Genomic DNA, 72089 nt, shown 5'->3' with positions numbered 1-72089 from the left:
CTGCGTTTAACATAATACCTCCTTAAATATTCCTCCATTAATTCAGACATATTGAAGTCGGCATCCTAAAAATTATTCAAGCACTTATGGTGCTTATGCGAGGAACTTGTTGAATGAGATTTATTTGATAGTAGATTACGTTCAGAATCAAAAAGGTGTATTGTTAAGGCTTTGCCAAATTTGATTAATAAAACTCAAGAAATGCCGTTCTTTACTCTGAATGAATTAAAATACAAAAACTTGGAAGATTTTGCCACAAAAAATCAAAGAAACATTTTCAAAGTCTGCACCTCCAAGAGACATTTTTTGAGACAGATACTCACTTATGGAATGATATATATGACCACCAACAAGCTCCTGTTACTATCAATCCTTTAATTATTTATCAATCATTATCTTGCTGAGCGGAGAGTTGGTCTTATTTAAGAATGAAGTAGTCTGCATCGTAGGTCCAATTTCTACTCCAATTGGTGGAAGATTATCAAAGCTTATATCTCTTTGATTCAGCAAAAATAATTAGAAAGTTTTTAATTTAAAAACATATGTTCCTATAAATTACTAGAACTTTATTATGTTATGTTCAAAAGTTAGATTTGCACCCTTTGGAACTTAACATTTCTCAAATTTAAAAATAAGCTCTACCTTTATCGTCAGGTTACCCGTTTTTACAGGTAATAATAATGCACTTATATATTTAAAGTACATGTTCCAGGTACCGATATTATCTGGACCTATCCTTATTCTTCTGTATCAATATCCTGATATACGTGGTACGCAAGTTATCTGAGCGGTGAATATCCAACCAGGTATCAAATAATAAAAATAAATAAAACTAGATTCTGAAAGCTTGATAAATTTCGATTGATTTAATTTAATAAAATCACCTTCAGCCTCAATTGCAGTCTCTATATGAGGCCGAAAGTGCGAGCAGGCCTTCACCACATTGTCCCTTGGCAAATTATGGAATTCCTTCCTTCTTGATCCGACTAAAAAGTTTGTATTCTGTGCTGCAGGGGGGTTTGGTTGGTTTGTTGCGGCCCAAACAAAGAAAACAATCAATTGGATTCAAAGTTCGGGAAGATAAAGCTGTAAAAAAATTATTGGAACCATTTGAGACTTTTTGTCGTGATGTAATAGGGAAAATCACTTATAGAGGCCTCAAAATCCCTCCTAACCTTAGGAACAAACGTGTTACTGAGTCTCTGAGTTCCAACAAATGTTATGTTGCCGCTCCCTGTGCGGATTCCAAGGAGGGCTCCGCGCCTTTTTCTAATATTAAGGACAACAAATTCGTCAATTGATTCCATTTTTTCAACTGGTGCAGGTTTGAACAAGCTATCTTATAAAAAAACAGCTGCTTAAGGATCTGTGTTTGCCCCAGAAAGTGTATCAAAGTGCAAGAAGCATATATAGCTTGTACACCCTGTAGATATTCATCCTTATTTCTCAGTAATAAATCTGAAAAATAAATAAATAGACCTGAAGCATGTATGAATAGATTGCACGAATCTAAATGTTACACGATATCCATTCAAACATATGTAAGTATGTAGATATATCCGAGCACAATGAATGGAATTAATGATAATTAAGTCACGTAATGAACCGTATAAGTATTAGTACTTTTTTTTAAATTTATGTTTGACAAAAAATGCATTCAGTTGTTACATTCAACCTAAAAGGGATTTGAATGATCTAAGTCTATAATTAACTTAAATTATAATTTAAATAGTTATTTACTCTTCATATATAATTAGGTCTACAATCAATTCATATTACAGAGTGTAGGCGAAAGAAAACAAAGTAACACATGGCCTGAAAAGTCCTGGATTTAACGTAGACAACTCGTGATTTTTTAACTATTATTATTTATATTGGGCGCAAAAGAAATTCGAAATTCAATTAATGTAGTTTTGCCTTTGCTTTTATTGACCTGTGACACAGTGTTTTATCCTGGTGAAACAGCACTTTCTTTTTCATCTTCAAATGGCACAAGGTAGTCCATGAATATTATGCCATGCGCATCATAAAGTACGTAGGACATAACCTTTTCAGCTGATTGTTGTGGTTTCGGGTGCTTTGGACGTAGTTCATCAGTTGCTGTCCACCCAGATGATAATCATTTTGATTCCAGAGTAAAATGATGGCTCCATGTTTCATCTATTGTCAAATACCGATTTGTTAGGCTTAAACATGCCAAACAAACATTACTCAGAATCATGAGGACTTTTTTGGTTTTTGGTCTACTGTGAGCAAATACAGCACCCACATTGCACAGATCTTTATCATGGATAACCTCTCATACAATATAAAAGCAACACATTCTTTTCAATGTCTTCTAACTCACGCAACTTCACTTTCCGATCAGCAAAACCTATTTTGTGGAATTTTTGGATCTTTTTGTTAATACAGCCTCATTTTTACGTTCCCTGCATTCTACATCATTGGTATTTGTACGACCACTTTTGAAGTCAGTAAACCAACGTTTAATTTGCTTAGCTTGAAGGGTATTTTTTCCCATCAAAAAGCAGTGTTGATCCATTGTTTTGTAAATAAAAAAAGTAATGTCACAATTAGCACACAATAACTCCCAAACTAAAAAAACAGATTGTTATGAAGTTTTTGAACGTTGGTGCAAACTGAAAATGAGGTGAGTTAAAAAAGGAAAAAAGAAATACACCTCTATGTGTGAAATCTAGGACTTTTCAGCCCATTTTCTATATATTTGTATATTAGGACTGGTACGGTACGGGGCAGTACCGTGGTTGGGTTGGGTTTAATACATTTTTACCCTCGGTCCAGTACGTTTTTTTACTGATTATTTTTTTTTACATTTCTTTATTTGGTTTATACATTTTACGTAATATATAAACCAAATAAAGAAATTAAATATTTTCCAAAAGCAATAGAAAAAAAGATATTGACTTAACAAATGCATCCCAACGAATTACGATGATTATTTTTCAATATTGATTGAATAGCATACCTCCAAAAGGAAAATAGGGAAATTACATTCCAGCCGAGTCTCTTCTCCATTGAGCAGAGCACCTGTGGCAGTATCTTCACTAATATGTGTCTGGAATAATAATTAAATAGGAAAAGTCGTAAATTTCTCACACCTCTGGAAGGAAATAAATCCAGAGTCAAGAGCAGGGACAGAAGGAAAATGATTTGAAGAGATATATCAATAGGGATGCAACCTCACGTTTCCAAGCGGATCTTCATAAATTCCTTATAGACTTAGAATGACGTGGCTCCATCTCTTACCTCTCTCAAGGCTCAAAAGTTTCGCCTGCATCACTTTGCCTCTTTTTAGGACAAGTCCTTCAGGCCCCATTCTCATTAGATCTCAATCCTCTGGAGTGCGAAGTATTTTGGAGGCTGTTAAGACTTCTTACAGCAATGTGAACAAGTTGACGACCATCATCATGAATTACAAGGAATATATCGACAATCGACAATATCATCTGCAGGTCTAGTTCTCTTCTAGATAATGTAGTTGTTTTCAAATGTGGTCACATTGAGGGATGCACGTTTTTTGTTAAAAGAGTTTTTTCTTTAATAAAAAGAAACTTCTATTTAACAACCAATTTTCCAAGCCTCTATTGAGGCCAAATTTTTTGTCCATAGATAGGAATAGGAGGTAGTGACTTGGTGCTAGGTCCTTACTTTAGGGTGAATACATAAGAACTTCCTAACCGAGCTCCAGAGCTCCTGCCACGTCATCAAAGATTGTCGTTGTCTTGATGATGTCTCGTAGTCTCCTACTGAATAATACTGGCGGATTCTGTTAGGTCGCCAGCTTCAAATGGCCGAGTTGTTCACAGTAGAAGGAAAAATTGAGGTGGGAAAATACCATTTGATCAACTGTTGTGCAATACTAACAGAAATAAATCAGACTTATATACATTGCAAATTTTCTTGGTCACTTTCGATGCGTTTTTTCCTTTCAGAAATCCTTTTAAAAATGTAAAATATTGACAATTTCATTCTGAGAGTTATTTCCATATCATTAAAAGGTTGTGATAATTGCATTTCAACTTTACTTTGTCACTGTCTCCAATTTCAAGATAGAAAGAGAAACCCACAATAATTCCAGCTGACCTAGGAATTCCATAAACATTAAGTGTATTTCCTTCTCTAGGAAGACTGAGACGCAAATCTACGCACGTTAAGTACAAGGTAATAATTGCTTTTTAGAATGCTATGGTTTTGTAAAATTTGCACCCTCTACATATCTCTATAAATAGTTAATTTTGTTTAGTTACTAATGAATGAATATAAAGAATTTTTATTATATTAGGGGCGTTGAATAAACGTATTTATTCACTTATGTTTACATACGTCCATTGTCCAGCACATTTTTCATTTTAATCATATCTGATCATGACATATTCACTCACAGTCACAATAGCTTAAATGTATTATAGGGAAAGTATAGTTTATGAATGTGTCAAGCTACATTTTTTCAAAAGCATTGTTTTTCCATGTTCTGCAATAACTCAATGTTATTTACTTTAAAGAAATACTGGGTAGAAACTTGAAACTTACACACTTGGAAGTAACAAGCCCCACATATGGCGAAAGCCTCTTGCAAAAGAGTTGAAGGTATTGCAAATGATGTACGGGTCCATGGCAGCCCACTGCGGTCTTCATTGCATCAACATTTGGGTGACAGATGATACAGGCCCTCCTCTCGATATGCGGACAGAAAGAAAGTAAAGGGGATTGACATCTGGAATCTATGGTAGCCACATTCTCTTGTCCTAGAAAGCGATGCTGTTAGCTAAGAATGTCTGAGTAATTTTTTTAGTGTTAGTGTCTTGTCTTAGTGTTATGTCTTGCCATCAATGAAATTTGCCTTGATCCAGGGAAGTAGATTGACCTTTAAAATGTCGATGTACATGGCTGCCGTGAGCCTATAACCCTCAGGTAACAAGATACGGGCGTTCTTAAGGGCATCAGCATTAATGATGTGTTTTTTTCAGGAGCCCTCCTTCCACTCTATGGTCTCGTTGGCGTCTAGCCTCTTTTTAAAATTGTAGATGGTCCCTCAAGACTGGCCACCTCTGTTGGAGTGTGACCCGCACGATGAAGAGTTGGCCCCTAAGCCTTGAATCTCGCTGCGATGACATTTATCGTCCAGATTAAAAATGTCAAAAGCAGTCGGTGCTTGAGATACAGTGTTACATATATATTTACAGACTTTTATAATTTCCTCACATAGAACCTCTTAAATCGATATAAAATTATATAAAATATTGGACCGGTTTTGACAAAATCGATATTTTATTTCGAAATTTCCTTTTTTTATAGGTTCAAGGGAAAAAAAGGTTAATCAACAATAAGTTCTCAGAATTACATTTAGAGAAATGTTTTAAAATCAAAAGTGTAGTAAGGTATGAGTACTAACCGATTGTAAAGTTATATTAAATAATATACATACATTGTAATTTAGTTGAGATTTTCGGTATGCATTTTCTAGGTGAAGTTAGTTGCTATTGTTGAAAAATAAGTCAAATGAACTTTTGGAACAAAATAAGTTTTATAGAGCTGCATATAATCTGTGACCATTAGTCTCCTAGATGCATCTTTGCCATCAAAATTACCGGAATATAATCAACAAAACCAAAATATCGTGTTATTGGCTGTTACAATATTAGGACCATAAACACTATTCAGATTTTCAGCCTTCTAGTTTAGGTTTTCGGGTTGTTTGAAGAAAAACTGTAAAATATGTTGTAGTTTCTCTTTGCTGGATTCCATCTTTGACCGCTTTTATATAAATATATACTAGTGGAAGTATCTGGCATTGCCCTCTGTTATTAGACATTAACGGACAGACCAACATTGTTTTAATACTATAGATTATAGATGACAACACCCCAAAATATCCTCTGAATTACATATCATTTTTTATAAGCACAATTACTTGTAGCTACTCAATACTTAGATTTCCTCCTTCCTAAAGAATAATTATACATAACAGCTTCATACTTTTTTTTTTAATATGGCGTGATGAGCCAAGGATTACTTTAGTCGAAAGATTAAAGCACTCCCTGGCTTAGCTTTAGCTACACACTCTCATTTCTAAGGCTCAATCGTATAAAGCCAAATTTTTATATTATTTAATGTACTTCCCATCTATTTTCATATTAATATGAGCTTTATTTCCATTCGGTCGTTGTTAAAAATGAGTCCCATCTCATATTTTATAGCTTATTGTTGTGTAAAATATGAGTTGATCTAAGCGCCTGAGAGGTTTCATTAATTTTTACATACCGTTCTTATACTAGAAGGGGGGAGAGTGTTATTTTATGAAATTATGCAAAATAAAGCCCAACTTTTTAGTGATTACATATCTTGGTAGTAATTTTATTAAGAAACATTTCTTTTTACGGTTCTTATTCTTAATGTATTACCTTTACTAATAACAGTAATTTTTATATTTTATAAACACTAAATATAAGTTGACCTTTATAAGTTTTGACTATTACCATTGGTCGAAAAATAAATAAAAAGCGTTTTTTACATCTATTCCCATTTGAAAATGAATTTTTTTAAATGTCATTCTCAATTTGTAAAGGGATTCAGAAGTTTCAATTTTAAAGCTATGTTAATGAATTCCTAAAATTTCGATTTTAAAGTTATATTGCTGAATTTCATAAGTTTAATTAAAGTTACTTCTCTCAAGTAAGTCATAGGAATATAATCAATATTGTTCATTTTGTAGAAGAACTAACTGTGGATATATTAGAAGATATATTAGCAGAGAATGGGAGCGAGTAAACCACTTAAAGGAAAAACACAGTGATCATAATTCTCTTATCTAAGGGGATACTAAGGAATGCACGGTCTCTTCATCTCTTGTTCAATTCGACCAAAAGATCTAAGTCCAGAAACGTGGTTATGAATTTTCCAAATCATTCTATCCTACCAAAAATAAATTGCCTAGGTAATATCCAAATCCAGATTAAATCCACATTTTTATTTAGGCTACAAAGAAATAGGAAAAGACGGAAGATTATGTTATAACAATAAATTAATTATGTACGTCAGAAATAAAAATAAAAAGTGACGTCATATGAAAAGGTACATCCTGCAAACTCCGTATATCCTCCAACTAACAGTTGTGTTTCCCTACTTTATTTTAATGGTTTACACTGGCCTAAGATGCACTCAAAAATGATTGTACGCCGTCATTACATCCACACATATAAAAATAATAAACTTTGCTTTATGACTCATATAGACAAGTTATAAGTTAATTAAAAACTTTTGCATTCATGTATGAATGGTGAATTTTTTTTTTTTTTGACTATTTTGATGGAAATAACTAATTAATCATTGTTATGTATTTAAGCTTCTTGATCCAATGGATCTCCTTCCCCTTTCTTTTTTTACTTATTTTGTTTACTTAATATGTGTTTTGTTTATGAGTGGCTAAGCACTTTGATATTTCCTTCTATAAATACCCTTACAGGATTTAAATGTCAAAGTAGTATGATATTCGTTTGTTTATAGAATATATTATCATATCTTAGTCCTCCACCCTTCTCCCTGATTCCCTCGGGAATTTTAGATTCCCTTTAGGTCCTCAGACGCAACAATTATAAGTAACATCTAGCTCACTATTAAGTTATAATACCCACATCAATATTACTCATGTAAATACATAATTTACGAGTAATTTAATAGTTAAAAATGAAATGATAGGGTCAACTATAAATAATAAATGTTTGGTTTGACAATTTAACAAATTGACAAAAATTGAAAGTCGTCCAATCTACATATACAAGATAAAATTAGTATAAACGTGTGCACAATAGAAGAATGAAAAGAGGTAATTAAAAAGGGCACTCACTCGATAGAGTGTAAAAACTCTGATAAAAATAAAATTGAGATCAATTATGAATTTTTTGGATTTATGTACAAAATACGAGTACAAAATATCAACATATATATTAAAGAAACAGCTAGTGTTAACAATTCAATGCGATTTTCTAAGTGTTTCTAATTCTAACAAAATATACATTTATCTGTCAAAAAAAAAAATGAGTGCCGTGAGCAATAAAGACTTGCTCAATAGAAGAAAAAACACTTATTGCATTTCATAAGTTATTTTGAATGATTTGTGTAAAAGGTCTATTAATATATAAATTACAGAGGGGAATAATTATTGGGTCAATATTTCTACCCATGAAAGGAAAGCAAGAATATAATTTATCTTTTTTACGCAAAATCCAAAACTGATCTTAGTGTGTATTTTGTTCCTCAGGTTTCAGAAATATCTATAACCATAGTAATACAGGATTATTCTTGTTCAGAGTTATTTATATTATTAAAACAATCATCAAATTGAAGTATAATGAATAAAACTGACAATAAAGATGTTTTTATTGATTCTGAATCTTGTTCTTAGCTCGACATATTTCCATTTTTTGGTTGAAAAATGATGAAAATTAACATTCTTCATTGACCTTTATATCTTATTCATCATTCATAGTGATAAGGGATTTCATAGCTTTTATTAAAGAAAAATATCACATGTTAATTTAAAAAAAAAAGACCTATTTAAAAAAATCCAATTTTTTTGGTTCCATTTTGTATTTTTTGAGTGATAATATTTTTTATGGATGTGTACTAGCACATCGAAAACACTATTTCAATATTGTCTACTCTATTTCAACATAACGATAATGACGTCAATCCTCTTAATAAATACTAATAATTAATTTCAGCATATAACATAGTGCTTCATACTTGTTCAAATAAAGGGATTACTAATTATATTTTAAATTTTGAAGTTCCCTACTCATCGTGAATGGATCTCTTCATTGTTGCAATCCTGGAATCTTCTTTCCAAGGAAAGAGTCGAATCTGCTCCCTTATGAAGCCTGTTAGTTTTCCTTGGATGATTTTTTATCCCGTTGTCCCTCCTCGAGTTCCGGATAGGTGCAACTCTTTAGATGATGAAGTTAGAAACAAGATTAATAAAAATACAAGGTTATACCCATAAAACTTTTGATAAATGACGTCATTGAGTATAACAGTTACCTAGACTAGCTATATATCGCCTTCCTAGACTTTATCAAGTAGAGTACCGCTGTTATACTCTATGACTTTAACGTTTGTCTGTCTTGCCTAGCAGTTGGTATGGTACATCAAATTGGAAATTCTAGCAAGCCCAATTACATGATTGTATAATCTTGTATTTTTATTAATCTTGGTTAAAAGTATCTTCCTACGACTTGCTCTATTTACCATTGTTCCTAACTCTTTGAGAACATAGAAGTCCACTTCTTCCAGTCTTAATGAACGAATAATGATCTTAGGCCTTAAGAATTCTTAAATTGCATCTGTTTCCTCAGACCTAATCCATAAAGAAAGAAAGATATCTTAATCAATCTTCTTAAAGTGGGATAAAAGCAACAGTTTAATTGTTGAAAAAGTTGGTTCAAATAAAAATTTTTCATTATTTTTATATAATTGATGAAATTATGTAACGAACAAAATTAAAATTATAACTTGCTTAAATGTTTAAGAGCTTACTGCGCAAGATAAGTAGTAATGTACGCTTTGTAGAGTTTGAGAAGAAATCCTCAGTTTTACTTTCTGTTTTTCATAAGCATAATTATACATAGCTACTCAATACTTTAATCTATTCATATGACGTGTTCTGTCCTCAAGAATGAAGGAAAGATAATAATAGTTTCAGAATGAAAAGTTAATTTGTTAATATGAGTTATGACTAACGATTCCTTAAGTTTTTCGAGCGCTCACTAACAAAAACAAACAAAATTCATTTTAACATACCAGTGTATAAATTTAATTCAAATTTCAACATATGCTGAAAATGTACATTCTATTGTTTTAACCGTTTTTCCCAAAAATTACAGGATTTTGGCCTCTGTTCTAGTTTTGAGACTTAACCTCTAGAAAAACTCTTCAAAACTTTCCGAGGATTGAATAATCCACTTGTGTTGGCACATTTGGATTTAACACCTATTGTTCAAAAAATTTGAATAATTTATATTTTCTTTCCATTGAGGTTTTAACCTCATAGAATTAGATACTATCTATTATTATCCAAGGTATTTTTTTGGCTGGCTTAGAAAGCGATCACAACAATTATCAACTACTGGTAGTATGTTTTGATTTTTTTTTCTCGATGTTTCTAATAGTTATTGCAAAGCCTCACTCTCTTCTCTGTGGCATCGTTAACAACAGATAGGTTTTCCACCATGGATTTTATATTAATATAACTACTTTTTGATTTCTATTTAACTACAGGTGTCGTTAAAAAATCATCAATTAATATTAAAATATTGAAATACAGCCAATTATCTTACCCAATCAATTCCGGCAAATTTTGGTTTTCTAAACCCAGTTCCATGTCTATTCAAGTATTTCAAATGTTTTAATATTTAACATTTTTTAAATCTACCGAGAATTGTAAAGAGCTCCAGGTCTTTGATTTTTTTTTTAATTCAAAATTTTCCCCGTGATAGATGAGTGTAAGCTGAATTATTTCTTTATGACTTGAATGGTCAAATTGTATGACTTACTTACAAAGTCAAACTTTAATGAGCTTTTTTTGTGTTTACATTTCGCTTCCTATTCTATGGTTTGAAAAATAATTCGGTTTTTCGTGGTTTAATATTTATAACATTTTTTCAAATGCTCCAATTAAAGGAAACTTCATGAATTTTTTATACTTCAATTTTTAATGCATCTCAAGAATGTGTAAGTATACTAGTAATGGTTTCAATACTATATTTGTAGACTTGAGTATAACTTAAAGTATTCTTTTTTTCATGACATTACATTATTTCTGTCATGGGCGGGACTGAAACATTATTCCCAACGGCAGACTCAAGAATGTTAAGATTTTAAGAATACCAACATGGGGCCAGAAATCTGTAGCTCCAGATTGAAAAATTTGATTATATTTTCAACCTTGGGTCATAGTTGAGGGGTTAGTAGCTCAGAGTGCTCAAGCAAGTGAGCTGATCCACTATCAATCGGAATTTTAATAAAAATTTTGTACTCATTTTCATGGAACAATATAACTTTACTTGTAAAATCCGTCGTACCTTTTTTATTATCTGTAAGAGTTCAGGTACTTGAATCCGTTTCGGTCTATTCAGAACTACAATATAGTTCTTTGTTCATTTTTGAAAAAAACAAAACAAAACGAAAAAAAACCTTATTCATTAATCAAAAGAGTCAACTTATTTAAAAATTAACTTTCTATACTATACATAAAAAAAAGAAATAAGTGACTAAATCTCCGGCAATCGTATCTGGGTCGACATTTGGCAATTGAACACCCTGATAAAATTATATATAAAGACGGATCCAAAGATGAGAAAGGCAACACAAGCGCGGGAGTGGCATAATTAAGAAGAAAGCATGTTTTGCAATTTTGGACCATCTGAGCAAATGGAAAAATACAAGTACAATATTTGCATTGAAGAGCCACAAAGCTCAGACCACTTTATTGACAAATGTTCATCGCTCTCATAGGAGAGATATCAAGCTATGCATAAGAGATGAAGATCTTCGTATTCTTAAATTTATGAAATGTACAGAAATGAAACAAATTATTGATAATCACTATAAAATAATGTACGACTTCAGATCAAATTCTGCTGTAATAGCACATATATGTGTTTTTTTGCCGAATGTATGCACTATGGTAAACAGCAATAATTTCTTAACTAACAAAAACTATACATAAAAATGTATCTTTTCTTTTTAATTACAATTCTATAATTTAAAAATAACACTATCAAAGTGAGAATAATTGATTGGTCTGTTGAAAGATTTAGAATGAATAAGTTTAAGAAAATTGAATAGGATGTCGATTGACTAAACACGTTTGGGAATTTTTACTTTAAACATGTTAAATCTATATAATAGACAAACAAAGTTTGTCTGTATGCATATATGACAGCAAGTAACCGTATTTATTGACCCTGATGTATATCAAAAGCATATTTGATCTAAGAAATAACAATTAAGTCGTATCAATGAAATATTGCAAGCTTGTGCATATAAGTAGCATCGAACATGTGTATAGGGTACACTGTACATATATAGTGCTCTCTGATGTAAATCATATAAATATTTGCGATATAAGAAATAATAATATAGTCATATTAATGAACTATTAATTATATACATTATATTAATTACCATTACTATATATTTAAACCCTTAAAAATCCATTTTTCTACGTTCCAATATTAGAATGCGCTTTTTTTCCATTACAATGGTCCCTCTTTAATTGTATTCTATAAGGATAATCTAAAATACTTTTTAGCATTAGTGGCCTAATTTGGTTATATTAGTCTATTTAACTATAAAATCATTCCTACCATATGTCAGGTATGCCATTCCATATTTTATTCAGATAAAGTAATTATGAGTAATAATGAAATCAAAACCGGCGTCAAAGTTAAATAAATCACATAATGTCATATTTGACTATTAAAAAAAGACAGTTTTTGTAAATTTAGTAAGTAGACGTATAAAACAACCAAGCACACGTTCCTATAATATTTTTTAGGCTCCAAATGTCTTTAAAGGGCTATTTTGACCGAAATAAAATATCTTTTCCCTTCTACTTTTCTATATTTATCTCCTTCTCTCCATTTCTTCTCCCTCTGTCTCTTTTCTTCAACCTTCATTTTTTGTTTCTATTCTCCTTTATTTCGCACTGCTAGTTGATCAATAAAGCTCAAACTTCAGCTTTCTTATTTTTTATCCAAAGAAATACTTTTGGACTATGTCCCACCAAAACTTCGACAATGCCAAGTTTAACAGCCAATCTATTGTGTATTTATGTACTACAACAAAGGAAAATAATGAATAACCTTCGCTTACCTCAGAAAAGGTTCAAGTTATTACATCGCTCATTAATGATTATAACAATAAATAGTACCTTTGTAAATAAAAACTTTGTTTAAGCTAATAATAATTCGTCATTTTATCTAATTATATTGTTGATATACTCAAATCTATTTTAAAATTCAGCACACAGTCCAGCAACTAGAATTAGAGTCGGTTTTCACTTTGTATTATTTTTCATGACCAAATCATGGTGGAGGACAACAAGACATCTTATCTCCGAGCTGAGCGAGCTGAGACGTTTTGACGGAGCAAAGATGATTCAGCATTTTCTCAAGGACAACAAAAATTGGGGTAAAGTTTTGCTCTTTATGAATATCTAGACAATGTCTCATCTAGAGTGAGACATTTCTTTAGAACAACAAATCCGAACCATGGTTTTGGGTGTAGTAAGTCTGCCCTCTCGTTTTTGTGGAGAGAAAGGAGCAGCTCAATACTGATGCTTCTATCGAACTTCTGATTTAGAAAGTTCTACCTCGAGCCAGAGAAAAGTTAAGGGACCATTTTTTAACCACTCAATCGGTGCTCCGAGTGATCGCACAGCTAAGACCTAGACAACTTTTTGGACTTTTGGGACCTCAACATGAGGCTACTTTCCTCTTCAGATGAGAGTTCTTTAGACTACTCCATCTAGGCACATCTATTCGCCATAGGAGTGTCCAGTCTGTGGAGGCTTCTATTAAGAAGGAGTGGGCCAAGCTCGAGTTTGACCAAATAGTCAAAGTATGCAAGGGATTTAGGCCTCGTAATGAGGCAATTAGTAGAGTTGAGGGCTCATATACTGAATAAAAGTTGTGTCTAGCTGTATTTTCAGATGATTTTGTTGCATAAATGTCCTGCTAATAACTTTTGTTTAAATTTTACTCTAGAAACATTGAAAAAAAATAAAATGTGTTCAACTTTTAATTATCATACCTGAATTCGGAGAAGAAGGAGTTTTATTTTTGGTTTTAAAAAGGGCTACAAAAAAATTAAAAGAATTATAATATTTTCTACAAAATTGATCTTCAAAAAAAAAAGTTAAATTGTAAAACTCTATCTTGTTGGAATTATTCGTAAATATTGAATTTATATGTCAAGGTTTGATGAATTTGATGAATTTATTCGCTTATTTGCTTGTCCTATTCCTCTTCTCTGAATTTAAAATACACCTGTTACTTCTTATTTTACATAAGCTGTTATTTTTTATATCCAACTTAACCTCATCAAAATAAATCAGTACATTTTTGGAACATAAAATTCGTTCAAAGTAATAAATATTTAATGGAAGTTTGTATCGGAAATGAAGTTATAATGTTTAAGTATGTTATAAAAATAACAAATTATATCTTTTTGATACTTCAAACTAGAGTTGTTTATATTCATTTTAAAAAATAATGTATTTTTTCTCCTTGTCTTAAAGTGATGCAATTATTTTGAACATATAAAGTTCAACAATATCTACTTGTTTTAAAAATGAATACAATTGTATGGAAATTATTTCAAATTTAAATAATGTAATTTACATACATGATTGTGAGCTATCTGGAGGAATGTTTTGCATTAGTTGCTTAGCGCCCAACTATGGAGCCCTATATGTAGGCTGGAAGAAGATTAATGACAGAGAGAGAGAAAAGGTACACTACATTAATAAAGTAGAAGAAGCTGCTGGACTTTATTTCACCGGATCCTACAAGATGCATTATATCAAAATACAAATAATTGATAAAGTGACAGCATATACAGAAGTGATGAGATTGACCCAAGAGAGGGTTTGTGGGGAATTCAGAAGTTCAACTAAATATAAAGTCGGGAGGAAAACTACGTCCACTACTGTATACCAGTTTACTTTTTAAAATTTTTAATAATTAATTGCCAGATTTTGGGTTTTTTTTTAATGTGTAATTATTATAATCTGTTACTATTGAAAAGGGGGTCCCTAAATGGACTGAAATATATTTTTGTATACTGAAAAAAATGTGTTTTTTTTAAATCCTGAGTCCAACTAGGAGAATTGTGGGTTGTCTTACTCCAAAATTAGTCTTCAAATTAAAAAAAAGAGAGAAAAATACGCCCACATTTATCGTTGCTACAGACCCTGCCCATGTTAAAACTGGCCTTATCTAGAGGGATTTTTTTTTCTTCACAATTTACGCAGAATTACGTTTGAATTTTTCAAAGAATGTTGTTAAATAACCTGATAGAAATCAACTCGTGACATCATTATCAATCAATCTTCACCAATTATTTCTTTAAATACTAACAGATACATTAATTTATTAGGTCTAATTAAGAATAATGATAAACTTTCTTCTTGCATGAAAGATATTTAAAGTTTGACTAAATTCATTCAAAGGGTACTTTGCTATAATATTTGTGGAAATTTGAGGATGGTTTAAAGTTTGGAAAGTTTTTCGTGGACTAATAATAGTGACTGGGACGTGGTACGGAACTGATATTAAATTCCCTATTAAAGACTGATACATTTCTAATTAACATATACAAATTATTCAGATGAATCGTATGATAATTTTATTTAAAGTAATAAAAATTCAATGTCACAGTGAAATAATTAGAAATTGATAGACACTTAGGTGAAAGGCCATATCAAAACCAAATCAACCTTCTCATAAATCAATTGAAGGTTATAATAAACTATAGTAAACATCTTTGTGTATGTTAAATTATTGTATAAGTTTGAATATAAAGTCTAAAATGGACCAATATATTATGTAACATGACTTAATTACAAAAAACTCGATTTTAATCGTATGAAGAAAAGACGATTCAAGATCAGTTTTTGATATGTTTAAAAACAATACTTAGCTATATTTTTTATTCCATAAGTCCTCCGTCACAACCAATAACAAATTTGCCTCGTCGGGGAACAGATTGACTATCAAGGGCGTGTCCGTGACGTCCCACGCATTCATGATTGCACCTTGGAGCAAATTTAAATTTGGAAGAGAGGTGCAAGAGACACTCTTCTCCAAGGTACCCAAACTGCAAAGTCCAGATGGTTGAGGTCAAGGATGGAGGAGGGCCACATGGATGCAGGCCAGAAGTCCGCCATTTTGTTGCTGAAGAAGTTTTGGTTCTTCTTGGCTGCATTGAGCTGTAGGCAGCTCAGATTGAGATGCCAACATTCTTGACAACTTTCTCCATACTGTCACTGTTGCGGAAGAGATTTTACACGAGTTGCCTTTTTTTTTTTTTTTTTTTTTGTTATGAATATGACATTTTTATACTAAGAAACATATGATAAAAATAAGGATTGTTTATTTTTATTTAGCTGTTGTTGTGAGTGGCGTAATGAAAGCACGTAAATAAAAATAATATGGATAAAACTATTATTAAAAACTAGTGCAAGTTTTGGTTTCCTACTCTGTATACAAGGTAACTACTCATGTGCCTTGGACGATAGAAACTCGGAAACGGTTAGTAGTACAAAGAAACAGCAGAAGGCTTTTTCACAACAACTTTATTCTAAAGAAATTCATTTGAACTATAAAAAGCATTAAGAATGCTTCTTACCTTAAGAGCAAGGAAATGCAGCCACTTTCTTCTTTAAAGTCCATTATAGAGAAGAAGGTTGATAGGGCAGCAAATTCGATCATCTGAGAGCCAAAATCAAGTACGCTTGGACCAACATCTCCGACAAAATCATTTGTGACAGTTTCAATACTACCCTTAATAAATTAAATGGTGGCATTTAGACAAAAGACGCGTATATTATATACATAGCTTTAAGGTTGTTGAATAAGTTTTGGTCCAATGAATTATTTTTTCTGCCAACTGTTTCCGAGTTTTCATCCTTATTATCGTACAAACAAAATTGATGTAAATCAATTTATAGGATACTACTTTATTTTTGTTGGAGATTGTTTTTGAGATTATTTACCGCCTGTAAGCAATTTTTTGTAGGCCTACTTATGTATACTGGAGACTCAGGAATGGTCTATTTCTAACTTTAAAAAAAAATGTTAAGTTCTCCTAGGCTTAAAATATTCATACATTTAGGTACAAAACGTAGCAAATAGAGCTGATTGAACATACCTTTAATGCAGAATCAAAGTCTTTTGAATAACATTCTATAGAAATACAAATTTCCTTCACTCATATTCTGTTTAAAATCACAAAAACTAATTTAAATCGACATGGTATTAATTTTTGAATAGATAATTTAAAGAAAGTTAAAAAATATGTTGTGTACTAGTAATTATTTTGTCCAAGTTGCAACCAAAACATGAGATGAATATAATTTTAAATGAAGGATTTACAGAAAAAATTACAAATATTAATTTAAAAAAAAAAAAAAGTTCAAAAATCCACAACTATTCACAAAATTTACTTTTTTTTAGAAAAAAAGTCAAAAATTTACAGTTTCTATTATAAAATTTTTTTGAATAGTAGTAAGGATGTTTTCAATGTTATCATAGGAATAATTCTAATAATAAATAATATGTATGTTCTTATGGTAACAACATTGAGTTATGCATTTTTTTTGTTATCTATGAGAATGTATTCTTCATCCTTATCCTGTTTTACTCATGTTCGAACTTTGGGTAAAATGGTCATAAAATTTGAAACAAGCGTCAATTTAATTTTGTTTTCGGATCTGGATACGAAAGTTTACATATATATATATATATATGTAAAGGTCCTTACCGACTCGGATCTGAGAAAATGTTGATTAATCCTATCCTTACATTGGATTAGAATAATCCAATAGTTGAATATTCCATGGATCCATCTATTAATGGTATAATTTTGGTCGCTTCACTAATTTACATTACTAAAATATAAGTATTCTGTGACACATTAGAAAGTTCGAATGGTATATATTGCTCAGAAATACATATTTACCATGTAATTTTAATATATAAATGATAGTATCAATATATATAGATGATAATTGGAATGAACAATGATGTAATTAAATAATGCATTTTAACAGGAACAAATTTTAATTTGTACAATGTGTTCATACAAGTTGCAACTTGTACATACATCAAATCTTGTACACAAGATATATATATTTACATAATCAGTCAAGTAACAATATGCAAAAACAAACTCAACCAATTAGGCTCATAAAAACATCAAAACACATTCAAAGTGTGACTAACAAACACTTAATTAATATTAATTAATATCTTTGGTACTCGTACTTGTGCCTTTCTGGGTTTTAGTCACATTTATTTAGATGATTAATAGAGTCTTTTACGTGTCGTCAGTATTGTTGATGTTCAGAGGAGTTTTCTCAAAATAAATAATCTTTTTTAACTTAATAATAGTTGTAGTAAAAATAAGTCAAGAATTTTCCCCAATACATCATGTCTTTACTAATGTGTATCTCGCGTTGTTTAAATGCAAACGCTAGATGCCGATAGAAATATAAGATTTTGTAATAAAAAAAAAAATTCTTCTCTAGATAAGACCAAAGCAATTTTTAAATTGCAAAGCTCTTTTTGGAGAGAAACTGACAGAGTTGAAAACCTATAAAGTAGATAATTAAGAAGGATTCTAATGGCCGCAACAGGAGTTTGATATACTACTTTTACGATTAAAATTCCAGATGAGAATATCTCAACTTGTAAGTTTACGGTAGATCTTATTAAATATCATGTTTCACTCTCAGCAAGATATTTGATAATAATTGTATAAGATTGTTTACAATTTTTAAAAGTTTGATGATTTTTTAGATCAAGATAGTCCTTTGATTATTTTTTTCGTTTAACTATTTATTTTTTTAACTTTTACGGTTTATTTTTATTTTTCATAGAATTATGATTTGTATATTTTAAAGACGTTTGCTTGAGGGGATTCGAATATACTCTTGTCCTTTTATCTAGGAAAGAAATTTTAAACTAAAATGTATATTTGTTTCTATAACGTGCAACTTTTCTAGTTGAATAAATCGGGGGGAAAAAACCCTCTTTGATAGTCTTATGATTACTTTACTCAGATTTGTTTGAGCGGTTGTCAAAGATGGAAACTAGCAACGAGAAAAACCGCAATATTTTACAGTTTTTCTTCGATCAAGGGGAAATGCAAAATTGGTGGCTGAAAATGTGAATAGTGTTTATAGTCCTCAAAGTGTAGGATAAAATCACGCAGTATTTTGGGTTCGTCAATTCCGCTCTGGTAGTTAGGATGTCCATGTTTAAAGACCAATTGTCGAAAATGTGGATACAATTACGGAAATCGTCGAACCCGATGGTTATCTAAGTATGCAATGTTTTCATTGCTTATCATTAACGGGGAAAAAGTAAAATAACTCCATACAAATAAGGGATTTCTTTTTATTACAGATATTAGTACGGAAAATAGTCAAGTATTAATTGTCCAAATGGAACTAACATATAAAAGGACATTTAAACCTAACAATATCTAAAAAATCCATTCTTTCTAGACTTTTTTTATAATATATCTGACGTTAAAATGTAATAAAATTACAACTTCCTTTTTCGAAAAATTTTATTATTCAGAAAAGTATTTTTTTATGTTTCATAATAGTATTACACATTTAAAGTTTTGTTGTAGACATTTTTGAAAATCCTATTAGGTAGTTGAAGTCTACATCGTTCATAAACTGAACTTCGGTATTTTAATACTTGGCGATTTGTTAATGTTCCTTTAATTGGTTAGATGGAGTTGTACTGATTACGCATAAGTAATTAATATAGTTTAAAAATTACTTCATCTGACTTAGGAATCTACTTTGATGTCCATTTACATCAAGTATATTTCATTCTTTATCAAAGTCTGATAAGTAAATCTACGTACGTTGAGTTCGAGATAATATTTCTCCTGAGTTTTAATTTTTTCATTTAAAAAAATATTACTTTTTATGTAGAGGTTTAAGAAGGATAGTTATTTCTTTAAAAATACAAAATATAATCTTTAATATATTACATAAAAATATATAAAAATCCTCTTAAATTTATTTTACAAAACTTTTTTGTTCAAAAAAATTATGTTTTATTTTATAAAATTTAGTCGTATAGATATATTTAAAAAAAAAAGTCATAAAAGCTTGGCTGTGATATGTTAAAAAGAGACAAATAAACAGAATGCTACAATTCATGTATCTAAACTTATCGTTCTTTTGTAAATGTAGATACGGAATTCTCAAAAAGTTTATAATTTATATCATTGACAGAATCTTTGTTTATTTGATTTTGTTATTTAACACAAAATAGCTATAATGTGTAATTTATGGATGATATATACAACATGAATAATTTCGTCTTTTTTGATCAAAAAAGTATTTGCTTGTACAGATCTGAGTTATTTAGTCATAATTATTTGATTTCAGTTTTATTTTTGATAAAATGAATAAAAGTTGAATCAATAAAATAAAATATTTATCTTTATTTATCTACTAGCAACCTGAAGTATTAAAATGGAAATAAAAAATTTTGAAGAAAAAACATATTTATTAAACTATTGTATTTTTTCTTGCTACCAACTCTATTTTTTTTTATAATATTAATTAATTATTATGCATTGAATTGATAATTTTAGTAATATAAATCAAATATAAAACGAAACAAATTCTAAACCAAAATCATGGGCAATATTTATTATTGATCAGACAATTAAAAAAAAAAAAAAAAAAAAAGAATTTCAATGACGATGCAATTTTAGTAAAAATTCTCAATTTTGATATTTTAAATAATAGTAAAAAATAATATGTTCCTATTTGGCTTAGTTTAAAAAACACTTAAGTCTAAAAAAAAATTGAAAATTTAATTTTTTGGATAAAATTTCAAAAATCCCCTATTGTTTAAAAAAAAAAAATTTAAAAATTAAATTTGTAATATAAAATTTTTTGAAAAAAAGTTCAAATACGAATTTTTTTGGAGAACATTTCGAAAAAATAAAATTAAATTTCTAATATAAAATTCATGGAAAAAAAAGCAAATATTTAAGTTTTTTTTTAATTTCCAAAATGCCGAACTGTTGTCTAAAAAATGTGAAAAATTATTCTTCTAATATAAAGTTTTTTGAAAAAAAATATTCAAATATGTATTTTTTTTGTGTAAAATTTTGAAAAGTTAAATTAAATTTTTAATATTTAATTTTTGGGAAAGTTAAATTAAATTTTTTAGTAAAAAACAGAAGGCTTTTTTTTTAATATAACTTAGAAGAATAATAAATTATTAAATAATAGTAATAAATATAAAGTAGAATCGCAAATTAAACATTATTTTCCAGATACCGATCCTAATTGTGATTAATCGTTCCATTACTAATATTTATATTAATTTATCATGCCCTTTTTGTATTTATTATACAACTGCTTTAAATCATAGAAAAGTCAGCTGTTTCAAATCATACAAGCGTCAACTCATAAAAACTGCTGAAATGAGAATACACAGACACTGAATTTTTGTATATTTCAAAAAGAGCATTACGACTCAATTATCAATCAAGACTCCTTTTTGAAATAGACAAAGTTAATATGTATTTTTCCTTCTGTTATTTCCGTCAATTGACTATTTCTGCCAAGTTTAAGATAAGTCATGGAAAATTGTTTCAAAGCCAACAGGTGTAAATTTCAAAAAGTTGGTAACCTGGAAGATGTAATTGCTATTAAGACTTATATTTCTCCCTATTTTGAAAATTAAATCGTATTCACGAGCAATTATGACTATATTTTATAGTAATAGTTGTATAAAATTGGACTTATACAATTCAAACATAAGGCAACAACTGCAGTTACTTAAAACTATTTGACGTTGAAGTTAATTTCAATAACTTTTTTATTCATTTTTATTTCGTAAATCTTTAAATACGAATTTCTTCGTCTTCTTTTTGCATTGTTTGATGTTTGTCAAATGAGAGAGCGGAACATCTATTGATGAGGTGATCCACACATTGTGGCTATTGGAAACATATCTAGCACGTTGTAATTGTGTTTTTTTTTTTTGTATTTATTGCACCAAACTTCGTAGAAGAAGTCATATAATTATTTTCTTCTTTGTGTAGTTTGTGGCTTATGAGTTTATAACTAACTATGAAATTATAAGTGGGTGAATACTAATCAATTATTTTAAATATGAAACCTCTATAAACTTGTTTTAATCCTCTTACATCTGAATTATTAATTGTATAGTTAGTTATAAACTCATAAGCAATTCAATTTTCCTTTAATTTTCGTGTTCTACGGCTTAAATAGCAATAATAAATGTGAGATTCAGCTCTCCGAGATCTTCATTTTGTTGTATAGTGGTATAGCTAAAAATAGTATACATATGTTTCGATAATTGGTTTGCATTGTGAATTTTTTCAACCCATAAACATCATTGTTTTCGTACCGAACAACGCTTGTACGTATACACCAACTACATAGCATTAACTATATCTCAATTTGAATGTACATCAATGTGCCAAATGTTATGTCATGGGATTTACCTAAATATAGATTCTTATTTAAAATATATACATAATAGTTAGCAATAATCTCTCTGAAGTCATATTTTATTTTAGAAGGTCGTTTGTTTTAACAAATGATGTAAGTTTTTTTGTTTTTCTTTGTTGTAGTTTTCTTTCAATAGATGTAATATGAATAACAACAATCTACTATAAGTAACTTTTAATGTTTGTGTATTTCGATAAAGAGCTGTTTTTTTGGAAGATAAAATAAAAAAAAAAATAATAGAGAAAATATTCATGACGTAAAAGGGAAAGCCAAGTCTTTCAATTTAAAATTAATTCACATTCTTATTACTTTTTTTTTTGCACGTTTTGACTTCGTTTGAAGTTCATCAGAAGGTGTGTCCTTAGTTTGAATTTTGTTGCTAATTATTTTATTAAATTTATGCATTATGAACTACAAATACATCATAAAATATTAAAATCCAAATTACATAATTTCTAAGCAGATAACGAACACATTTGTCAGATTTATGTTAGGATGGAAGTAGAGAGGGGCTAGTTGACACGATGCTCACTTTTCAAGATTTTATTCATATTTTAAAAGGTGATTTTTTGGCAACTTCAAGATCCTTAGCAATTTGTGATACCATGTTAAATAATAATAATTACTCATAATTAATAAAATTTTTAACAATAAGCAATTACACAAGATACAAATAATAAAACTACCAAAGATATTTAAAAAAGTTTGTTGGACCCAGTGTTTGGCCTCCGAGCGCACCGGACCTCAACCCCATGGATACACCAACAGATCATCCTCCAACACAAAAATCGAGATGAAGTCCAGGATCCTTTTAGGAATTCCGGAATATCCTAAAAGAGACTGTCATCAAAACTTGTTCCCCTTTCCGAGGTGGAGTAGAGGACGTTATCGACATTAAAGGCTGTTTATTTAGCTTTCATTTGACTTTGGGTTTGATTAAAATTGGATGATTGATTATGAGAGATCCATTAAAAATATCGTGTTGGTTGTTAAATATAGGTCACACCATTTAATATACCTCGATATTTACAAAATCTTCAAATCCTTACGACCCTCTCCAAAAACTTTTCACTTGGGCCACGTAAAAATTAAATCAGATTACATATACGCAATTTTTTATTTTTCTTGATAATGTATTGCTGAGGACTTATTCATATATTGAGTCATTTTTAATCGAGGTTTAGTGGAGTAAATAAACTATTTTGCTCAAAAGTTGTTCATTTGTTTTTCTTTTTGATATTTTGGATTCTTCTTTTTTTGACTGAAGCAATAGATAATAAATATAAAGCAACAAAGTTTTTATTGATGAGGTTCTTATAAATTCAACAGGGCGTCAGCTGCTGTTAGAGAATTTATGTCCTTGTAATATATTAAAATTTTTTTTTAATATATTTGGTTTTCTCAGAATATATAAGTATATCAAACAACGGGGGTAAGAAACAGTTCATATGATACAGGGGCTTCTGCAGGGGGTGGGCCAAAGGGCTGTACCCCCCTAAATTAAAGAATTTTTGCTTCTTATTATGAACTTTAATATTTGAAATTTAATTTAATTTGTAAATTTTTTATCCAAAAATTTAATTTTTTAAATTTTTTCTACAAAATTTAACTTTTAATTTATTTTGGAATTTAATACTCTGTCAATCACTATAAAGTATTGAATTTTTGTTCACTAAAATTTAATATTATATGTTTAGTTTTGGGGTTTTGTTACTGCAGTTCACACACAGTGTTATAAAAAGTATGTTCACTAACAGAGAGTAAAAACCAATGAATATCAAAGCTATATATAAAGTGACGAAATGACGAGAACACATGATTTTATCTCAATTTAGTCCCCTACCAGATTTTTTTTATTTTTCGCTTGGGGCTTTGTGTATATTTTAATAAAAGCAATAACTACAAAGTACGTGCCGTCCATGAGTTTATTCTTTAGTTAAAACTAAATTAACAAGCTGAAATATGTGAAGGGATGAAAAAAATGTAGAGTTCACGAGGGAAAACCAGAAAAGAAACTTAATCAATGGTATCTCAAAAACGACTTGGAAAAAGAAAGTGCTTGGGGGAAGAATATATTTGAATAAAACCTTATAACTAACAAACTGCGCAGCCTCCAAAAGTTCGTCCTTTAGTTGAAATTTTATGAACAAGTTGAATTCTGTGAAGAGATTAAAAAATTGTATACGTCACAAGAGAAAAGTACAATAATTCAAAAAATATGACATCTTGCGAAGGGCCGGAGGGTTACGTAGCCAAGGTAATTTAATCAATCTAACAGGCGCCTGTCTTGAATTAATTATAAAGTTGTTTTTTGCCAAAACTTCTTGAGTATCTTCAATTCTCCCATAAATATACATACATAATATATATATGTATAATATTGGGCTATTTTTCATAATGGATGTAAAAAAAATAATTCGACAATTCTCATACTCTAGATTTTTGTTCAAGATCGTTTTTATGTTTACTCCTCACATATGTTCTTTGAATCATTTACTCAGACAAGGTAAATATAAAAAAATATAATAACTAATCCGTAGCTTTTTCTTTTAAAAATAGGATAAACATTTATCTTAAAGAGTTACTTTTTCAATGTCTTACCTGTTCCTATATACATTCCTATATCTACTTACTTTTTCTTCTAAAGGAATGATACATTGTTCCTTGACCTAAATATTAATGAACATAAATTAGTAATAGTAAGTGTTGAGTCGGTCCAAATTTATTCAGTTTAGTCAAGTCTTGGGACCGGTCCTTAACTATTGGTTTTGTCCATATCTTGCAAAACATATCCATGTATTCCTTATACAGCAATGTAATACGAACATATTACCAGGCCAATCGTTATTTAGGGGAATTAGGAAACAATTTTATTTTATATTAATTGTTAATTGAAGCCCAATCAACATGTTTTAGTCAATATATCCGCCCTCAGAGTTGATAGTGAGCTCCAGGGGGTAGCGGAAGCTCCTGCAGCCACTCTGGAGGTACTCAGCGCACATGGAGGGCCAGACCTTGTTGACGGTGGTCCTTAGGGTGCCGTTGCTCTTGTGGCATCTCCTTTCAGGACTTGGAATCCACATGCAACTAGATGGAATAGTGTAGTGGGTTTAGGTCTTGATTTCGGGGTAGTCAGAAGTACTCTGCCCAGAAGTTCATGTTGATTAGGAGACATTCTTGGGTTTCCGTTGCGGTATGTGCAGGCGCTCGTTCTTGCTGGAACAATAGATTTGATCCATGGGATAACTTTGGTATCCAGAATTTTGACGTACTCATCAGTCTTAAGCCTCTATCCTAAAGGGAACCACATGGGATTCATGGAATTCCAGGTTTTCTGTTTTCTCCTGACTTTTTTAGACCCCTGGATACCACTGATGGGGACTTGTTCATCTTCCTGACCATATCAGCAAAGCAGGAAATTTGCCTTTTATTGAAGGCCGACTTCAGGGGGTTTGACTGGCAAGGAGGGGTTCTTGTCTGCTCCTGGAGAGTGTATGAGGTCCTCCCCGACCTTCAACCGTATGTAGACATTGTAAATTGTCTTCATCGATGCCCCAGTCTACTCAAAGATGGCCTTCTATGACAATCCCTTGCAGAGGAGTGTGTGGTCATGGTGGCGTCTAGAACAACGTTTTTCTTAGCAATTGACAAGTAATAATGTGTTCTACAATATTGCTCATAGGAAAATTGTAAAAAAAAAAATACTCTGAACATCTCAAAATTTGTATAATAGAGATGCGTAAATAATAACTGTTGCCCTGTATCTTGCAAGAAATATCCATATTTTCATTAAACTGCAATATAATACTAACATATAATATTATATTTCTATTTATTTATGGAATTTATTTTAATATACAGGGTGGGGATTTTAAATCCGAAAAATTTAAGGAAAAGTCTATTTCAATTTATATCCCAAAATTAATTCAGCAATTCACAAATCTATTGATCTTACATGATAGGGTTCATAGTGAAGTACATCACTCAAACCAACCACCTCCAGCCTCGACCACATCTTCCACCTGGCCCTGAGCCTGGTGTAGCCCTTGATGAGGAACTCCTTATCCATGTTAATCACTGCCTTGAAAATGTAAGCCGCAAAGATTCAACAGTGGTTTGTGCACGTTTATTGGACTCTCTCTCCAAAAAGTCCACACATACATCTTCACTAGGGAGTCAGATCTGTATAGTTAGTAGAACACTTTTCCTTTCCCCAAAACATAAAGGTCTTAAAAATGCGTGATTTTCCAGAATATATCCGGTTCTAATGGTCCAAGTTAACTTAAAGCATGACAGTGAATAGTCAACCTCTATGGAGTTATTTGAATCCCTGGGACTCCGGGAGGTACGGATGCACACAATAATAGCCTCATGGTGTTCTTATTCGGGAGACATTTCAAAAATTATATATTTTATCTTATACAAGCTAAATCGGATGATAAGACTTTCATAATCATAGATCTCAGAGTTGCCAAGATATTGAGGTCTACACTTTCTGTATATTTAAATATAAGGGAAATGACGTCACAAGAGGTCAATTTTACTCTTTTGAATTACTATGAAGTGGAACTGGGCTGACGTGCTCGATAAAACCCCATGCAACATTACTGATAGTGCTTTCAAAATGTTTAACAGAAAATTATATGACATTTATTTGGTCCATCAACAAAACAAAAATTTTAAATGATTTTATTAAAATTGAATCCTGATTATATTTGTACTCTTCGACGAATATCTTCAATTTCTAATAACAAATAAAAATCTGCTTAACCATTTGATGGGGCTTTAAATTGTAACAAAAGTAACAAAAATTCATTTTTACATTAATATATCTTATTTAAAAGCCTATAACGGCGTCAAATAATGTCTCATAAATCAAATGAAGGTAACAAACACCAGTACCCACGTTTGGAAATTAGAGTTCATCCCAGGAATTTGAAAACAAGGCCTATAATTGATCCAAGCAAGCTAGTAGAATATGGAGCTTTATGTATGTATATACGAGTATAGGGTTGATATTATCTAGTGATAAAAGTATTCTTTTTTTCAATTTTTCACGAGTAAAATTTTAAAGAGAGATTTTGTGAGGACATTTATTACAACAGAAAATAGTACTTGGCACAGCTTTTATTCAATAGGTGAGCTCTAAACTCTAATAATGGTGTCAATACGAGGCCCAAATACCTTGCAAATCTTGACTATATAGTCAGACTATAGCTTTGTCCAATCCTTCTTGAAGGAAGCCCCTAGAGACTGGACACTCCCGTCAGGCGTAGTACATGACCTTTCTTAAAGAGGTGTCTAGATAGAGTATTTCAAGGGGTTCGCGTCTTGAGAGGATGGCGGTCACATGTTTAGGTCGCAAAAGTCTGGAAAGTTATTTTTCTAGAAGGGCTGTGTCTTAGCAGTGCAATGACACAGAGCTCCATTTTGAGTGAAAACAAAGTTGTCCTCGAACTATTTTCTGGCCCAAGGTTCGATGTAAGCATCTACATTGAGCTGTTCCTTCCTCTCATCAAAAATGGGAGGGCAGACTTCACCTGTGCTGGCCCTTGGATTTTTTTTTGTTCTAAAAATGTGTCTAACTGAGCTGATACATTGTTCGTTGTGATGCAGTGACTGTTATTCACAGTGGCATCAAGGGTGAAAAGTTGTAAATAGAAAAGAGCAAAACTTTTTGGAATTTTTGACGGCCTTGAGAAAATTGAGAATCTTCTTTGCTCTTTCCAAACGTCTCAGCTTGCTTTGTTGAGTGATAAAATGTATTATTATTGTCCTCCTTTTTGAATTTGTACGAATGTTATTCCGGATTTAGAATAATAAAATAGATAAGATCAACTCTATTTGATGTTGGTACAAAAAATAAATGGACATATTGTTTTAACTTGATTTTTGTTCTAATGTTGTTATGTAAAATCAATCTATTCGATGATTAATAATTATTAACAAATTGTTTATTATAGGTAAATTCATATGATGTTCCCCCTCCCCTTTCCTTAACTTTGGGATATGAGCGTGCTTTATTTACCTTCCTACTTTCAAATTTTTTTACTAATGAATAATAATAAAATATTATACTCTAACAGCTTCTGCAAAAAAACCAAAAAAAACTCCTAAAACGAACATCATCCCGCCAATTTTTTTTTATTATTTCCATTTTGTTTGACTAAGAAAGACACTTTTTGTGTTAACTTAGTTAATTGTACATTTTCTTGTGAGACTCACCAGTGTGCTCCTTCATTATTATTCTTGGATTTTTAAGACTTTAATACTCATTCAAGAAGAAAACATAGAGCAAGTAAGTTACGAAAAAAAGTAATACATAACATTTTTGGCATAGTAATCCAGGATGTTGACCTTTGTATACATATAAATAAATATAGTCTGTAAATAGTAGTGAATGTATTTTAAGAAAGTCAACGGGTTTATCAATTCCCGCGTAATTGTCTTTGTCCAAGATCTCGTATGTAAATACGAAACACAGTGACATTTTTTAAGTATTTATATTTTTTTTTTGAAGAAAAAAAATACATTTTTGGCTAGTCCTGCCTAAAGAGAGGATGAGGGAAAAAGGTGTCATGTATATCAATCAAGAATGTTTTTTCTTATCTCTAATTTTGATTCGTCTAATATTTGTATATACGCTATGAACTTCACTTGCACAGTTAATTGTTTTGACGTCTTTTGACTAAGATTCATCAAATGTAATTTAATAAAAATCAACGTTTCAGACAAGGTTATGTTTTTTTCTTTAAATTTAACTAGAAACATAAACTATTAATTAAAGCCATAGTTCATAGTATCTTAATCATAATTATACTCTATAAAATTATAAAATTTATTTTAAAACAAAAATTATCTTAATCATCTACCAAATCATATTCAAATATTTATTTTTTTATCGAGGTTACGTGAATCCTGAACATTATACATATACATTTTTTTTCTTTACTTTTTATTTGAATCATTTTGTCTCCTCTTTCCTTTTTAGCCTCTTTAGTCTTCCCCACACACGATTGTGGTCGGATAAATTTCTGACCTAACAAAGATACAAGATATTTTTTGTGAATGTTTGTTTTTATTTTTCAACATAGTCTCCTTGTAACTAAACACATATCCAAATAGTACTCGGCGTTTGTTTCTGCAAAATAATTATTCACAGAGGTGATTTCTTTTTTCCCTCTTGTGAGTCTTTTTAAACCAAATATGCGTTTTCCCACCCAAATGAGTGTCTTTTTTTACTCAAATACATCAACTCACTCAAACGACTGTTACATGACAACTGGACGTTCAAAAAGGTTGAAACTTTAGGTGAGTAACTCTCAACAGATGTTAGATAGAAATGACTAGCTTATATTTATGAATGCTATCATCTTGACAGTGAGGTCGGAAACTTTTCAAACCAACTCTTACAGTCAAATCCGGATCTAATAAAAATACACTTATAGTCAATGTTCTCTAAGATACCAGTTTTTAACTACATAAAATACTTTTCAAAGAAGAAAAAGTATCAAGTAAAACATTTTCTTAACTTTTTTTTTTAAAGGTATTAACTTAATATGAGTACACGAGAATTAAGAATTCCCATGAGGATCTTTACTTTACAAGTAATTATCGTAAGTTGAGGCCAACATTTTTGACTGTATCTACCTTTTTCACTTTATTTGAAATGATTTTCCATCAACACGGAGACACATCCTGAGTAGAGATGGGGTTTTTGTAAAAGCGTGAAGAAAAGGGGAGAGCGAGACTTATGATACTACTTAACTGAGACCCATGTTAATATATTATTTGATCGTGATACATTCTTTTCTCTGTGTTGTAGATAAAAATTAAATACTACAGTGAAAAGAATAAGGCATTTGTCTCTAGTTATCCTACTTTTCTCGTCCCTAATCGATCAACCCAAAAAAAAGAAAAAAAAAAAGAAGTATAAATCCAAAACTATTTTAAGATTTTCAGTAAATTACTTTGATTTAATTCAAATATCAGTGTTTAATATTAGCATCACCTAGTATTCTATGCAAGCGTCAAGTCTTTTGATGGAGTTTTAAACAGGTTTGTTAAAAATTTGTGCATTTTATGTATCAAGTTTGAGCTTCCAAGATGGCATTTCCTTCCATTATGATGCAATTTATAATGTCAGTCAAAATAAATATAGAGTAATTCAGGGTACCCTCAGCTAGCCCTGTCGCCACAGAGGTGTGTGACACTACCCCCATAGGTAGAGTTAATATATTGGTGATGAAAAAAAAGTGAACAAGGAGAAGGTGGGAGCGATTTGAATGGTACATCTGAATTAAGGCTCTTGCTAGTATCAGCTGGCTTTCATATGATTTTGGAGGGAGAAAATGAATTACTGCTATAAAGAAGAGAGCCTTCTACATTTAAAATAGCTTTAGTGTAAGGAAAAGATCACAAGCTACAACTGCTTTTTTTCCTTTCCGTTCACTAAACTTAATTTTATCTTTTCACAGATCCTTCTTTAAGCTTGATTGCCCACACTTTTGTTAAAATGATTAACTAGAATTCCTTGATGATTTATCAAAAACAGGATTTAATCAAACACTGGTTGCCGTGAAATGTGGACTTTCAAAATTATTTGAATTAATTACTTAAAAATTGAGGTTTTTTATATATGTACTTTGGATATACGAAAAATCCGGATATAGTCAACACATCATCTGAAATATAGTGGTTTTCAATATTTTAATTTGACTGATTGTGTGCAGGTTTTTTTTTAATTTCCGTAATCCAGATTGCAATAAAAAAATAAAATAGAAAGTAGCAAAATATGTAATTTTTGGTGGAGCTGGTGGTTTTATAATTGTGAAATACACAACCTAACCGTGGGCTAAGAACTAAGTATATTATCATATTAGTTCAATGAAGATTATATTTTATGAAATGATTAAATGCGGTACTACTCCCATATGTAAAACCCCGATAAATCCCTGAAAAGAACATCTGGTATACTCGGAACCACAAATATTCAAATAGAAGGCATTAATTATTTTCACAGTTAGTATTTCCATTACATTTTTTAAAAGATACCTGCAAAATAACAAATAACAGATCCGTAGGATACGAACGGATATATTGTCACTTTTTGGAGAGCACTCCACGACTACTTTTGATCTCTTTTCACGGTGTTACCTCACGCACACAAAAATGTACATTGTTTTCTGTTGCCAGTCTCAAAGTTTATTTATCTTGTCCTTTTACAGTGTTCTGAACGATGATTGGCTAATTCTAATTCTCTCATGTTAAGGTGTGACCACATCTCAACAATGATTGAATAACAAATCTAAAGTTGGGAAGAATTGGCAAACTACCAACTGATTACAGGCCTTTTTCTGTTTCTTTTTATGTAAAAGGTTGCGTGATACAGTTGCATTATAAAAAATTGTGATTCATTCTGTATTGATTTGATAGCAAAACAATTGTATAAAATACCTATATAGTATTACCTTAGTTTCATTTTTATTATATTACACATCAATGATGCTCTTGATAATGGGTATACTTTTTCAATGATACAATATCCTTCATATGGTATCTATGATAGGAAAATAATTATGTTAATTGAAAATTACATTGGTTATATAGTTTATAGCTTCCCTTGGCAATAATGAGTCATTAAGTAACTATAATAATTTTTATAGCGAAGGACTTACTCAAACATACTAAAAATTAAGATTTGCAAAACCTTTAAAATACTTAGTACCACCATAAGATGTGTTAAATTTATTTTTGAAAAAGATGAATCTAATACCCAATTTATCAATTTGAAGCTTATTAAAAAATGAAAATAATTTTCAAAGTGCCTTCAATATGAGTCATCTATTTAGGTCGCATTATTTATTTTAAAAAAACTAGTAGTTGTACCCGGCATTACCCTGAGTTATTAAGTGTTGAAATAACAAACAATCTGTCCGTTATTAATATAGAAGATAACTCCACAAGAAATCATAAGTGTTACTTTTCGTTTTTCATGAGAACGCTTGCTCTTGGCCACAAAATAATTCATGAGCGAATGAATGAATAATAATAAGGGCTTGCTAATTATTTTTAATCTAGGATGACCCGAGAAGTACTTTAGTCTCTAGAACGCACACTGGCTATGTACACGCTCGTTGCTGAAATTCATTTAAAGTCACATTCATTATTTAATAGATTAATTGCCTTAGTCTACGGAATTACTTAGAGTAATTAGGTGAGAGCTAAAAGACAGTTTTATTTTAATAATATAAAAGATGTCTCATAACATAGGGAAATGTCAAGTACTTCCGTTAGTATATATTTACGAACACCCGTCAAAGGTGGACACCAGGAAAGAGAAAATACAACATACTTTACTGTTTTTCGTCAAACAAGGGGAAAACGCGAACCAGGGGGCGGAAAATGTAAATAGTGCTTATATGTATCAAAATATACAGTGCACCCTGTAACCTCGTTCGATGCTGTATGCACAAGCCTACAATATTTCACTAAACCGCTAATACGTTATTATTTCTTAACTCAAAATGTGTTTATTATATATATCATGGCGCACAAAATATAGTACACCCTGGGACTATTATCTAATACATTCATGGATACATACAGACAAACTTTGCTTTATTCAAACAGATATGACCTCCTTCTTTCAGATGAGTCTTCATCCGAAACGCAAATAAACGAATATACATACTTTACATTATATATCTTGATGGAAAATATGATTTTTGTATATATATATATATACAAAAATCTTGGTAAAAATGTTTAAAATTAAGTTTAGTTTTTGTGTAGTTTGTCCCCTGAAGGGAAGTCATTTTTCTTTGAGTTTTTTTTTCATTATATCTCATTCTTGTTATGATGAAAAGACTTTATGAAAAATAAATATGCATTTGATTATTTACTCAAAAACCCACTTTTGAATTTTAATTGCAATATTTTAAATAATCAACAATGAATGGATTATGAAACTGAAAAAAAAAAAAATATATATATTGAAATTCATTTATATCTATGGATACATTTGAAAATCAATTTACAACCAAGATAAGCAAGAACGGCCACGACTGATTAAATAATGAATAGAAAATGAAGAAAGAGCACATTCATCAACTGTTACTCCTTTTGTAGTCGCAATACTTGTTCACTCAGATCCCTTCTTTACTTATAATATCGTATTTCTCCCTTAAAGTATTTTTATATTTGGCCAATAAGGAGAAACAACCTTTTTTGGGAGTTGGTCACAGCTCCTTAACAAGATAGGTATAATTCAAATTCAACCAATCAACGTTCAGAATACTATAAATAAGAAAGAGGAAAATCAACAGACGAAAAAAGGAATACACTCTATATTTCTATATGTCTAAGGTACAATAAGCCTAAATTAAGAGCACTGACAAACTACATATTATTGCTCATGGAAAACACTTTTTTATTTAGATGCTTGGCTAAAACATTAGCCAAAATAGTACTTTCTAGAGGGGGACTCTAAAATTTGGAGAGTGTTTCAAAGACAGATAATAGGGAGAGGAGCCGCCCTCACATTATTTTACAATATATAGTAAATAAATATTATAATTACATTTTTTGACATGTTTTTAAAAGTATATATTTTTGCATGACTCAATTCACCTTCTTCAAGGTGAGTTTTCCTAACACTACTTGCGCTTCCTCCACTGCTTCTTCTGCTGTACTGTCTTCTTTCTTCCTATACCTAACACATTTTATGTATTAGGTAATGTAAATATATATATTTTTTTGGCAAGCAGTAAATGTGTCAGAAATGTATTAAAAAATTAATGCCTAACAGCCTATGTATGTTAGTAGATGATAATGTAATGTACATAGTCTCATGATATAATGAGATAAAAGAAAGATTCAAGTGCTCTTCAAAAAACAATACTATGAAACAATAACTACACAAATTTTTATTTGATAGTGTCTATTAGAGTTATTTCGGTCTTTCATATGGGAGTTTAAATCCGTTTCATCCCTGATATCGGCCTCTAAAAGACACCACAAATTCCAAGGTTGTGACTAGTTTAGGTTTAGCGTTTCTATCGGTCCTGGTATAGGTTCTTTCACATAAACGGTTTTGGTCTCGGTTCAGCTTTATAGTTTATAGCTTTATAGGTCTTTCAGCTTTATAGTTTATAGCTTTATAGGTCTCGGTCCCGGTTCTTTTCTATACAGGCTCAGTTTGGTAACAGGGACTTAAAACAAGGGGTTTCTCTAGAAAATGATACAGATACAATTAGATATAAACAGGGTCGCAGCTATTTTATACACAGAGTGTGTAGTGTCCTAAGTTTCAACAGCTTACAACAATGGTTTTCAAAGTGAGAACCGTGAGGGGAGGCTGATAATATTAAGAATATAAATATGTGTAAGTCTGAAGCAGTTTGTATGGTTGACTTATTTGTGAAACTACCAGATGATTTCGGGCATTTTTTTTGTTTCTTTTTTGAAGAAAGGTTCAGTGACTTAATAATAAAGATAACGACGTTTTTCATTTACATGAAATGATGCTGTTGGAATATTAAAAGATTATGTATGTACAAAAATATACAACAAACGGAAAATAAGCACAAGAACCTAGACCAATAATCAATATTTTGGGGTCTCGGGTCGACTTTGTCGGTTCCAGTTATAACAGTTAGAACTGCTGGACTGATAAGGCTACAACCTTTATTACTATATTAAAGTGTAGGATTGTATTGGTCCTTAGTAGGGGACTTAAAATAAGTCTCGTTTCTATAATCAGTCTTTGAAAGACATCCAAAATTACAACAAAAAAAAAACCTTTACAACGAATATTTTTCAATAATATTAGTATCTATATAAATATACATATATATATGAGGGGTATCTGAAAAGTTTTCGACCTCAAGGTGAAGATGGGAGTATTCGTAAATAAAAGCTAGTCACATCTTTTTAGTATCTGTTGACAGTTACTACCAAAGTTTCAGGGATTTTGGACGCACATATGTTATGTAACTTTCGCTTGAGTGAGTTGATTTGAAAAAAAAAAATCTTAATTCGAATTTTTCAACATGGTTTCCTTTTAAGTCTATAGACTTCTTCCTGCAATTCTCCCATCTCTGTAGCCCGTCCTGTCTGTAACTTCATTTTTGGTGGCAAAATTACCGATGACGATTGGTTTATAATATGACGTAATTTGTAAGATTATTCTATGAGACATGTGCTATGTCCAATTCGGTCATGGGCTTAATATTAAGGACGGATACGTTCCAGTCAAGTATCCAGTGTACCAATTAGACCAGTTTAGTGAAACTTTAAATATCTGTCATCCAAGAGAACAGTTTGCAAGTTTTTTAATTAAGTATTTATTATTCTACATAAAATTTGATCATGATTAATTGATAATGACACCACTGGATGAAATATATTACGACATTATTTTACAAAGACCGTTCTATGGAACGAGTTTTGCGTCTTATTCGGTCTCTTCCTCTAGACTCAGGAAAGAACCGAACGGAATGTTTAACATTTTGGGACCAGTACTAATATCACTACAAATTTTTATTATCCACAGGGTTCTTTTATGAGCACACTCGAATGTTTTCTCAGGTTTTCAATATAATTGAATCTATTAAGGAAAGGATGTTCACTACTCAACTACTCAGGAATTAAATAATAATAAAAACTGCTCAGGAAAAGAAAATAACTTCATTATATTATCAATTACAAATTAACGGGCCAGCTAATAAACCCACCGGATTTAAATTCATGTATTTGCTTAAAAATAACAATACCCACATTTTTAGTGCCCATACATTTGAATTGCATCAAGAGTCGTTCATAAAGTCCATAACGCTAGGATTTGGTTTGATCGGTTTACTCTGAAACTATTAAGCAAGTTTTTCAATAAATATTTCCTTTTTGTATCTTTGTTGAATAATATTTTTCTTAGTTAAATTCGAGTCATCAGTACTATTGTCTGTGTCGCAATATTTTCTATCGGTAAGGCAGTTGAAATTAGATCAGAGGGATGCGTTTTATTCACAAATTATGAATAAAGAGCCCTCATCATTCATCCTAATTTAGCTATATGTATATATTGCTAAATAAGAATAAAGAAGAACAAATTGGGTTTTTTTCTCTTCTCTTGAAGCATCTTATTTCATTTTGTTTTTGAAATATAGGGAAAATGTATATTGGTATTAGAGTGTGTAAAATATGAGCTGAAGAGGTTTTCTCTAATCATATACTTTTTTACATGTCTACTTTTACATATTATATATATAAATATTTCGTGTATCAAATTTTTTTAACCCAATTCATTCTATCGTAAAAAAAGATCACTTTACGAATTTTTACTTGCGTCGACACTTTTCCAAATGGAAACACCTAACCAAAAAAATAATTAATATATTTGATGAAGATTAATACTGCAATAGCACCTAACTATGAGTTACAATCCTGTACCACCAATTATAAAAGATAAAATATTATATTATTTACCACGAAATGCAATGATAAATTAATAGTTTATTTTGATATAATCAGATCTGTCATTTAATGTAGAAAACATTTACGCATTACATAATTATCAAATAAAATGACCTTTCATCATAATTTAATATATGAATAAATGAAATGATTAAAATTGATTTATCACCTATAGTATATATAGAAGCATTTCTCTAAACTGTATCAATGTATAGTTAATTCAATCCATTATAAAGCTGCTTGAATAGTTGGTTCAGGCCTCTATTAGAACAAAAGTCATGATAACTATATAATGATTAATAAAAAAATACATTAAAAGGAGAAAAAATATTTAAAAATGACAAGAAGTCAATAAATCAATCAATGAACAATGCAAATGAATCAATCGTTTATATGAAATGTTATGGGGCTCCAGTATATCTGGTCAAGTCCTGATTGACAATCATTTATCCAGAGGTTATTTCACATCTTATAGTTATCGAGATGTGTTTGTCATGAGAGAAGTTTAGTAGATCTTTACATTGTATTGCTGCATAAATCATATATTATTTATTTCGACAGAGTGTCCGTTCGACAAAATGGTTTTCTGCAAAGTGTCTTAGAACAGGATTTTTATAGGGTTTGCTTATTTACACTTAGGTATTGATCTTGATTGATCTTTATAACAGAAAAAAATATTTTTAACTCTAGATCAGGAATTAGTACAATATTAGTAGTTGTACTTAAATCTCCTTTCTATCCTATAATTTAGTACTTATTAATTAGTTAAATAACCCCCGGGGGGCTTACGTCTATGTAGACAAGGATGGAGGGGGGTTACCCCTTTAAATATAATTGCCCCCATTCTTTGTCCCAAGCTCAATTTGATTTTACTTTACATAAATAATTAAAAATCAAAGTGGGGAATCTATGGAAGACCTGAAGGGATTTCCAGTCACATATTCCTTCTATAAGTGAGCCCACTCTTTCTACACGGAAGTCTCTGGGCATTCACATGGGAGGTGGCACAGAGTTTCCTCTCGATGGCAAGGACAGAGGCAACATTGACCAGGCCTAAAAAATCGCTATGTTGTCATCACATAAAATATTTTTTGGGATTGTCGCTTCATGCCTTCCTTTCAAGGCTCTCTTACTGTCAAATTTCAGCTTTTTAATCTTAGTAATGAGACCTTGGATCAGGGGACGATGCAGGGAGCCTTTCTATACATACAGTCATTTACGATTCGTTGGGGACTCTGTATTTAACAGAAAATATTAAAATATAACTTGTGAAACCATTTTTTTTCTTTTATATTAACAAAAAGTGAAGAATTGGATTATAGGTTCCAAATACGAGTTGCTCAAGGAATCATATTTTGTGGATTTTTTAAAAATAAATCAACAAAATATGCATAAATAATGCTTCAACAAAATTCAATTTCATCACAAAACGCTAATAATTGATTTCTCAAATTCTATATTTTGACCCACTCTAATAGATATGGTATAACAAAAGTAAAAAGGAAGCCTATTAGCCTTGAAGGTGTTTCTCAAGGAAAGACCTTCAAGATAAATTGATAAATTTATCTTATCCTCTTCTAATTTGAATGAAGGATGACTTTTTATATCTTCCTTCAATAATGCATTAGCTCATTTATCATTTGATATGATCACTAATGATCTACGTACTACATATATATAAAAAAAAGTTGAAATAGATGTAATAAATCTGTCATTTTTTGCAATAGTACCTAGCTCCCTATACATAAAATAATAAGTAATCTGTAGGTACAATACATACAGGGTGCAGAAGTAAATACAACTACTTTTTTTATTGAAACACCTTCAAACAAAAACTTTTTATCCTTTGTCATCACAAGCATCGCTTAATGTGACTAACCTGTTTAACAATCAAATTCTTGACATGAGAAAAAAAAACAGATGCTTCTAGTTCTTGAACATTTGCTTCCGGTTTTCCGTAATGCTAGCCATCAACTCGTAGACAATGCTATGAAAACCCTCCAAAAAATGTAAAACAAACCTAAAACATGAATTAGTTACCGAAAACGTGATGTTTATGAATGAAGAAAAGTCAACTAAAAATCTATTTGTGATATTTTTTAATTCACAAGTAATAATAGCATCCACACACCTCTTGACGATGAAGGCCGTGTCCATGGTTCACAATGCTGTCATGATTAGAGTAGATATTTTGTTTACGTAACAAAAAAAAAAAAGAATGCGCGGAGAAGGAAGGAGTGAGACATATGGTACTACTGAACTAAAACGCTAATTAATATCAGCTGTATAGTATATGATTTTGGAGGCACAAAATGAATTACTGCTGAAGAGAACCTTCAACATTTAAAATAGCATTTCTACAAAGAAAATATCATGACTATATTTAGATTCAAATATATATATATTATTATGTATTTTTAATTCAATTACACCAAAGATAGGCGATAATTCTTCTTTTAGAGAGAGATCTATTAAATAATAAACAAAGAAGAAAGAACACATGCAACAACAGTTTTCCCTTTTCTAATCGTTTATCCCATTTTTTTCATTACGAACTACTCAACTCTAGTCATGAGGAATCCAAATTTTAATGAGAGGTGCAGCCGACATTATTTTCGAGGAGATCCCCAAACTGAGTTGAGGCCAGGGCTAGAAGAGGGGACGTAGATGCAGGTTAAAAGTCCGCCATATTGTTTGTGCAGAAGTTTTGCTTCTGTTAGCTGTATGCTTCTGTAATGGGCTTTTTAATGCAGTAATAAAATGCTATTGCAAGTCTTGGTTCCTCCACTCTGTACTCCAGAGGACTGAGATCAAATTAGGATGGCGGCAAAAAGATTTGTATTTAGAAAGAGGCAAAGTTCTCCAGGCAAAACTTTTGAGCCTTGAAAACCTTTTTCTCAAATTTTTCTTGTGCTTGAAAAATATGGACTCCATATTCTTGCCATTAGACTCTACGACGCCCTGATTATGACCTGAAAAGCTGGGTTCTTTGCTATGAGTAGCCCCTAATTATTTTTAAATGCTCTTGTAGTAAATATTTATTTTGGTGGCTTAGAACATGTTTTAAGGTGAATATCTTCTAGCCTGAGAAAATGAAAGTGCTCCCAAGATGAGACACTCTTAATCTTTTTACTTTCTTTGCAATCATTTTTCGTTTTATTACAAAGCATCAAATTTAAGGGTGAAGGAAAACAAACTGCTCAGAGTGTCCGTGGAAATTTTATAAATTCATTAAGTGTAACGGTATTTTATGGGTCAAGTTGATTTTCAAGGTGTAAAAAGAGGAAATGTTTGTACAAAAGAGAACATGCTGTATTTAAAGTACAGGGTGTTAAGATGAAATCGGCACATTTTTCTAAAATATTTAAGTTGCCCCTGACTCCACATTTTTCGAAGGATTTACTTGAAAATAAGCTTGAATTGTACATATAAATCCTGAAAAAGAGCTCATTTGATAAATTAATTCCAGTATCAATCATGGTCTAGATTGGGGCCAGGAAGGAGAAGCAGGCGTTGAATAGGTAGTTCATTGATATGTTGGCTATTGTCTTCTTGATGGAGGCAATCGTATAGTCGAATCGAATCGTAAAAATTTGCAAAATTCTTTGAACGCAAATAACTCCAAGAATATTCATGTTAGAAAGCCAAAATTGATGACATCAAATCGGATGTCATGCAATAATTCTAAATTGGTGCAGTTTGTTTAAATCAAGTAATTAGAACCCGATATATTCCCTAAAACTCAATATTTTTAAGATTTCTGCAGAATTGCCAATAACAAATTATCTAATCAACTATTATTCATCAACAAATTAAATTCTGCATTTTATTGTATAAAATAACTTCATATCCTATCATTGAAAAGTTATCTAAAGAGAAACAAAGATAATGAAGAAATCCCAGGGTATTATAATACCAAAGTCCGCCTTATTCAACCATGGGGTACGTCAGCTATCTGATTTGATTTTTCAAAATGTGTAAGACAAAACTTTAAATGTGTACTGTAGTTATGAAACAAAAATAAAACTTATTATATTGCCTTTTTTTAAATGAAAATTTAAATTCATGTTTTACTCAGTTCAAAATATTTACCGTCTCGCCATAAAGACGGCACCAATTTGACCACATTCCTTTTTTATTAGAAATCACAATTGCGATGATAGTATGATCATTCTTAAAAGTGAGGGTGACATGCGCCCACATTGCGCTGCCGATGTATACACAAACTCTAAGCTTGCTGAAATTATTCCTTCTTTATGTTACTTAATTTTTCTTTTTAAGACGAGATATCACTTCTGTCGCAAAAAAGTAGTTATTGAAAACGAGTTATTTCATTTAATATCTGTTGAGGGCTCTAATTTTTGAAACTAACGAATGCACAATGATTTCTAAGAACTCTTCTACTGTTTACAAAAAGGTGGTGTAATTTAAAACGTTCCTTGTTTGTGGGATCGAAAATGCAACGGTAAATTAAGTTTAGGAAGCACAAAAGTAACTATAACGTGTTTATAAATTATTCGTCGTTTTCACTCCTAGAAACAAGCAACATTTTAAATCCCATAGCCATTTTATTATGAAAGGATTTTTTAAAATTGAAGACTATAACATTCACATTATATATTGCTTTTTTATTTCGCCGTTGGGTATACTGTGTAAGTTTGCCCGTTCTTCATACTTTCTAGATTTCTATTTCGAAAATGAAAGCGGAAATTTGAAATTCAATTAACACAACCATTAAATGATAAGTAAATAACTTTCTAATTATAGCGGCACGAAAATTTATGATTGAGCTGGAGAAGAGGGGCTCAAAGTCCATCTCTGGACTTAGGAATGAAGCTGGAGGAGATCAGTTAAGCACTACGACTTTGTCTACACTGTGATCTCCTGCGGTATCATACTTCAGTCTACTGATCGACTCTCTGTTCCTCTCCTACTTCCCCGAGACAAACTCACAAGTTTATACCAGGGCAACTGTTAATATTTACTCACAGAGTACGAGAACAGGAATGAGATGGCAGCATTCCTCCGCACTGGACCCTCAAGGAAAACGATTTACAATGTCTTGCAATCATGCAATCTCAATCCTCTTCTCGCACTGTGTATTCATATTCGTGACTGTTTCGTAGAAATGAACAGCTAATGATGTGCTCTACAACATTTCTTCAGGAAATTTGTAAAAAAATGACTCTTAAACCTCTCAAAATTTACATGATAAAGATGAGCAAATAATAATAAAAGGTCCGGTAGATAGAATCTAAGATTTCATAGACATATTTGAATCAATTATATGCCTTATCTTTAAATTTTTGGGATCAGTTAAGATAAACTATAGTTTGAGCTATAGGTTAGAATCTGAATTTGAGATTCCAGAAGCTTAATTTAGCCCCTATATTGCATTTGAAATAAAATCGATCAATTCATCATTCTTTTATGATGACAATCAATTTTTGGCTATTTTCAAATAGCCTCTTAAGGGCTAACAAGGGTAATATGTTGATAGAAATGGATGATAACACAGGGGAACAGTTAGGAAAGGAAGTTTTTTTATATATGAATTAAAGACAATAACTCAGTTTTGAGGATTACCTTTAAAGCTTGTTTATGTATTGACGGGCAATGACTTAAGATTGAGTGAATCTGTGTGTTTGCAAAGTCAATCTTTAGCTTGTATTCGTAAATATTGTAATTCATTATGAACTATTTTTCTAATTTAATTAACTCTCCCCTCCATTTAGAATGTCCAACGAAGATGCTCCCTCAGTTTGTTACAAATGCAATCTCAACATTGAAGGTCGTGCTATGAAGGCCAAGGATTACTTATACCACGATGACGAAAAATGTTTTTCATGTGAGAAATGCAACTGCGATCTGCGTAAAGTATCTGTCTACTCAAAGGATGGCAAACTCTACTGTGAGAAGAACTACAAGGAAGAGTTCATTCCAAAGTGTGCGCATTGCATGGAATATATCATTGAGGTAATATATTTGAAGAAAATATTAAACAAAGGGGTGTCAGTAGGATTATATATATAGATTTGATCTTTCTTTTTTTTTTGAAATTTCAATAATACATTTTTTCCAAAAAAATTATTCTTTTTTGGAAAAACTTTACAAAAATACGAAAAAATTTAAAAATCCAGGGCTTTTCACGAAAAATGAGTTGTTTTTTTTTTTTTTGGTTAATTTGACATTTTACATATTTTTATACGTGGCTTAGTCAAGATAAAATTATTTTTAATACCACAAAAGTTCAGAGCATTTTATAGAAATTTAGATAAAATAGAACGCTAAATAATTATGTCCAAATTATTGACAAATGCAGAAAAAGATTTTCATGGGAATGGGATTTCCTTTTTTGTAATGTTTAAGATGGGAATTTTTCACGATATGTAAGTGATTCAAGAAAAAAAATCCTAATTATTTCATTTTCTTATTTCTGCGTAAACTTACTGGTCAAGCTATAAGTCCTTAATTTTACGATCAAGATGATTTGATAACAAATTGTTAGAAACAGATTGATCAAACTGAATAAAAAATAAAACATAGCATATCAATACATTACATCATTATTTTGAACGTTCTAAGGGATTAAAATGGCTAATTTCAAATCAAAATCAATTTAAAAAAATTAAAATTGTCTGAAATTTCCCCATTATTTTATTGTCCCCAGCAGAAACGGTCTTTTGAAGGAAAAAGTCATAGTTACTTGACAACGAAATATTCTAACATGCACGACACTCACAAAAGAGTATCTACATATTTTATAGGGCCATAGGAGGATTCGTCTTGAACATGTTTGGCGTGTGCGTATTTGCCTTGAGACACTTTCGCCTTGATGCGTTTTCGCCTTGTTCTGTTTTGCCTTGCGATGTTTTCGTCTTGCAATTTTTCCCTTGGATAATAATAGAGGGAATACCGTTTCTTCTTAGTTGTATATTTTTTTGTTGAATTTTTACCGTTTAATCCCAGCTTTGAGGAATTAGAATCAAAATTGTAAACAAGGTAGACAATAACAATTATTCAAAATTAATTAATTAAATATATATATATATATATATAGTACCTAGGTTTCAATGCATGGGAAAGGAATCATGGAATACTAATACTACGTTCCATTGCAAAAAATAGTGGTTTTATATTGTACTATACAATGGTTTGTGATTGTTTGAGTATCCGAAATAGTTCACTGAGCAAATATTTGTCTTTGTTCAAAATGAAAATTGATTATTTTGAACTTTTGTATCCATTAAGAAAAGGAACTTTGAAGACACTTTTGAAATTAAGCTGCATAACTTTAATATTGAAAATGGCTAGAGGTGATAAAAACTTTTCAAACTTATTTTTTTCATTAATACACAACAGAAAATCAAATTAAGAGATAATTGATCCTAAAAAATGAGAAACTCAATTATACAAAATCTTGACTCTTCTATTTTTATAATTTATATCGACAAAAAATTATCATAATATATTCATTATATAGATAATTTCTAGTTAGCTTGGGCAACTCTACAAATCCATTGGTCTCTTGTATTTACTATTTATCAACGCCCTCTAAAAAGGATGTTTTATATCGGAAAGGTCATGAAACTATGCTTTTCTTGCATTCCTTATGATCCAAAATCTTCACAGTAATAGGAATATGGCCACATAGAATCACAAAATATGAATAATAATATATAAACACACAAGACTGAAAGATAATTTACTAGCGAGGCACAAGGAGGGAAACATAAGTGAAGGGTCGAAGCAAAATATATGATCCTGATTTCTGATAAGTTAATTGAAGTATGTTGATGTATATTATAAATATATCATATTCACAAATACATGTTCACTTTCATGGACAAGGTTTTCATCTTGATTGATAACTCTTGTACAATCCTTGATGTAAGTAGAGATTTCAATATCTTTTCATACCATATAGATGAAGAAATGGACTGCATATGAATGCTAATGATTCTTGTCAACTGACGTAGCTGTAGCATTCCGTGATTCCTTCCGAATACTTTGAAACCTTCGTATGATTTATATATAATTAATTTATGTATTTCTTCTTGAGCAACTCTTTTGCTATCATCGCTATATTTTTTGGGTCCTTGTAGGGCTAGAAGTGCTCTGCCCCAAGGAAGGAGTTTATCGCCCAAGATATATCGACTATCCTCTCTTCGATGCGGTGTAGTTGGCCTTTCCCCTTAAATGAGAAACACACCAAAGCATCATGTTTCCAACCCCCATGCTTGACGGTTGGGATGGTGTTCTTAAAGTTTATATTCAGTCTTTTTCTTCCTCCAAACACTTTTTTTCTATGTTCATATAATGATTCTCACTGTTAAAATAAACAGTGAATTATAATTATAGACTGTTGTTTGGTTAGTCAATTGGTAAACTTTTGTTGTGTAAGTCCTTATCTATTTGGTCCAGTCTAGTCCAATCTTATCACCGGTCCTAACAGGTCTAGGGACCGTTCATCTTCGACCGTAAGTACTAGGTCTGAATTAAAAAAGAAGACATAAAGTTGAGGGACGTTATGGAGGACTGAACTTTATAAGTGTAAGGACAGATATGCAGAACTGAGCTGGACCGGACCGAGACAGAACTGGACTGGACTGCAGTCTTCCGTCCTAAAAAAGGACTTACAGAATACTAGGTAAACTAACAAAAGCTGACTTTTTATCCAATTTTGTAAGTTTACTCACTGTTAACTGAGCTGAATAGGGCTGGAAGACTCATTATACAACGACTTTTCAGTGCCCTGAATTTACCGGATGATGGACCCTTCTCCCGTTGATCATTTCTCCTTAGCAGAAAAATACAACCAAAACATGATGTTTCCACCCCACATGCAAGGGTGTAAACAGGTGCTGTAGCACCCCACCCCCCAAATTAAGGAGAATTTTTGTTTTTTTTTCAACACACATTTTTCCAAAAATTTAATATGTGTATTTTTTCCCCCACCATTAAATTTTTTGTATATCGATATAGATTTTTGGAATTTATTACCATAAAATATAATATTTTATACTTTTTTTCAAAAATTTTTATTTTTTGTGAATGGCTATTGATTTTTGAAATTTTTTACAAATAATTTAATATTAAAAATTCCATTTTTGAAATTTTTTATAAATAATTTAATATTAAAAATTCCATTTTTGAAATTTTTTACAAAATTTTTTAATTTTTTAGATTTTTTTGCATGAACAGTTATGGATTTTCGAAATATTTTCCGAAAAATTAAATTTTTTTGAATGGCTATGGATTTTGAAATGCTTTACAAAAACTTGAATATTAGAAATTTAATTTTTTCCAAAAATTTATAATTTTTCAGATTTTTTGTGAAAATTAAATTTTGCATTAACAGTTATGGATTTTCAAATTTTTTTCCCAAAAATTTAATTTTTTTTTAATAGTTATGGAATTTAAAAAAAAAAATCAAAAAATGTACCCCACCTCGAAAAAAAAAAAATATTAATAATATTGTAGAGGCCCCTGCCATTTTTGACAGTTGGGATGGTGTTTTTGAAGTAATACTCTGCATTTTTCTTCCACCAACTACTTCAGTGGATAAACTTACAAAAAAGTCAAGGATCAATTACTTATTTTTTACCCTGTATACACTGTTTGGTACTTCCTGAATACACGTGTTATTTAAGAGGAACTAATCAATTTACGATAATAAATAATTGTGGAAGAATTCTTCAATAATAAATATTTTTAAACTTAAATTTTCTGTCGTCATCATGACTTTAAAAACATAAATAAAAACACACACAATTTTTAGAATGATAAGAATCCAATGATTTGATTTATATGTTATAGAACTGCGTTCGAGCCATGGACAAAACATGGCATGCTCATCATTTCTCCTGCTACGACTGCATGAAAACTTTTACTCCAGATATGGGCTATCACGAATTCGAAGGACGACCTTACTGCGAACCTTGCTACACAAAGACTGCCTTACCAAAATGTAAAGGATGTTCATCTGCTATTACAGACAAGGCCATGAAGGCTCTTGGAGGTCAATGGCACATCAAATGCTTTGTTTGTAAAGTGAGTTTATTTATTTATTTTTTGAATATAATTTTTGAATATTGAAGGGGGTTCACACACATGCTATGGAGATCAGGGTAATTACGTTTGTATTTTATACAAAAAATTGATTTCTTATACGAATCAAAAAAATTGAATTATATCTATCATTGGTATAAATTACATTTATTTGATTAAAATTGTAAAAAAAAATCACGCATAAATTATTTTAAAAGAACATTTATATAAATATTTTTGATAAATAAACGAAGTAATAACATATAGTACATTTATTCTCCGTTTCCAAATGGACAGGCCTATTTTATTAATTATATGAATAAATCTTAGCTATCATCTACAAATAGAAATGTATAGCTTCGCTTTTACTAAAATATTTGTTAGCAATATCGTAATATAGCATCGAAATAATTATGTATTTTAAAAATAGTGAATAAGTAATAAGATAATGATTTACTCGGAGTACTTAAGATATAAATACCAGTTGGTAGGATTCACTTATTTGGCTATCTAGCAGATTATTTAGGACCCTTTTCTTTTTATTTTGGAAAAATGGTTGCGTCATACAATAAAGGTAATGAGATGTAGGTTTGCAATAAAATAATTACAGTTTATTGTCTAAAGCAAAAACAATATACAACCATAAGCTTTTATGCGTGACATTTTTTGCTTTAATTATTTAACAAAGAAAGTAATAATTTCAATTTGGCACACCATTCTTTCTAAAAATATTTCAGGGGTAAGAGGTTGCAAAAAACTTCGTTATCCTAATGTACATAGGTGTACATGGATATTTATGTAATAGTTAACACAGTTATATAGACTCTGCGAAAGGGCGTTTTTCTTGGTACAGTTATATATATATTGTATATACCATGTACATATATATCTTTCTCAAAGAAAGGGCTCAGGCCTGAAAAACAACCTGGATCAGGTTCCATGCTTGTAATTATTATTTTTATTGTTAATACTACTGGTTAAAGAGTGATCTGTCTAAGAGTCAAAACGACTCCGCCCTTTAGAGTAGACATGATAGGTACTTGTAACCTACACTCAAGTCACTTGTTGTAGAGGTTACATTCAATGAAGGGTCATTTTGAAGTAGGAGATCAAGTTATAACGCCTACAGACATATTTCAAAAAATAAATACTAATACAATTTATGACTCTAGGTCATAAATTGTATCATAGTTGATATTTTTACTAAATCAAATGAACAAATTTACACTAAGTCGACATGAAACATAGCTCTCAGAATAATCATCAAAGATGATTTTACGCACCAGCATTGAATAGTACTACTAGATGCTCATGATATTTGATTTGAATCAAATCAAAGACTAATGAGCAAAAGGACAAATGGTTTCAGGCAAAATATCCTGGTCCAAATGACTGTACTCCCATTTTAGTGTCCCCCAGAAGTTGCAGCATTTTTAGGGGCATTGTACGGCCCCTCACCCAGTTATAAAAGCATACTTCTATGTACACTTGCAAAATCCTGTTCTCTAAAGGTTTTTGTTTATTTTTTTCAAATTCTCCGATTTCATTTTTTCAAACACTATTATAAGGAACTTTTTTTGTTAAATAAAATATGGGCCTTTTTTAAAGAAAGATCTAGTTTCATTTTTGAATTGGATGAAATATTATTTAATATTTGGAGGATTTTTTAGAGGTAAACTTTTTCCCCGTCTCTATAAATGTGTAATTTAACTACGTTTTATTCACACTCCCATGGGCCTGCTTACAATGAAACTCCATATAATTTGCTGTAAATTGGCCAAACTTTAGCATTGAACTTTTATACCTATATTCTGGATTCACTGATAAGACAAAAATGTCAATGGCAATGCAAATTTAACACCCGGATCTTAAACTTTATGGGATATTACTAAGGGGCCCTTACTTATGCATTGTGGGTAGAAATGAGAGCAAATTCTTCATGTATCACAAATTTTTGAAATAACGGGTTTTAATAAAAAATACATTTTAGTCTATTTATTTTTTATTTTTTTAGGATTGCAAGACGACATTTGAAGGTCAAAAATCATTTTACTCCGTGGAAGATAAGCCCATATGCGGTGCTTGTGCTGGAATGGAAGGAAAGTGAGCCACGCCCTTTTTGTACGACGTACTTTAGAGTTTTGATTATTTTACACTCTTTATGTAAAGTTATATTTATTAGACTAATATCTTCAAATCATTAATTTATTACCATAATTTCTACTAATTTAAATAGACGATGTACACGCCATAATTCATTACTTTGATTTTTTAAATCTGTGTCTAAAACTATCTGTCAACAAGTATCATGTATATTTTGTATCATCATCATTGAGTTGAAAAAAACAACAACAACAAAACAATGAAGTTCCCGCTCAAAATGTCAATGAATCGGCATTTAAATGTTAAAGCCCCTAGCTTGATTTTTTTTTTTTTTGTTAGAAGGATGTAATGATGCGTTGAATAAGTTTGACGTCTTCTTTTGTAGTTTTTGTATTTTACATATATTTTTGTATAAAAGAAATTGGTTCATTTAACAATCACAGATAAAAAAAAATGAACAAGGATGAGAAAATAAGAAAATAATGTGAGCAGAGTGAGCCACACACGACAAAGGGATCCGTGTGCCTCAACAGACCAAAATAATAATAAACAATCCGTAGTAAAAGGGGAAATGTAGAAATGAATGAATGCCAATGTACTTAATTAGGGCTGTAAAGGATCATCAACTTAGGATTGGAAGTTAAAGTTGAAGCCTGTGTCGAATCTGTTCAACTTAAGTTCCCCAGGAGGGAAGTTGAAGCTAGGAGAGGGTGTAGTTTCTTGAAAGGAATTGGCACCAGCTCCCAAACCAGCCAAGTGTCCAGAAAGTTGACCTCCAGCAGAAGGGCGTGGTGCATTGACGGGGCCTTGACCGGTGTGAGAGGGATCAAAAGGATTACGGAAGGGGTTTACTCCAGCGCAATTGGCACAGTTTGGAACAGATGATGGTTGTTGGGCAGAAAAAGTTGAGGGATTTTGACCGGAGAAAGTTCCGGCATTTTGGTTGAATTGAAAGTTACGGTGGGTGGAATCGTGAGGGTTAATAAAGGGGTTGGAAGGTCTGGCAGGTTGAGCTTGTTGTCTAGGGACAAAAGCAGGTGGGCCTTGAGATTGTTGTTGAGGAACAAAGGATGGTGGAGGTCTTTGAGGAATGGGTTGTTGTTGGACAAAGGATTGAGGAGGAGGTTGTCTTGGGACAAAAGATTGTGGAGGGGGTTGTCTTCTAGGTGCTGGAGGAGGTTGAGAGAAGGTAGGCTCGGATTTTTGAGGATTTGCAGGTTCAGGATTAGCAAAGTCTGGGTTATAGGGAGCAGCGTCAGCACCAGTAGCACGGATATGTGCTCCTTCTAAGATACGGAATCCATCAATACCAGCAGAGTATTTGACAGTGTAGGTCTTGCCATCATCTCCAACATAAGAGTATTGTCCAATTCGGTTACCGCTCTTATCAGTTTCCTCACGGAACACTTGTCCATTTTCTGTAGCATATGCGGATCCAGCACGGCCATCTCCAGCATTGAATCGTTGTTCTTTTATTATCTTTGCTTGTCGTGGATCAACAAAGTTGGCTGCTACTGAAGCAAGAACACATGATAATATAACCTGGAATAATAAATATTTCTGGTTCACAACGAATCTCATTTCTCTTTTTGGCTGAAAAACAAAACCTTACCAATTTATACATTTTTTTTCTTTATTCTTTTGAAGCACTCTTCCAACACTTCTAACTTGTGTATTCGTTCAAGTGATTAGACAATGACTGAAGATTATTTTGCTCAGAGCTCTATTTATATATAATACGTTTCCGTACAATACATGAACTCAAAAACAAAAAGAAGAAGAATAAGTTTGTTAAGCAGTTAAGGTAACAACAATGTTTATAATCTCAGTTTGGCCTTGGAATTTGTGTTTGATAGGGGTTTGAAGGGAGGAGTCGCGGCTGTCTTTTTTAGATGATTAGGAGTACATCTACACATATGTCGGCAACTCCTAACCAGAAAAAAGAGTGACGCACGCTTAAATCATAATAGTACATCTATTTACATTTTCATATAACTTCAAATCGACAAATGATGACTTAAACGAACTAGGGTTTTTCAATTCCCGAGAAACAAATTGTTAAATTAAAGGATCCCTTAAGTAAATATGGTATTCCTTTTTATATTTTAAGAAGAAATAATCAATCCCTTGCTATGCCTTCCTCTATTCCTGACCTCAACCCCAGAGATTTGCAGTTTGGAGCATCTTGGAAAAGAATCTCTTTCACACTTCTCTTTCAAAATTGGATTCGCTCCGAGCTGACATCATGAAAGCATGTTACATTATGGACACAGCCTTATTGATGCCGATTTATTCGAATAATGAAGATGTAATTTATACTACAGGGTTCATCTCCACCCGTCGATACATGGAGCATATAAAACCTCCCTTCTTTGATATTTATGTACGTTGTAACGAGAATATTTTTTTGAAATAAAAACAAATAATACATAAATTCATTTTTTTTTAATATTCCCTTATGTATGGAGCAAAAAAAAACCACAGTATTTTTCTGCGATAGTGTTGGGTCATGCCGGTCGTCGGGAACGCGATTTACTCGTATATAAATAGAGTTTAATTATTGTACTCCCAATATTTTAGTCCTGATTTGAACTACAAATCATGGAATCAATTCATATGATGGTTCACATCTGTGCCGTGACTATGTATCTTTATCTATATACTTGATCATTTTACTCAAAATATATGCGTGACCCAAAAAGTTTTGCTTGCATTGTACTTTGAGGGAGTGACAAAAAAGTGAACTATGTTATATTTAATATAACCTTTCCAAGGATTAGCAACCTCCAGAAATGTTTGATACAATAGATTAGTACACAAAATGAAAGCAACTTTACCTTGTTTTGATTCAGATATCCTAGATATTTCCCCGCCAGCTTCTCAATTAATTCAGACATAATTGTAAAAGTAATTATTCTTCTCAAACTAACCGAAGGATTCCATCAACGGAGAGCATATGTCTTAGGATTTGAAGATTTTGATGTGATTACAAAATTGGTCATATCTATCCTAAATAAGTTCCAAAATGCATTAAATGCATTTAGACAAAGTACTGGGAGCATTATTAAATTTAGTTCCAGAGGTTTTTAATGTTGATGTCATGCAAAGTTGAAACTTAAAGGAAATAACAACTTTGGTCTTTCTCTTGGACATTAAAAGTTGATTATAAATCCAGTGGAACCAAATAATCAGTCTGGATCATGCCACAAGTCTGATATTTTTGAAATTGTTAGTATTGAGCGATTTACTTAAAATTATATAGGCTCAATAAGTAAGAATTGTATTCTACTGTGGAGGGAGGATTCTGACTGCATATCTATGTACATTGTACACCTTCACTCATAACTCAACTTGATGCCATCTAAGAAATGAATGTATATATAGCTACAATCCAAAAATATCTAAAACATACATTACAAATATTAAAAATACTCGTTACAGTAATTCTATGGAAGTTTGATACCCTTCAATAATATTAAATTATTTTTCTACCAAATTGATTTTTTTATTTCTTCTCGTCATAAACAGTTTCCTTTGATTATCTGATGTCCAACTCTGTGTATGTATATTTGATTTTGATACTTCAGATAATAGTGATTTTTATTACCTCAGCAATTTGCAATAAAACTGACCTCTGATATTTATTTGATTCGATTTGGAGGTCAGTTGGTAGAGTGTTTCTAATCGCTAGAGTATCTGCAGTGGTTTGTTGGCCTGCAATTTGTTTTTCTTCAAAACGAAAAATATGGACTATGAATATCACTTTAAAAAAGGAAATCTGATGAAACTTTTGAAATTCAAGAGCATAACTTTAAAATTCAAACTTCTGAATACTTTTATAAATAGGGAATGTTTAAAAAAAAAAAAAGTCATTTTCAAATGGCTATAGAGATATAAAGAAAATGCCCTTGGAAAACTGACACTTTGCAAACAATTTTTTCATCCAAATACAACAGAAGATTGAATTAACAGGTCCTCTTTTAAATGGAACATCCTGGTACACAAGCTAAAATTTAAAAAATAGAGGAATTCGGGGTTTTATGTGACCTTTAATATAACCTTATAATTATACTTTATTCCTTTAAAATATTATATGTACATTGCTATAAGTATAAAAGGGCTTTAATGATAATTTGATATCACAGATTGGGTTCAAGAAAATAATTTTCTCGAGCACGTTGTTCATTGCACTACTTCGTCCATTCTTCTGTTTTGGAATTCCTTAATCTCATTCGACTCGCAACAAAAAAAATTATAAACTCAAATAATGCACAAAGCTCCGCCTGTGTAATTAAGTTATCAAAAAGTCCAAAGAACGCTTCTTTTTTTTTTAAACTAACGAATAACGTTCACAGTAGAAATCAAGTCATACGTCATCGTCAAAGTTTTCCACAAAACTCTTTGGGAGGCAGCCGAGGAAGAAGAACTCTCACACAGAAGAGAATTTGATAAATACGTTCTCATCATAATGTATTGATGGATTTTACTATAAGAAATGACAGAACGCCATTCTTTTTCTGGATTACATGATAAAAAATTATAAATTTCCTTTATATTTTTGAAAGCACATGACCTAACGGAAATAATCCTCCCCCAAGTTATCTCCTTGGTCTTTTTAGACCCTGAATATAACTTCGGTTAAATAACTTCTTTAGCCAACCTTATTAAGCTTCGATCGTCTTATGGCTAATTTTGACTATGGAGTTCCTAAATAAACAAATAGCGGAATCAACTTTACGTTGTACATATCGAACACGTGTCTGCAAGCTCAATCTCCTCCATTCAGCTAGCCTAACTTTTATAAACCTTTAGAAGTAGTTTTCATTTAGGACAGACTTGTCTTTCCCAATCAATTCCAAGAATTTTGATTCTATCCTTAACCAAGCATCCCTAAATTTCCGAATCCTTCTTAGTAGTTCACTGCCTCAATGGAAGGATTCTGTTGTTGTTTTTTTACTTAATTCCAAACCTGAAATTTTCTAGTACTTAGCAAAGAACGAAAGTAAAATTCCAATCCTATTCTTCAACTATTTTTCCGAATTTCCTTCCAAATAATAGTTATATCATCGGCATATAGCTCTAAAATATGTTTTTACTTTCAAAATTAACTCCAAATCTAGAGTATTTGCGCCTCATATCCTCAGCGAATTCCCTGCTTGCAGTTCGTTTTAAGAAAAAATGTCACACATTAAAGACATGTGATTGTAGAAGTCCATTTAATAACAGAGCCCTCACTGGGTTACAAAAACGAGTGAGTAGTAAGTATTTGTCAGAATATTTATTCGAATCCAATGATTTTATTGTATGTTGCATGATATATCTTAAATCTTTCTGTTTCTGAAGAAGTCCTTCTGATGGGCTCCAATCCTTTGGTTGAGAATTGTCTCTTTTTACCTTCGCAATAACTCCCGAAAAGACCCTATTCTTTTAACACTCTTATTGGTCTCCAATCAATGATATATTCAAACCAGCCCCTTTCTTTGGTATTAATTCGACTCAACCTTTAGAGATTGAATTTGGAATTTCCCCAAATGTCCAAGTTTCGATAAGAAGGGAGTAGTTTATCCTCCAAAAGATTCAAAAAATAAACCTCCCACTCCATTGGGATCTGATGCCCACATTTTAGCTTAAATTTTATTATTATCGTCATATCTTTTAAAAAAAACTTTTTGTTGAAATTATGCATTTTCCGAAATATTAAGTCTAAAAACTACAATAATAGCGTTGCGTCTCTTTAAAAAAAAGTTTGATAAAAATCGACTTAGTACCATAAGTTTTATATTGAACTATATGATCCCTTTCGAAGTATCATTGTTCTTTCTTTTAAGAGTAGCTTAAGTTAAAATAGTATTACTTGATGATATTTAAGTAAATAATTCATTCAACGGTTATATGTGTAATCAATTATAAATTATGTCATTAATATAGTATAATTGTAAGTAAGTATGATTTATATTCACTCTGCGTTAAGGTAAGAATATTTCTAGAAAGTAAATCGGAAGGAATTATAAATAAAAAAATCATCAATAACCATCACAGCAGACAAAGTATCTAAAGGATGGATGAAACTGTAGATATTTGAACAATGTCCCTGTACTAACTAACATAAATATTTGGATTGATAATATTTTGCATCTACATAATTGGATCTATTCCACGGCGTTACCTTATTAACACAAAAATGTTCTATACATTTTTTTTGGTAGCTGTTGATTCCCTTATATCCCTTGATACGTGATGGCTATTTCATAATGTATTCTTTTCTAAAATAAACAAATTAATAAGTTATTCTATACTTTTGCTCTGTTTCCAAAAGGACATGATTACAATTTATTGTTAATCCCTCGTCATTTATATAATATGTGTGGCAATAACATAAAAGGAAGCCCATTTCATTATTTCTAGGAAGAAAATTTGGCTATGAAACACAATTACAAATGTACAGCTGCGCTTTTAATAAAATATTACTAAACAGTTTTATAATACAGTATCGAAATAAAACTTTTTTTTTAACCAGTATCAATTTATTCGGGTGCTCAATTAATAACAATAGAAAAACAGTTAAAGTACATAGAATTATTTTAAGACCATATAAATTTTCGAAAAACAATATAACGACACAAAAAAAAACTAAAAAAAAACCCCTTGTTCATTAAAATTTTTAAATAATTTCTTGCAGTGTTTCAAATACATGCACCAATTTCCATTTTCTTTGCCTTGATTGCTTACACATAGTACTGCAGATTTACATCACTTTTTGATATTAAAACAAAAAAATCCTATCGCTTTATTGGCTTCCCAAAGACCACTTCTAATTCTTCTGCCAATTCGTCATATATTGGCCGCAGTATTTTACATTCATAGAGAATGTAAAATGTTTTGTCTCTTTCTCTTCCCTACAAAAGTAGCAAAGATTGTCGGAACACTTGCAGGGTTCCAGTGATCACACGGTAAGAAAACCATTTTTCAGAAGGAGTCAGAAATGAGTTCTGAAAACTATTACAGGCTTGTCTTACAGATATCTGTGTTCTTCTTCCCTTTAAAACATTTTTAATCAGTGGTAGTAATGATTCACACCACATTTTTTTTATTGATACAACTTTTATCTTAGACAGCTGTTGTCTTAAACAAAGCTCCTGAGTAAAATCGGAAGTATGCCCATGTCGTATCTTCTGCATTTTAGAAATTTTGTTATGTGTCATCATAGCTAAAAGATTATCCTTGTAATTCAGGAGATCATCCAAGAAAAACCCGGCATTTTCTGGAGAAAAGCGGGAATTTCTATCAAGGCACCTTTTAATGGAGCTTATCCACCCATGGCCAGTTCAAGAGTAATAAAATCGAATAAAATACTATGTAGGATTTTAATATAATGAAATATTAGGTCCAGTAAAAATAAATCCATTATTTTTTCTTTAATTTCAATACTTTATTTAGCATACTACGAATTATCTGATTTAATATTTTCTAAAAGGATTCCAGATCTCATATCCATACATTCGGGGGGTGCATAAAGTTTGTAATGTTTCAACCTGAAAAAAGGGTATTTAACTTGTGAAACTTCTTTCAATGATTCCAATGTTGGGATTCGCCCTCCTCATAATATAATGTGTAAGCTTCCTAAATCTCAGATCCCGAGAGTTAAAGTAATAATCTACCACTTTAAGACTTGAAAATATGAACTCTTTTTTGGAGAAAGGAAGTAGGGAAGATTTACAAATATTTATAGACATACTCAACTAAGACTCCAGTTTTACAGAGAGAATTTAAATCGCGACAAAAATAACAATAATAGTCGGGGTTTAATACTGAGTATGAGGGGAGTGGGTTTGCCCTAATTTTTTATGGCAGAGTATTCTTCCATCCTTTTATTAAAAAGGCTATTTAGACTATCACTATTTAAAAGGAATAGGTTAATGTTTCACGTGGTTAAGGGAATATGGTGTTTTTTTTAGTTTGAAGGCGAGTTACTTACCCTCAGCATCGATATGACTGATTAATAAACTTGTGTTGGAAGTCTCTTTTACCGAGTATTTTATATGGATTTAATTGTCAACTATAAAAAAGTGATTGTAATCTTGTAATCATAAATATATTGGGGCATTATTATACTTATTAAGGGGTTTTTGGTCAGAGCTGGTCGGAGTTGGTATAAGGATTATCATCCGGGTAGAGTTATCCAAGCCCAAGTATTTAGAGGATTCTCAAGTATATAATGTTGTTGTAACTGCTTATGCTTTTATTAACATTTTCTTTATAGGAATACCTGTGTTAATGGAGGGTTTTGTATAACTTTCCAGTTCCTTTAATATTGGGGCCCCTGTTAGAGCTTTCCCCTGTTTAAATAAAATAAGGTTTTGGTTTCTATTGCCTTCTATAAGCTTATTATTAATAATAGCTTTAGTGAAGAGTGGTGCAGGAACGAGATGAGCCCCCCTTTTATCTTCCGGAGTGTTTAACTCTGGGGTTTCTGTGGATTTTGCTATCTTTTCTTTATTGGGAGTTACAAATTTTAATAGCCCTATCGCGAATTTGCAGTGTCTACGCCTGCCTTTTAGTAGGGCAGATACCTATATTTCCCTGACCCATATTAATTACTGCTGTTTATTTTTGCCAGTACTTGCTGGGGCTATTACAGGACTTTTAACTGATTCAAACTTGAATACAACCTTTTTTGACACAAGAGGAGGGGGATCCTATCTTGTATCTGCACTTATTTATTATTTCCAACCTAAAGAATGGTGTGCTTCCAAGATGATATTCTTTAGTGTAGCATGATAAAATATATGAAATGCCTCTGTGGGATAATATGAGACAAACTAATTGAGATAATGACTCTGCAGATGTTTTTTAATATTGCCATGATGCTTCTATTTGTAGGAGGTGCGTCCATATCTGGGAAAACTTTCAAAGTGAAGCCTAACAAGCATAGACGAACCGAAATGGACGACAGGGACCTCACTTGGCGTCCTTGGTGTCGGTCTCATTTTTAAAAGAGAAAGAAGGGATTGGATTTAAGGGAAGAAAGAAAAAAAGAAGAAAGAAACACAAAAAAACATGCTGAACATGGAAAGTGAAACTACTAACTTTATTGAAGATACTAAGATGGAGCAGGCAATCAATTAAAAATGAGGCACACGAGTATTTACTTCTTAATAATTCTTTATGTCTATTAGTTGAATAATTTAGTGCTGCATAATCAATATGTAAAAAATAATGACATCTTTGTATTTGATTATATCAACAATAAAACTGATTCTTATTTAATTGAGTTGTTCTTTTTGTACTTTGAACACATAGTCTCACACTTGACTCATTCTAAGCTATACTCTTTTGAATTTTGGTATGTTTTTGCATGTCCTTTGCCCTACCTCATATGCCTTAATGCTTTTCGAAAAGTTGATGATTTTGCGTAAAAGATATGAATATTTTCGATAGATTATACACTTACCTCAATTTCTTATGTAATAATATTTTTTCTAATACCAATTTGAAAACAAAAATTTTATATCAATTTAAATATTTTGACAACCATTATTAAAGAATTGTTCGGTTTTTTATCCTTAGTAAGTTCAAAGTAATCTGTATTTTATTTAAAGATTTCATTTAAGTATTATCGACCAACAAATAGTTAGCAAAATTGAATTTGATATAGAATTTATTATACTTCCCTCTAGTACTTAGAATTCTGCAGTTTGGGACCACTTCGCATTTCCTTATCAAGATGGTGAAAATGGTTAAAAAGTTGTGAAAAAATTATCATTATCTGCAAGCATTGTTCCACACGAATCGTTTATTCCATTGTAAATACATCAAACATGCCACTTCTTTGCGAAAACCTCATCCCAATAAGTCTGTGGGGGAAAAAAAGAGGTGAACATGAGCCAAAAGGGGAATGGACATTATATGCAGCATCTAAACAACATCTTACGGATGACCCTCAAAGGACACAAAAAATGAAATATCGAAAAACTTGAAAAACTACATTAATTCTATTACAAAAGAAAACCTTGTACTATTACTATTATACTGTACACAACAGCGTAACGTGAAGGGTATAACGGTTTAAGTACCAAATCGTGGGTTTGGCATACCTTACCCTCCTTAATATATATATGACTTTTAGTTTTTATTTATAATGTTGAATTGGCACGCCTACAACTCGTTTTTAAGTTTACACATCTTTTCTAATTATGTTTAGAACATATGGTTGACATTGTCCTTTCACTCAAGAATATTTGCTAGTCCATCGTTTCTTTATTAGTATGATAGTTATGAGAAAAAAATAAAGAGGTGGTATGATTGACTTATTTAACAAATTATTATATGATTTTATCCTTTATTTTTTTGTTTTTTGGAGAAAGGGCGTATCCCCGTCCCCTTTTGATAACTAAGTATATCTTGTTCATTATTGGCCACATCGGATCATACAATAAGGGGCGGTAAAGTTGAGAGTCTATAATACAAACGCTTTTCACAGAGTATTGCGCTTGGGGAATTATGGTGCGTTGAGTACAGAGGTCTTAAAGTAAGAAATTTGCTATATTTTACAGTTTTACTAACTTAAAGGGGAAACCACAGTTGTTGAAAGGGACCAAGAAAATATGCAATCTATGCGGGGGGGGGGGCATACTCTTTTGATTCGTGTTGTGCAACAGTAGTTCAAGCAATTTTGTTTGTGTGTGTTGGAGATGAATAATGACCACCGCACTGGTAGGTCTGTTGATAAAATAATGAAAAATATCAAGATAGACGTCTTGTTAGCTGTTATAGCATCGCCCAGGAGGTGAAAATCGATCATAAAACCGTTTTAAACCATTTGCAGAAGACTGGATACAAAAAGAAACTCGATTAGCTGGGGAATTGTGTTTCATCAATACAACACAAGGGCGCATACGTCTTCGAGGATGTGTCAAAAGCTCCAGGAGATTGGATGGGAAGTTCTTATGGGTCCACTTTACAGTTTGTACCTGGAACCAAGTGACTGCCCCTGGTTCCCATCTATGGTCAACACAATTGGGGCTACAAATTTGGCCTCAGTAGAAGCTTTTGAAAATTGGTTATCCGAGTTGTTTTACCAATAGGGGCAAGGGCTTTATCGATAAGGGATAATGAAGTTGGATTCTCAGTAAGAGTAAGTTATAGAATAGAACAAGGCATACATATCTTAAATCAGATGAGAGCATCACTTTTCATAAATTGGAAAATACAAATTACTTTCCCCCCAACTATTATAATAAATGTTCTAAATGTTTAATTGCTTAACTTATATTAGTTCTTGCTAAACCATAATCCTATCTAGTAATGCTAATCCGGAGCATTTTAGACATATTAAACTTACAATTATAAAACTGGAAAAAATCTTCAAGATTAAATTTTTTTATGAGCATATTCAAATGTTTAAGCCGGGTTTGTACATAAAAACAAAAACATTTGTAAGACCTTTGCTGATCTGCTATCACTAATTACTTAATCAAATATGCATCTAGTATAAAAAATAAATTGTCTTGTTATGCAATTTTGCATCTTTTTGTATCAAATAATTATTCCTTTAAAACTTTTGAATAAAAAGATATTTAGAAAGAAACAAAAACATTAAAAAATCACTGGGTCCTGAAGTTCGATTCATTCAACAATAGGGCACATCACCCATAGACATACTGGAGCTCTTACATTAGAGGCATCAATGCCTATTTTCAGCATGTCGACCATTTTAAGGATTTTTGATCAAATTACAAAAAGAACAATTCAGTTAAATATGAATCAGTTTTATTGTTGATAAAATAAAAAAATAATTATCTTTTACACATTTCTCACACAACACTAAATTATGCAACCAAAAGAATTTTCAAGAAGCAAATATTTGCAAATCCAAATCATGGTATCTTTACTTTTACTCTTTACCTTTCTGTCTATACATTATCTGTCTCCTTTTCTTTTCTCTTCTTCTTTTTTTCTTTCTTCCCTTTTCCCTCCTTTTTCCCCTTTTGAAAATGGAACCGACGCCAGGGACGTCACGTGAGTTCCTTGACGTCCCTTCTGGTACTTCTATGACGTCACCTATCTGATATGATTTTCAAAACACAAGTAAAGCGAAGCCTTTAATATGTCCTATCATTATAAAACGAAAATAAAACTTTTGTGACTTATAAACATGTTTTATTGCCTTTTTAAAAAAGGAGGTAATGTTGAGACAACCTGAAAAATAATTAAAAGCATTCTCTGATTCATAAAGAGATTTTTTTACTTCATTATTTTTACCGTAAATATACCTTTAACCATAAATGGATAATGTGGTAATGAATTCCATGAAGATATTCTTAGGTAGTTTTTCTGGTTTTAATGCTTCTACCTCATTGTATATTTTTACAACTTTTTAACGATTTTTGGAGTATCTTGTTTTGTTTTACGTAAAGGAGAAAGGGGTTCCTTGGGTTTCCTCATATTCTTGCGAGTTTGAGAGTGGTTTTAATCCTATGGACCTGCAATAAATAATACATTTTTTCATTTATTATACTGGGTGTGTTGTTGAAATCTGGACACTAATAAAAAGAAGGAATAACACATGAAAGGAATTGATAATTACTTCCATTAGCTGACAAAATGTGAGTATTGACAGCCCCTCCATCAAAACTAACACAATCCGTCAAAAAATGGATTTACAGAGAGACAAAGGAATAGAGCTTGATGCTCTACTTTGTGCATAACCTAAATCAACAGAAATCTAAAACTTGACATAGGCGAGCAAGCAGACTTTTTATAGGTATAGGCCCCGAAATAATCTTGAACAAGATGGTGCGCCGGCACACACATCAAAGGTTACAAAATCTTTTTGGGGGAACAACATTCAATAATGTCAAGAAGGCCATTAATGAAGGCATTGGCATCGATACGAGCTTTTCTTTTGTCTGCATGTTGGCCTGCCGGACAAAGACACTGAATTTTAAAGCATCCTATGCTTACATTGACGAGCATTGGAACTATATGAGTCCAATTACATTATTCTCACATGTGAGGGCTTGTAATGATCATCAAAGACATTATCAATGTTGATTATGGCTACATTAAATTTTAGAAACGACAACACATATAATAATATATGTAAAAAGTTTCCTTAATGTATCTAAAACTGCTGTGAAGAAGGAGTTGGCTGTCATATTGGAGGAGTACATGAAGAAGACTTGCAATACCTCAGGCTTAGGACCTAGGCCAAGAATGGTCACTTCGAGATTTAATTATTTATGTAAAGTAAATCTCCACTTATATAAGAGAGTTTGAGTGTGACTTTCCTATATGGGTGCCCAAACCGTTGCACGTAGGAGACTGAAATTTTAGCATGGGCCTGTTTTTTTAGGGGGGTCATATAAGGAGGGGTTATTCCATACCGAAAACATAAAAAATGTTTTTTGAAGCTCAAGAAGATTAGACAGGTGGTTGAAATATAAATCAAAAAATGACTTGCACCTCAAAACACCACTATACGAGGAAGTACATTTTCTAAATTTATTCAAAATCGATTAAAAGTTATGTGCAAAAAAAGAAAACAGGAGAAAATTGCACTCTTTTTTTTAGGTGCAAAAAATATGGCCTTTCAATGAAATATTGGATTCGTAGATATATTAAAATTTGTCTGAAAGTTCGTTGGCATATCAGTTTGACGTATAAAAATTGATGTTTTAACTCAAATATTTGTCACTTTCTGAATAAATTTTCTATCTTTTTTTTTAAAGCCAAAAGTCAATTAGCTGAAAAATTGAGTGTTTTATGATATCCCTCTACAAAAAAAAAATATATATAATCATTCAAAAATGGCCACATTAAGAGGCAAAATAATCAAGACTTCTGCTCTACTCACACCAACAGAGATCCAAAGCAGCTTGATTCAGGAAAGCAGAAATACTTTTTACAACGTCAAGAAGACCATTAATCACAGGGTTTAACAAGATGGCCCACCAGCACACACACCAAAGGGGTAAACAGTCCTTTTTGGAGACGAGCATTCCTGTCTGGCCGAAAAAAATATGGCCACTATACTCACCAGATGGTAATCCGTTCGACTTTTCCATCTTGATACATGTTAGTGTTGTGTTAACTACGCTTCTTAGAGAGTGGTTAGTAGTCCCAAAGAACTCTAGATATATGGATTAGAGACGGCTTGTTTTTTCTTCCCAAATGAGTCATTTTTTCTTTTACTATATCTTTAAAAATGTAGATATACATTTTTATTTCTATATGATAGCCAAAACTTCTTCATCGAAATAATATGATGCCCTATATACTGGCTAATATACATACCGAGTTGTCCATTAAAATCTGAACACTTTGAATTTTAAACTTATACAAGATATAATTTATTTATCAACACTAGAATTTTAACAAAATTAATACTATAAACAGATGTGTGTCTGAGCTCTCTTAACCATTAGCATACCCGCCCTTAGCAGCAACGTTGGATTACAGGCGGTGGAAGGCCTAGTACCCGCCCGCTACGGATGTAGTTATCTGTCATGGTGTAACAGTGCTGGCTGAGAGTGGCATTGAGGGGATCCGTGTATGGATGTCGGACACTGCAGGTCTTTCTCTCAACATGCACCAAAAAGGTGTAGTCGGAGGAGCGGGGGTTTACATGTGATCCATAGGGGGCCGAAAGTGGGGAAAAAGAGTTCAAAAGTAATCAAAAGAATATTGCAACGGAGGATATGGGGTTCTTTCATTGATAGTGTCAAAAGTAGCCTCTCCACCCTCACAAGTCTCTTTCCACCTAAGTTTTGATAGCTCTTTAGAGAGTTTGGTGTAAAGCCCAGAGATCTCTTGTATGGGTCCTAATAGACTTGTGTGCGAATGGAAATTTGTTGATCACGTTCAGGTGCCATTTTCTCGACTTGTATGTAGACTAGAGAGATTACGTTTGTTTTGTGTCTTATTGTTTATGCTTTAATATAATGAAATATGAATTAATTTCAATCGCTCAACCTTCATAAATTGTTTAGTTAGTGAGTGTTCAGATTTCAAGAATATATTCCTGTCCTTTTGGAAACGGAGCATAAGTTTAATACATTTTAGTCATTACTTCCTTAATTTATCAAAAATAATCATTAGAAGGAAATATGGTCCCTCAAGCAGTACAGATCTTACTCAAATGGATAATTTTGTGAGGGCTACTCATTTTTAATACGTCTTGTCTAAGCTAAGTTCATAGCTAAGTCATGTCTAAGCTAAGTTCATAGCTAAGTCTTGTCTAAGCTAAGTTCATAGCTAAGTCTTGTCTAGCTCAGTCTTCCGAACCTGGAATTAGAATCTTCTAAAAAGTAAAATATATTAGATAACATCATAATTCCTAATTATATCTCCAAATAATAACTGAACAGAACCTAAGACATTTTTTAGCTATTGATCACGTGGGTCCTCATTTCGATATTTTGTTTAAAGCTGTAGAGTGATATATTTCGTCATTGTGGTTATATTTTATATTACATCGTATGTTTGTGTTGTTTTTCTTTTTTTAGCGATCTACTTCAAACTCTGAATGTTGGGATTTTATATTGTGTGTATAACAGAATTGTATGCTTCTTGGGTTTTTATTATATTTTTACAAGTGATGGGACTAGTGATTTATCGGACTCAGTATCGGGAAAATAATGTTTAATTTGTGATTCCAATTCTTATGTATTATTATTTAATACATACTTAAATATATATATATATACGTCAAGAAAAAAAAGGGCTATGTGAATGTGTTACTTGAGTTTTATCTTTTAATAAATCTACATAGTATTAAAATAATTTATTTGTATGTATGTGACGTATGTCCCGCTTGGACAAACAAGGATACAACAACGCCTTTATTTCAAAAACGGAGATAGATACATACTTTAAACAATAAATAGAATTTGTTCAAATTTTTGAATTACGTATGTTAGGCTATGTTTAATTCTGATCGGACCGGATCCCTGAGTTCTCAAGGGCAAGTATGATTTTTCGATAAAAATTTCGATTCCCCGTGTATTAAAGTTTTTTAAGGGTATGGGTTATCGATTCGAAAATGGGTTAAAAATCCAAAAAAGAATTATTGTTGTAACAGAAAAAAGGAGAAATTGTATAAAATACGAATTAAAAAAAGGAAATCAGGAAGAAGATGAGCGAGTTAATCTTAGTAAGTATTTTCAATCTTCATTATGGTTGAAGAAGGAAAATGACAAGTTAGCAATGGCAATGATAATAAATAAATCACAAGGTCAAATATTAAAAAAAATTGCTTTATATTGACCAAAATCAGCATTTTCCCCAGAGTCAAAAGGGGTGCAGATTTGATTACATTTATATCAAATGGACAGAAACAAGGAAAATGTAGAATACAATGAGGTTTTACAATTGAAATTTACCTACTATACAATTATAGGAAATCGTTTTAACATAAATAACTTTATTTACCTTAAGTGCTCATACTAGTATCGTAACAAAATAATTTATTATAAAAATAGCAGAAGAACTGTGAAAAAACAAAACAAATTAAACATAAATTAAACGTAAATAAAAGGGTTTTAAACACATGGTGTATTTAGATATTGTAATTTTACGAGAATAAGTTTAGTAAATGGATATAGGGAAGCTTGCCTATGTAAAATTTGCATTTCGAAAGTTTGCCGTGGGACAGAGTAAAAATATTTACATTTTAGATTTTCTTCCAAAATTTTAATTTTTTGTAAATAACTATGGATTTTAAATTTTTTTTAAGTAGCTATGGATTTTTGAATTTTTTTTTTTTTAATTTAAGATTTAAAAATTTAATTACTCAACTATTTTTCCAAAAAATTTAATTTTTCATACTTTTTGAGGATAACTATGGATTTTTAATTTTTTTTTACTAAAATGGAACTTTTGAAATTTAATTTTTAAATTTTTTTTCCAAAAAATGTAATTTTTCAAATTTTTTATGAATATATATCGACTTTTGAAAATGTTTGTGAGTAGTTATGGATATATTAGTTTCTTCTAATTCATGAATTTTAGTTTTTGATTTTTTGTATGAAAAAATCTGGATTATTTACATTTTTTTCCAAAAAATTCAATATTTGAAATTAAATTTGTAATTTTCTTTGCAAAAAATTGAATATTTTCTGTACAGCTACGGATTTTTTTTTTGAAATCCAAAAACCAAGTTCCCCTCCCCCAAATGAAGATAATCCTGCAGACGGCCCTGCTCACCTAAACCTTTTTGGACATTTAATGGTTATTTTCTTATCTTCAGGAATAATATGTAAAAAAAAAAATATCCAGCGATACGGAATTCCCAACTTTTGTCATTTCGGTACACCCTCATGCTTTTTTGACTTTGACAAAAAAAGGAATGACGAAAAACTGCGGCCCATTAACATACTAACAAGCTAGAATAATTTTTTTCGAAATTGAGTACTATGTATTTTTAAGTCAATCCTTGTCTATTTCTACGAATCATCAAATTCTTATTTGCTTATCATCACGCTCAATTTTGGTTACTTTTATTGGAATTTTCTGCAGCTCCAAAGGGATAAATTAGAGGGGTAAAAATGGTGAAAAGTATATTTATCAAAGTATATCTTATGATGAGGTCGAGAGATGTGTAATTTTTGTGTAATTGAAATGATATTACAAGCGTATATTACTAGTAGCTGCTATGTTTAAGCAACTCTGCTACATTTCAACATGGAAAAACATTGCTTGAAATAACACTATAATTTTCCATTAACCAAATTGACAGTTTATGAAGAAAAATACACATAAAAAACAATTAACCAGAAAGAACTATTCCCACAAAAGAAGTAGTGAAGTATTGATGTGAAAGTTGGAAGTTAAATTGAAATGTAATGAATTTCTGAAGGTATGGAATATTTTTTTTTGGTTTGATCTATTTGTTTTATGTTGTGAGAATAGTAACGTATCAAAACATTCTTATAATTCCTTAAGACATTCATTTTAAAATGGTTTGAATTCCATCCTATATTTCTGAATCTCAGACATTAATAAATCAACAAAGAAATCATTTTTTGAGAAACCCGTTCACCAAGCAACTCTTTGCAAACAAATCAAGAGAAAACGAGAATAATGGAATCGACGTAACTCAATGGACAACACGCTCTGTTAAACACAATATGTGTATGTTCGTACACCGGTCAATTCTAGAGAATTTCACACAAGATTTCTATATGAAATTTCACACAATTTTTTCTTTATGAAAAATCTCATATTTTCTATATGAATTTCACACAAGATTCCTAGGTCAGATGGATAAAATGTAATACTATAATATTTACTTATACTAAATCAGTGCAACTCCATCTGACCAATTAAAAGTATATATAAAAAAATGAGGCTAATAAGTTGACAGTTGCAACTAATACTTCACTATTTTTAGTATTGTTTATTATTTTACCAGTGGGTAGTAGCAAGAACTACCCGCAATTACTTGGCGTTCACGAACGGAAAAACTTTGCTCTAATCATAATTTAGAAGATAACTTCCAAAAAAAATCATCAGTGTTACTCACTATTGTTCATGAGACACTCTAACGTAGTTTTTAAATACTTTCTTCTAGAGTAAAAGAATGATAATTTGATATTTTTTCAATATGACGTGGTAAGGCTGAAGTACTCTCAAACCCCTGTGAGATTTCATTCATTTTTACATACCGTTTTTATACAGATAATTAATGATGAAAATCTAGAGTATTTTTTTAACTGGCCCGGTTTTGTTTTTTTGTAGGTAATCTGAAGAATGAATTTTCTATTCTTTAGCAGTTTTCTTTATATTTTAATTCCTATGAACATCTTTTCCTAAATGGATTCAATGATATTCAAAACCTGATTGAACATTCATGTGTGCTTATAAAAGACGGATCGTACCCCTGAGGATTTGTTGCAGAGTTATAATTGTACTTCCTCGTTGTACTCAGAGTGGAATTGGGTATCGACATTGGAGTAATTCTAGTAAATGTCCTTGTTTATATCCTTTTTTCCTTCCTCTCTTCTTATAGCTGCTCTAATGAAACGTCATGATACCTCAGTTGCTCTCCTTCAAACCATTTTTAAAATTGTTTTAGCATGCCTAAAATGCTCCCGATAAACATCACTAGATATGATCATGGTTTGCAACTGCTCCGTACCTATCAGACTCCTTGAAAGCCTGGGTAATTTCGTAAATAGTTGATTTGCCCAGCTACGTAAACTCAATTATCTCTTTAGGCGTGCGTCTGTCAGATATGCACACAATAATAACCGCACGGTGTTCGTATTCGGATCACATCCCAAGGATTTTGTGTTTTTATTATACAGTTTAGTCAGTTGAATTTGATGAGCACACTTTTTATAAACATAGATCTCCGGGGAACAATCAGCTGAAGGTCATAATTCAGAAATACTCTATGTCATGCTCACGCCTTTTCCTCATACTCTCCTAAAATCCAATACCTACTTGTCTATAGTGTAAATTTATTGCAAAAATGGCAATGAAATGGATGCCAGAAGTTGTATATTGTTTTTCACTTAGTCCCCAAAAAACCTCAAATCTTAATATCAAAGAGTAACATGCTAAAAATGGAAAATTGCGCAAAACCATCCTCTCTTTCACTTAATTCATAAAGACCAAAATCTATTTTTAGAGATGACACTTTTTAAAGAGTATATTTATTTATACGTATGGCTGTGTAATTAAAGTACATAGTTTAGGTTTGGTGTAACCGTGTTTTATACTTAATAAAGGTATTTACTACATTTCAACTTCATATATAAAAATATATACTTGACCTTTATTATCATTTAGTCTATTTTCTAGGAAAAATAAGATACAAATCTAGTTTAACAATGTTAAATGTATATTAATGAAGCAAAATTTGTCTGTTTTGTGGTCAACTCAGTTAGAGGAATTGAGAAATATTGTCAAAAATTATAGACCAAGCCTAAAAATATTTACCTACCAGTGGTCCCATTTCCAGTTTATTTTACATCGCTGACTTTCAGAGACATTAAAAGCAATTGTTTGATATACCAATGTATGGTCTCTCAATGGGTTGCAAAATGAAGGGAACTAAAAAATCCTCGAGATGAGCGTTGAGTAATTGCAGAACTCATATTTTAAATCTCCAGAACGATGGTTTATGTGTAGAGTCAAGTCTTTTTCTATTAGCTTTACCCAATAAATGTGTTTTGGAAAGTGTAGATGGCAAATCGTTTATAGACAATGTATGTACCGGCTGGGATGTCGTACTTGATATAGCAGACACCACACTGCAATCCATTAAGACTCAGTTGGATGATTTGTCTTGACAGCTAATCTATATGAAGATGTTTCTGACTTTCAATAGAGCTTCTTTCATATTGAAAGTGTATATTTCCCAAAACAGTGTACGGCTTCTTCAAGGCTTCTCTAGAGAGGGAATGCCCGAAAATACAAGGAACCATTGAGTCAACTATTACTAATTTAAAGTCACTTAATTATGATGCTGGTATTTTTGGCATGTTTTGAGCATAGGAAATGTGGCCTCCTATCTCCCCGGATCTCAACCCCTTGTACTACAATGTATGGGCGTCTTGGAGAGAGAGATTTCAATAAAGGTAGACTTTCACTGTTGACTCCTGGCCAGCTTCCATTCTCGAGGCAGTGCCCAACATGGACAGAGAGTTTCTCATTCAGGCATGTACCAGGTTGAGACCCAGGTTGGCTGCTAGGGTTGAACTTAAAGGTGATTATTTTGAGTGTTTTACTTCACTATTGACCCCTACATGTAAGAGGAAAAAATTGTTGAATTGCTATATTTATTTTAGAAACTAAATTAAAAGATACATTATTCTTAAATTTTCCGAATCTAAAATCCTCACCTAGTATTATTTTGCTAGGACTTACTTCTTAGGATATTGATTGACAATGTGAGCTAGTTACTAATATATTTAGTGTATTCAAAGTTTTCGTGTTTCTGATTTAATGGTGACGTCGATTTACCATATTATCAAAATATGGACTCCAGCCCAAGTGAAGGTGGAAATCTAGAGTTCAAGTCCAAACCTCTGTTGAATTATATTATTCAAATATTACAATTTCAAAATAAGGGGGAAAACCACACTGATTGACTTTACAAGGGATTTATTTTAAGTTTTTTTCATAGGCCGCCAAGTTAGATTTGACTCAACTGAAATAGATCGGATTTTTTAGTCCCAGATAAGGACTGATACACCACCAGTCCAAAAGTCTACAATATTAGGACTGTAATGGTCCTTAATATAGCCTTCAAATCGTTCCCATCCCGATTATGGCTCGTTCAAAAGTCCCAAATTTTAGGGCAATTTCTAGGGGCCATTATTTTGACTAATATTATTTTAAAGTATAACTACTTTTACTTTTGAACTAGTTTAGTAAAACTATAAGTATTCGTTTGTCATAAATCCCAGTTTAAACCTCATTAAAGTATTTATTGGTTGATTGATTATGAATTCATTGCCTGATATCTATGATGACGTTATTCGAAAAAATAAAAATGGAACGACGTCGATGAATGGACAACGTGTGTGGGAGAAATTATTGTAATGAATTCAATGTGAATAGGTTGGCGCCCTGGTCGTTCCTAGAGAAGAAAATATATCCTTTATGTTTATTGGCTTAAAAGAAGATTCCTGGGTTACATGGAGTTAGTGTAATACTATAAAAAATGTTATAACTCTCCATCCCGAACGCGTCCCTATGATTAAGGATTGTACTAGACGGGACGTCCAAACTTTGGAATAGTTCCTTACATAAAATATTGAAATCGCGTCCATAAAAATTAGTTTTAAGTAGTCAGTAATCTGAAAAGAATTAACAATATTTTATGAATACACGATCAATTTACTATTATTAAATGTGAATGCCTGAGTGTGTGTATGTTTGTCCTTCGATCCCGGCCAAACTAATGAATGGATTTTCCTGAAATTTTCCATTTAGATTTTTAACGCTCCAGAAACGATTCATGTTACTTTTCTTTTTGTTTTTTGATTGTGAACAGATGTAGATTTTTGAAATAATTTTCTAAAAAATTGAATATTGGAATATTTTTTCGAAACATATATTCTTTGGGTATTTAAAAAAATAAATCAGAAAATCAGCCCTACCCTTAAAAATATAATCCTGTGGACAATTCTAGATACTCTCGACTTGACTTGCACTACAAGGACATTTACCCCACTTCTGCTTAAAAGTGACTCTACATGTCGTTACCGTTTCGTTAAAATTCGATACCGTGACTCTCATATTTTAGAGGAACAAAAGACTAGAAAAAAAAACCTCTTCTTGGCTTACATTCTAATTCCATAGCTTGATTATATGATAGGGGATTTGTATTCATTATAATATAAATGTGTTATCAAATTTATATAGAAAAATTGTAGCGTCATATCTTTGCCAGTGAGTAAAAATTATATCATTATAGATTTAGATATCCTCATTCTCTATAAGAGAAATGCTTCCTACGAATCCATTCTATTATATATATTCATTTATTGTACATCCTACAGCTTTAATATTATTATTTTGTGTTGTACGTTTATTGTACTTCCGATTGGCTGATCTAAAACAAAACTATCATATGTCAAGGTCCAGGATGCTTTTGAAAAGGTTACTCATGTCATAATATCCATATGTTCGTAGCAGTTCCAGTACTAAAATTATGTACCAATATGTCTACACTTTTTTGATTGTAAATATAAAGTAAGTAATAATATCGTTTTGGGCAATTCATTTACATTTACAGGGACATTAGCTGTGGCACCATTTGAAAAATCTTTTCGAGATGAGCAGCTTAGGTGTCATGACATTTCATTAGGCCAGCTACAAGCGGCTGTATTAAGGGGGGAAGAAGGACACAGCCAAGAATTACTCTCATGTCAATCCTCAGTTCTACTTTGAGTTCAACAAGGAAAAACGAGGGTGGTCTGAAATGTTATTTGATAGGTTGGAATATTTTCAGACTGCCCTCCTACAATATAATCCTACATCAAATTGTCAGGGTTACTCTTCGTTTTCTATGGGCACACGCAAATTTTACTCCAGTTTTTTATATATCAATGATAGCTTGTATGTAGTGGAAAAGGAAGTTCAATCCTCAGGAATTAAATAATAATGACAATAGCTTAGGAAAAGA

The 72089-nt window shown here is 31.4% G+C and overlaps 2 protein-coding genes across 2 annotated transcripts; one reads left to right on the top strand and one right to left on the bottom strand.

The window, feature by feature from the left end:
- Positions 1–28471: 28471 nt before the first annotated feature.
- LOC121125101 (PDZ and LIM domain protein 7) lies at positions 28472–49100 on the top strand. Its single transcript, XM_040720200.2, has 4 exons — positions 28472–28622; positions 42532–42772; positions 46616–46849; positions 48861–49100. The coding sequence occupies exons 2-4, from the start codon at positions 42533–42535 to the stop codon at positions 48951–48953; spliced, it is 567 nt and encodes a 188-aa protein (XP_040576134.1). The 5' UTR covers positions 28472–28622; position 42532; the 3' UTR covers positions 48954–49100.
- A 223-nt stretch (positions 49101–49323) lies between these two features.
- LOC121125100 (uncharacterized) lies at positions 49324–50716 on the bottom strand. The gene is made up of 2 exons (XM_040720199.2): positions 50562–50716; positions 49324–50491 (listed from the first exon to the last, which is right to left on the bottom strand). Exons 1-2 carry the CDS (start codon positions 50571–50573, stop codon positions 49577–49579), a joined length of 927 nt encoding a protein of 308 aa, XP_040576133.1. The 5' UTR covers positions 50574–50716; the 3' UTR covers positions 49324–49576.
- Between the last annotated feature and the right edge of the window lie 21373 nt (positions 50717–72089).

This window comes from Lepeophtheirus salmonis, chromosome 10 (assembly GCF_016086655.4).
Source record: "Lepeophtheirus salmonis chromosome 10, UVic_Lsal_1.4, whole genome shotgun sequence".
Lineage (NCBI taxonomy): Eukaryota > Metazoa > Arthropoda > Copepoda > Siphonostomatoida > Caligidae > Lepeophtheirus > Lepeophtheirus salmonis.
The sequence above is the reverse complement of the archived record's forward strand: the minus strand, read 5'-3'. Positions and strand labels throughout refer to the sequence as shown.

Coding starts and splice junctions, on each gene's coding strand:
- LOC121125101 (XM_040720200.2), top strand. CDS start 42,533: ATGTCCAACGAAGATGCTCCCTCAGTTTGTTACAAATGCAATCTCAAC. Junction 42,773..46,615: donor GCATGGAATATATCATTGAG/GTAATATATTTG, acceptor TATATGTTATAG/AACTGCGTTCGAGCCATGGA. Junction 46,850..48,860: donor TCAAATGCTTTGTTTGTAAA/GTGAGTTTATTT, acceptor TTATTTTTTTAG/GATTGCAAGACGACATTTGA.